The 72089-nt window shown below is 40.8% G+C and overlaps 4 pseudogenes across 2 annotated transcripts; 2 read left to right on the top strand and 2 right to left on the bottom strand.

Moving 5' to 3' along the window:
• Window positions 1–12567: 12567 nt before the first annotated feature.
• LOC147028160 (uncharacterized) lies at window positions 12568–13191 on the top strand (annotated as a pseudogene).
• Window positions 13192–15129: 1938 nt separating this feature from the next.
• Window positions 15130–27790, bottom strand: LOC147028159 (uncharacterized; annotated as a pseudogene).
• Window positions 27791–29886: 2096 nt separating this feature from the next.
• On the top strand, window positions 29887–33452 carry LOC147028158 (thread biopolymer filament subunit gamma-like; annotated as a pseudogene). The gene is made up of 8 exons (XR_015057441.1): window positions 29887–30767; window positions 30883–30942; window positions 31048–31143; window positions 31230–31406; window positions 31508–31633; window positions 31772–31992; window positions 32137–32512; window positions 33204–33452. The product of XR_015057441.1 is annotated as a thread biopolymer filament subunit gamma-like (transcript).
• A 26520-nt stretch (window positions 33453–59972) lies between these two features.
• On the bottom strand, window positions 59973–63523 carry LOC147028157 (thread biopolymer filament subunit gamma-like; annotated as a pseudogene). The gene is made up of 8 exons (XR_015057443.1): window positions 62643–63523; window positions 62465–62525; window positions 62268–62363; window positions 61977–62153; window positions 61750–61875; window positions 61391–61611; window positions 60409–60769; window positions 59973–60199 (listed from the first exon to the last, which is right to left on the bottom strand). The product of XR_015057443.1 is annotated as a thread biopolymer filament subunit gamma-like (transcript).
• Window positions 63524–72089: the final 8566 nt, after the last annotated feature.

Here is a 72089-nt window from a genome sequence, read left to right as displayed (position 1 = left end):
AGTTTTACCTTTCTTAATTTCTTTTATTGCTTGTAATTTATGAGATTCCTTCTGAGCATCTTTTATACTCTTTACAGCACCTGCTACATTTCCCACAGCAGAAGCAGTTGAACCAATTAGGTCTTTATGTTTAAGAATAGTTGAACCAATACCCATGAGAGTATCAATTATCCCATCTCCTCTAAATTGATGTCCGACACCCCTTTGTCTCTTAGGTTTATAGTATCCTCTACCAAGATACATACCTTCACCCTTGTAGTACGGGGAAAGGAACATCCCATCCCCTGTAATTATTTTATATTTTCCCAACTCGTGTTTCCTCACAATAACCATCGTATTTATTTATTGAAAAACTTCACGTAGGTGAATTCTGATGGATATTACTTCTCCATGAAAAGAAATCATACGATTATCTTGGTCGGTTATCCTAAAATTTACTCTGTGTATGGTTTTTCCTGACACAGGTAGATAAACCAAATTTTTAGGTTCCATATTGAATTTATAACCAATTGGGGTTGAGTATGCGCTGAATGAAAATATTGTATTTGTTTTTTTTCCATCATTATAAGCACCATCAATCAAATCACAGTGAATTAACACCGAATTTATTCCTGAGGATATTTGAATGACATTATCACTGTAAAACGTCCCATTAGTTTCAATCTTTTTTGAGGAGAAACCCAATAACTCTCTAAATGAATTATCAATTGTGAAATCAACCTTGTAGTTATTTTTAACTTTAATCGTTGATTTTGAAGTATGTTTTTGAATGTTTATAACAATATTTTTTGGTTCATCACCCTGTTCTTTCATAAGACGAGCAATTTCGGAAGATATTTGAGAAATCTCGTATGCTCCGGGTGAGACTGTTATCGTTTTGTATCCACTTCCCGGATTATAACTAAACTTGTCATTTTTCTCGGTTATATTAAATAAGGTATTATAAGTTTCCATGGACAATAAAGATGCCTCATATTCTTTTGTTGTGTCAAGTTGTAGTGGGTATGGGAATGAAGATGTGTGGTCGCTTGTTGTGAAATTAAAACTCAGGATTGTGCTTCTCATCTTATTTAATACGAGATAAAATGTCTTTATATTGAGATTTATTAATTATTTTCATGTTCATCAACTGGTCTAAAATGGCTGATGCTTCATTAAAACAATTGTTATTTCCAGCCTTCTTACTGCCTAACAACAATAACAGTCTATTAACTAATTGCGATGGGTCATTTGGAAGAAAACTAATACCTGAACCAAGGATACTTAAAGCCTGAATAATGTGTTTCTCCTTCTCATTCTTCCTACTTTTACCAGAAAGAATAACCTTATAATTTAGAGTGTTCAGCAAATCAATATATACTCTATCATCATTATTTTCCATATCCAATGGTTTATCAATATACTTTGATTCATCCCTCACAGTTGAACCTTGTCTTCCATCTTTTGTGAGAAGAAACATTAATCTCGGAGTTAGTTTAACAGGGGGTTGAGCAGAACTTAAGAACCTTAATTCATCATTAAATATCAATACCTTTTCTTGAACAAGATGAAATATTGCTGGTTGTTCTGTTGGAATGAGTCCTGCTTTGGTTTTTGAATCCGCTGAATATTCATTGTTTTGAACAGCATTCACAATATAATCAGGGGGTTGATTAATCTCTTCCAGTTGTTGAAATAAACCTTCATCATATTCTAATTCTCCAATATGCTCTAATTCTTCCTCCGTCATTTGACTGAAATCTTTTAACATTTGGAGCTTTCTGGGAGTATATTCTACTGTGGGAACTGTGGAAACATCTTTCATTTTTTCTTGGGAAGTTTTTAAAAGTGGTTTAAAAAATTTCTCTTGTTTTCTTTCAAATACTTCTTCGCCCGTTAGTTTCTGTCTGCGTTTCTTCTTTATGTCTTCCTGCTGTTTTACAACTTTTGAAACCAACTCTTGATGCTCCTTAAATCTTCTTGCTCTTTCTTTTGTATCCATTTATTTATTGTAAAATATCATTTAATGAATTGTAAAGATTAACAGGGAAATTTTCCTTTTCTTCATCATTCAAGTAGATGTGTTCAAATAAATCCTTTTCTTTAAATATTTCATCAAATTCTTTATTAACATTAATGCGAGTTGTAATTTCTTCTTCACTAATCCTTGCATCTCTGCTTTTCATACGTTTGCGTTGAGTTTCTTCATCAACATCAAAACCGAATGATAAAATCTTCACCCCGCTCAGATATTTAATAATTTGTCTCGTTCCTTCTGGATTAGTTTCTAATATCCCAACACCACCAGATTTTAGTTTCCTTAACTCACTCTTACAATGTGAATATTTTGTTGTACCAAGAGAAACCTCCTCAAATATTTGTCCTTCATTCCTCAATCGCATATGTTCCTCCACTGAAATATAGTGATAATCTTCACCTTTTATTTCTCCAGGTCTTATTGCTCTCGTTGTTGTTGATACAATGCGTATCACGGGGTGTTTTTTAAGTAAATTTACAATATTCTCATTTGTACTACACAAGAACCTTGATTTATGAAAGTTTTTTCCAGAAGCAGATTTACCCACAAGATTTATAATAATAGTTGTCATTTATATATGTAATTGTTTATAAAACAAAAAATATATCCCTTAATATCTCATCTTGTTTCACAACAATATATTTATATTTTTCAGTCGTGTGCTTCATGTAATCCTCAAATTTCTTTTTACTACATAATGTAGAACAATTATCTCTCCAAAAATTATTGATATCTATTGAATTTAACTTGAATAAAATAAAAGTATTAGCATTGTTTCTGATGGAACGACGAGGAAGTTGAAAGTACGATTGACTAAGATAAATACAATTACAAGAAGAATGTCTCCCTCTTGTGTAGTAGCTGTCCATTACCGTTTGGTTTCTCTCATTAACACAATCATCAAAGATAGCGAGGTTCTTTTTTGATTTATCCAAATCTTGGGGAGACGGTATATCATCCGTATTATCACTAAGAATACAAGTTATAGGATTTGATTTCTTTTTACATCTCTGTGTATCACAAAATAGTTGAATTATATCTTCAATGTTATAATCATTTAGGTTTTTTTGACGTTTAAATAAACCGATTATATCTTATTTTTGAAGACCAGCATTAAAACCTTGTGAGAGTAGTTGATACTCTGGTTGAAAACTCGACTTTGTGAAAATGATTAAATTATCATAATCTAAAAAGTTGGGAGTGAGGAGCATTTTCAAAAGTAAGCAGGTTTTTCCACATCCACTTGAACCAACTATGAGACATCTTAATGAATTTGGGAGATTTTTATGGTTGTTAAATTTTATCTTATTTTCCCAAATAGGTAAAAAATCATTCATTTATATATTTGAAAAACAGGTTATTTAATTTATTATTGGCTTTTTTAGAAACTCTATATTTTATCCTAAGTTCAGGTTTAATTTCAAGATAATCCATTATTTTATTTATACAATATCTTGTGTTGATATTTCCCTGAAAATTACATCCATGAATAATATACAACAATCCTTTGAACATTTCTCTTATACGTTCAGTTTCTTCCCTTGTAAGGAAAGGTGTGTTATCACCCTCATACTTTACATTCATTTCTCTAATCAATCTTGTAAAGTAATTCATTTTTGGTGTAAATCTAAAAGAATTATTTTCCTTTTTATATTTTTTATTATCATTAATTGGAAGATAATCACAGAATATACATTGTTTATAGGCTTTTGACTCTGTGTTTAATCCCCGTCTTTCACACGCAGGACAATTCTCAAATTTGTCATATGGAGAATCAGGAAAGTCTAGCATATTTATAAAGTAAAACTTTACTTAAACTGAAATTCATCTATACTTTCAGTTGTATATTACCATCGATATCGATATACTTTTTTCATTATCAGATTCAACGACAACATTTTTTATATTAAAGGTAATTTTAAAATTATCGTTAACTACTATTGAACGAAATGTCATTTCACCTGATATATTAACATCCTTTATTTCATCAGGATTTACATCTTTAGGGTTGTTGAAAAAAATACAAATTTCTCCTTGCATATTACAGATGGTCTTATCTTTTCTTTCTAAAGCTTCATCCATAAGGTTTTTGTTCTTTGATACTTTTTCTTGTTTCATTGCTTTTTCTAGTTTTGAATATATTACTAGAAGGAGAGGAGAAACTTTTGTTAGAGATACTTTAATTGATGTTCTTCCAGGTATACTGAAAGCCCTTCCACTGAAGGAAATTGAAGAACTCATATTATTTACCATAATAGTTTTTATCCAATAGTTGTTATATTTATCTTTGTTCAATTTTACATCCTTGACATATTTCTCAGTATCTTTAACAGATGAAGAGATTGATTGAAACTTGTCTTTTGTGTCTTGAAACATTGTATTTATTAAGTGAAAAAGTTGGAGGATAAAATGTTTTTAAGCACAGATTCACCTATAAATTAAACGAAATTTTCATCAAGAAAATTTTAGTTTAAGCAAAGTTTTATTCTATAAATATGGTGAATACAACGTACTGCGATGTTTGTAATCACGAATATAAACATTATAGAAAACACCTCCGAACCAACAAACACACATTTAATCTATTTCATCAAATATCTCCTCTTGAGTTGGAAAGAAAACATTGTGATATCTGTTCAAAGGATGTTTTGAAGAGTAGTTATAATAAACATCTTCAATCACAAAAACACAAGAAAAATGAGTTTAAAGTAAAGGGAGACTATTATATTAAAAACACTGATGGGGCATTTAAAGGGCATATAAAAATAAGGATCTTTCAATTTGGAGAACCCGGTCCATCATCAATAGCTGAATCAATTGAAATAGTGAAACCCGATGTTGAAAAATTTATTAAAAAGACATTAAAAGAAATGAAAACTTTAAAGTTTTATATGGGAGTGAAAATGAATATGAAAAGACAAGATGAAGAACATACTCCTTATATGAGAACAGGTCTTCATTTTATAACATCATTTCAAGATTTTTTGAATAGTGGGGTTTATGAAGAACTATCAAGACAAGAGGAGGATGTTGATAATACAGTGGTAGGAAGTGGATTCAATATTTAAAAAATCATCTTTTTAGATATACACATTCTAAAATCAACCCCTCTTAAAGCTTCTTCTTATATTGAATTACCAAAAGAAATAAAACGAAAGAAGGCAGTTGTTAATATTAAGAACAATGATAATAAATGTTTTCTCTGGTCTGTTCTTGCTCACTTTCATCCACCAAAATGTAATTCAGAAAGAGTAAAACAATATATGAAATATGAGAATACCTTGGACATTAAAGATTTTAAATTCCCAATGCCACTAACAGATATTCCTAAATTTGAGAAAAAGAATAATCTTTCTATTAATGTATATGGATTAACGGATACAAACAAAGTTCAAATATTAAAAATTTCAAACAACTATAAAAATGAAGAAACACACATTGACCTTTTATATTTTAGTGTTGGAAAGAATTCACATTACACATACATCAATAATTTATCAAGATTAATCTCTTCTCAGGTATTCAGAACAGCAAACAAAATATATCCTTGTAAGCGATGTCTTAATTCATTTCATACAAAAGAACGATTAGAACAACATTCAAAATATTGTAGTAATCATAAATCAGCTGTAATTACAATGCCTAAACCTGGTGAAAAGATTTATTTTGAAGATTATAATAAATCTATCATGCACCCATTTGTGATATACACTGATTTTGAATGTATCCTTAAAAAGATAAATACTGCTTCTCCTAATCCAAAAGAACCATATACAAATAAATATCAAAAACATATTCCTTGTGGTTTCTGTTATTATATCAAATCATCTGTTGGAGAAAAGTATAACAAACTTGAACATTATCGTGGAAAAAATGCTTCACAAGAGTTTGTAAAACGATTAGAAAAGGATTGTATAAGACTCACTAAATTAATGAAAGAAACAAATGAACCGATGAAATTAACCAAAGAAGAAAAATTAGAATTTAGAATGAACAATATCTGTCATATTTGTGAGGGGGAAATTAAGGAGTCTAAAGTTAGAGACCATTGTCATCTTACTGGTAAATATAGAGGTCCCGCTCATTCCTGTTGTAATCTTAATTATAAATTACCTTCTTTTATTCCAGTCTTTCTTCACAACAGCGCCAACTATGATACACATCTATTTATAAATGAACTTTCAAAAACACCAGGGAATATTTCTGCCATAACAAACACAAGTCAAAAGTATATTTCATTTTCAAAAATGATATTCACAAAACCTTTAACTCGTATTAGGTTTCTAGATTCTTACAAGTTTATGGGAACACCACTAGCCTACCTCGCATCAAATCTAAGCTCCACGGACTCTTTTCCAAATCTTAATTCATTCTTTCCAAAAGAGGAAATTCTCACTAAAGAGGAAATTCAGATTAAAGAGAGAATTCAAAGTAAAGAGGAAACTCTAATTAATGAAGAAATTCTAACTGAAGATGAAATTCTAATTATAAAGAAAATTCAAACTAAAGAGGAAATTCAGATTAAAGATGAAATTCTGATCAAAGAAGGAATTCTTACGAGAGAGGAAATTCAAACAAGGAATGAAATTCAAAGTAAAGAGAAAATTCTTACAAGTAAGGGAATTTATCCTTATGATTATATGGATTCATTTATGAGATTTAAAGAAACACAACTTCCTTCAAAAGAAAGTTTCTATAATAACCTTTATGAAGAAGAGATAAGTGATAAGGAATATAAACACGCACAATAAATATGGAAAATATTTAAGATAAAGAACCTTGGAGAATATCATGATTTATATCTAAAAACAGATGTTTTATTGTTAGCTGATGTGTTTGAGGCTTTTAGAACACTCTGTCATAATAAAAATTGTTATGGATTAGACCCTGCCCACTATTTCACAGCTCCTGGTTTAGCTTGGAGTGCAATGTTGAAAATGACAAAACAAGATATAGATTTAATCAGTGATGTTGATATGCTTTTGATGATTGAGAAGTCCAAGAGAGGTGGAATATCACAAGTATGTTCAAAAAGATATGCGAAAGCAAATAATAAATATCTCCCAAATTATGATAGTGAAAAAGATAGTAATTATTTGATGTATTTTGATGCTAATAATTTGTATGGATGGGCAATGTCTCAATCTCTACCTTATGGTAAATTAGAGTGGGTGGAAGAAAAGGATTATGAAAAGGCTTTGATGAATATTGTTATTTCTTCTCAAGAGGAATTGAATGACGAAGAAGAAGGTTATTATTTTGAAGTTGATTTGAGGTACCCGAGTGTTCTTCATAATAAGCATAAAGACCTTCCTTTTGCATGTGAGAAAGAAACCCCAAAGAAAGAATGGTTCAGTGATTATCATAAAAGTTTTAATATTAAAGGCAAATCAACAGAAAAGTTATTAACAACATTCTATGATAAAGAGGGATATGTTTTACATCAGAGAAGCTTAAAACAGTTTTTGAGAGAAGGATTGAGAGTAGCTAAAATTCAGAGTTTTAAAATTTAAACAAAGTCCTTGGGTGAAAAAGTATATTCAATTCAATACAGATATGAGAGCAAATACAAAAGTAAAATTTGAAGGGGACTTTTATAAATTAATGAATAATGCTGTATTTGGAAAGACTATGGAAAAAGTTAGAAACAGGCAAAACATTAGATTCGCAACATCTTGGAAAGAAGCTTCGAGATTGATAAATAAACCAAGTTTTGAGAGAGAAGAGGTTTTTTCAGAGAACTTTTCTGCAATTCATATGAAAAAGGAAAGTATTGTAATGGATAAACCAATTTATATTGGAACAGCAGTTCTTGATTTATCAAAGATATTGATGTATGATTATTTGTATAATGACTTAAAGAAAGAGTATGGTGAAAATGTTTCATTGTTGTATATGGACACTGATAGTTTTATCCTAGATATAAAAACTGATGATGTTTATGAAGATATGAAGAAAAATATTGGAGTATATGATACAAGTAATTTCAGCAAGAAGAGTGAGTTATTTTCCAAAAAGAATGAAAAGGTTATTGGTAAGTTTAAGGATGAGTTGGGTGGAAAAGTAATGAGTGAGTTTATTGGATTGAGAGCAAAGGCATATGCTTATAAGTATGGTGAACAGATTGATAAGAGGTTAAAGGGAATAAAGAAATATGTAATAAAGAAATCAATAACTTTTAGAAATTATTATAATTGTTTGATGAATAAGAAAGAAGAATATAGGAAAATGAATACCATAAGAAGTTATAAACATAACATATATAGTGAAGAAGTAAATAAAAAGGCATTAGGAGCTTTTGATGATAAGAGATTTATTTTAGATAATGGAATAGATTGTGTTCCATATGGATATTGTATGATAGAGTGTATAAAATAGATTATGTTTTAACGATGGGAAGATGGGTTAGGGTTTTTAAGGGCTACCGCCACGTTTTTTCACAATATATAAATGGTTAAACCAAGTATTAATCAAACTAAAGAGTGGAGAAAATCTCAGTCTTGGTATATAAATGGAAAACATAATGAATGTGAAAAATATCAAATAAGTCTTATTGAAAAAATAACTAAAACAAAGGTAAATAAAACAAATAAGCGAATTAATTTAAAAACTAGTAAGTTAGAGGATGTAAAGAAAAAAATGAATATCCTTGAATGGACTGAAAACTTTGATGGTTATCAATTGAACAATGAAAAAACAATTTACTATAATCTCAAAATGATATGTGGCTCAGGAGGTGGCCAGATGAGAGCATTAAGAGAAGTTTATCATTTCGTAATGGTACAAAAGGGGTATCTTCAAAAATATAAAGATTCAAATGTTTTGTTTGTCAATATTTTAGATGGGGATTATTGTGCAAAGAAAATTAAACTATTGAAGGAATTTGAGAATGAACAAATCTTTATAGGTTCAATGAGTGAGCTGTTCAACCCCCAGGTGTTCAATTCAATGAGGTTCAACCTCCAAGTTAAAAGGGGAGACAAATAAATATACCTTGGGATAAAAAGGGGGTTTATTTTTTGGGAAAAAAAAAGGGAATCGCTGAAAATCCCCCATTCATTTACATGGGGAAAAGTGAGCCAGAATCAGTATTCTTACCCTACTCCTGACCATACCTGACCTGATAAAGTTCTGTATGGACATAAAATTAGATTTCAACTACAAAGGGATGATAATGATGATTGGCATTGCTAATGATTTTGGTGCTCAGAATAAATTTTTTATTGATGAAAGGAGTTGGTATATTAGTTGTTGTAGAATTTTGTTGTTAACCATTTTAACCGACTCGATGTAAATCCTGTTACTCAAATGAAAGCCACAATTAATTCACTGTCCACAATGGAAAGTACATTACATCAGATAATTTTATTAACATAGTACTATGGAGTACAACCCACTGAGATGGATTACATCCACAATGATTTGCACTAAACTAAGATTACATTTCCTGGCATTTATATGCTTTCTTGGGGAGTGGAGGGGGCTGATAAGCATGAGGCAAAAGAACTCCAACTGCAATATGTGTCTACTAGGTGAAAGAATCATGGCAAAAGTTGCATTGTTATCAACCAGGTCACTTTGTTCCATAGCAAGACATTCCTTTTATCAATATTTAGGTCAAAAGACTTGGCTAAAATGAAGCATAACTGACATTACAGCATAAAAATTAAATTTATAAAACACCAGCAACAATTATAATTGAGAGTACATTAATATAATTATTTTCTCCCACATCATGAATATACTCCTAATCTTAAAACTGAAGAGATGTTGAATAGAAGACTTAACTCAAAGAAACCACTCAATGTATCATACCATAAAAGATGTCAACACATTAGACTAAACCAAACCACTAACATGTGGAATTTATGTATTCCAGAAGGAAAGCCATAATACCTCTGGCTCATTCTTAAGAAACCAGATGGAGATGCTGCTCCTGATAATCATAATGCATTGAGTGATAATGCGAAGGTAAAAACTTCAGATTTCTCAAGATGGAACATTTTATCCACGAGAGAGATTGGAAATTGATTGGGGAATAAATGATGGTGCTGAAGCATACCCATCTGCACAGATAGGTCTGGCAACCAGGTGCTGTGCAATAGCAGATGAAGCAGATACATGAGCCGGTGGTTGCAGGATATTTCTACATGCTCGCACTGGTTGTGTTCTAACCTTCACAATCTTTCTTCAAATCGCCAAGGGGACATGTTATTTGATCTGATCAGCCAATATTAGTGTTGTGCGGCCCACGTACCGAGCTTCACATCGGCACATAAACTCATAAATAACATTGCTGGTTTGTGAGGTGAGTAGCACATCCTTGTTGACTGATGTCAGCAAATGGCGAGAGGTAAAGATTACTTGGGGTTGCACAGCCAGAAACGTGTTGGATACACTCTGTTTTGTACTTCAAACCTTTGTGATGATTGCCCTTTCCAGGGCATCCTGATATGGACTGGACACTTGTCCGGACCAATCCTCTGATCTTTTGACGTGTTTGAAACTTGTGCACGTATCTCTTAACTATATGCTCAGGATAACCATTCTCACCGAGTATATTCATGATTTTGTCAATTTCTGCAGGGAGATTACAAGGTGAACAAATCCTCTGTGCTCTGTTAACCAGGATATTGATCAAGGCAATTTTATATCTTGGCTAGATACAAATCAAGGCAAGAGAGCAATGGTAATAAAGGACACATTTATGATATGGTCATGTTTAAAAAACTTTATACAATCTATGCAATTGACCTGAGTGCTCAAAAGGAAACTATAAAGTCTAAAGAGTGGATACTTCCCTATACATTGAAAGAGGAGAGAGTGAAGAAGTTGATACATATTGTTTGTTTTTAGAAAAAACAGAAATTCAGATTAATACAGACAATGGTGTTATGATTAGTCTCACGCAATTATTTGAGAAATAAATGAGAAGTAAAGTGCCAATGGCGACATGTGTAAATCAAATCAATCTTAAAAACTATCATATTGTATTCAAAATCAAAAGCCTTGAATGATTAATGTGAATTCAATTCAGAGAAAAGGAGCTGTAAGAATTGATGTTTTTCTCACAAGAGAACAGGTAAAAATGTTGAAGAATACTGGCTCACTTAAAATTAAAATTTCAAAACCAATATTGAAGAAATATTCAATGGGACGAGTGGAGGATTTCTCTCATTTCTAATTCCTTTAGTTGCTGGTGTAAGTGTGGCAGGAGCATTGATAGGTGGTATTTCAGTAGCGGAAAAAACTTCGAATGAAAGGAAGGCTGAAATACAGGCTCCAAAAGAGTTGGAAATACACAGCAAAGAGTTGGAGAAACAAATTAGTGGAAGTGGTGTAATTTTAGATTTTGCTGAAAAACTTGAAAGCCTACCTGATAAAGCGAGATTGTTAGTTGGAGATATGCTTTCTTCTATCACATAAGCGGGTGTAAAGTTAACTAAAAGGGGTAATGGATTATATCTTTCTCATAAATAAATGAACATTGATGAGTGGTTTAAAGAATTTGAAAAAAATACATCAAATATAGAACTTGCCAAATACAGTAAAAAAAAAAAAATTGATAATGTGGTTACTTGTATGAGAGATGAATTAGTAAACTTGTCTAAATATACAATGAATATTATGATGAATTTAGAAGCAAATAACGGAAATGATTCTCATTGGGTTTGTATTTATAATCAGGGGAAATATTATTTTGATAGTTATGTTCTTCCACCACCTGTTGAAGTCATGAAATTCTTTCAGAATGGTGTTTATCAAACATTTTAAATCCAATAATTAAATCCCATGTGTTGTGGGCAATTATGGCTAAATGTGTTATTTCAACTCAACATTTATAAAAATTTTATGTTATGTTTAATCTAATGCAAATGACATTTTGTAAAAGATGGTTCGACCTTTTGTGTATCCCAAGAACTCGATATTGATTTATCAAATTCTTACACAAAATCACAGGCTAAACGACAGAAATACAGTACAAAAAAAAAATGTTTTTTTTGAAAAATGCTTAAAAGTTAATAAATTATCCAAGACATACTGATGCGAATGACTTGGTGAGATTAAGTGATTTATCACGAAATATTTCCTAAAATAAAATGGCTGTGTATTCCAAAAATACAGAAATGTTGATTTTATCTCTAGGTCATTCAGAAATCACAGTTCCAATTGAAATTAATTTTTATGAAGAAGGGCTTATAGTTTGTATGAGAATAGAACCTTGGGGATATGATATGAATGATTTAGGGTATAATTGGTCTTTTAAAATAAACCTACTAGACCTGAAAGAATTAAATCAGTCTCGTAAGGAAGAATATTATCCACTTGGTGGAGATAATGAGGTTGGTGGAAGCAGTATTAGCAAACAACAAATAAAGGAATTTAATAAGGCTAACATCAATAACAGCTTCACCATAGTTTATGCAATGAAGGCACAAAGAAAAGGAATTTACATAGTAAATAAGGGAATACAAACTGATTTCACAATAGGAATATGTGAAGGTATTACCTGTCATCATATAAATCTCTCATATATTTCTGAAACATAATTGGCAGCAAGAAGGCTTCAAGAAAATTATCATTTCTGTGTTCAAGCATACTTACAAGAAAAGGGTATTCGGTATTATAATAAATATGTTCTACAACATAAGAATTGGGGGGGGGGGTGGGGGTTCAATACAAGATTGGCTTTTCCCAATGTTGATAAACCTACAAGTGTAGATTTATTTAAAATGTTTAATAATGAAAAGGTTTTAAAGTTGATAAAATATAAAGCTCTTTTAGAAATCCAGAAGAAATTTTATTGGTTTCCTATTGTAAAAAAAATATATATTTTGGATACAGGAATATCGAGAAATCCAAATGAATATATGCATGATATTGTATGAGGTGAAAGTGGTTCAAGGGAAAGGGATGAGGAAGGAGTTAAAGAAAATGAGGCAAGGGAGAAAGAGCATGAGAAAAGAGAGGAGGAGGAGAGGGAGAGGGAGGAAAGAGAGAATAAATAAATATAAAAAATATGGAAACCAGTGAGATTAAAAAAAAGATTGGAGGTATTACAGAAAATAAATCAATCTCAATGCATGGAGGAGGAAAACAAAGAATTAACAAGTCTATCAAAAATATATGTGACAATAATATTGACATCAATTTCAGGGAGGAGATTGAAATGAGAAAGTGGAGATAAAGAAGAGGAAGAAAGAAAAGATTTTATCATTGATGATGTTGGTGTTGTTGACTTTGATTAAAGTTTTGCATTTTTTCCCCTATAAATAAATGGAGGAGGGAGTGAAGACATTCTAAGGACTCTTTATGTTCTAAAAATTAACATTGAAATGTATATGTTGGAAACTAAACAGGTTTTCGCACTCTGTTGGAATTTTTCTCATAAATAAATGGGTTATTGTACAAATGTAAAAATAACACTGATACGAAATATTTCTCATATGTTAAAAGTAAAAATATTAGGGTTATACAAAAAGGGATATGTTAGGTGTGTGGCTCAAAAAGAGTAAATTTATCTCCAAACAAAAACGGGGAGGGGTAGGGGGGGAGATATGCCACAATTTTTATCAGGAAGCAAATTTACAACAACTGGAATTCTTGGGGAATTACATTTGCCAGGGTATTCTTTCTGTGGTCCTGGAACAAACCTGAATGAAAGATTAGATGAGGCGAACAATCCTAAACCATGTAGCAAACATATGAATCGGATTCATGAAGTGTGTATGAAGCATGATATTGATTATGGAAACATCACGACGTTGGAAGAATAACACAAAGCCGATAGAGAAATGTATAATATAATTTGTCCTTAATACGAAATCCAACGTTAAGAGAAAAAGTTGATAGGTTCATTGTGAAGAAGATGATAAGTACTAAATTAAGACATGGGCAAGGAAATTAAAAAAAAATTTTACTGCCTCTAATGATGTCATTAAGATTGAAGAATATTTACCGAATAAACTTTTGGCTGATGAATTACATAAACCATGAATCACAAAGTTTAAAAGAAGGAAGGTTTATTCCAAAGGAGTTGATTACATCTGGTCTGCTGAATTAATTGAACTCAATAATGATAAGGGATACAAGTATGCTTTAACCATTATTGGTTTGAAAAGTAGATATGTGTGGGTTGTTCCTTTGAAAAACAAAAGAGGTAATACTCTTATGTTAGCCTTCGGCAGGATATTTATTAAAAGCAAAAGAAAACCAAATAAATTATGGACTTATGAGGGAGCATATTTCTACAATAAAGCATTTATGAATTTCCTAACGATTATGGTATTTCATGATACAGCACCTTTAATGCAGGGAAGGCAGTTGTTATTGAGTGCTTTAATCACACTTTGAAAGAGAGACTATATAAAAAATTCACTCAACTCAGTTCTCAATAATGGGTATCATTAATTCAGGACATTGTAGATAAGTACAACAATGCAGTTCATTCCTCAACAAAAACAAAACCATCAGAAACATTTACAAAATAAAAATATGAAAAAGAGATTAATCTGAGAAAGCCTAGTTCAAAGTTGGGGATATAATAAGAATATATTGGTGGCAATCACACTTTGAAAAAGGCTATACAAAGCGATGGACTAATGAACTTTTTGAAATCATTGATGTAATGGATACAGTTCCTTGGCCTTATAAATTGTATGATTTAAAGCAAGAAGAAATCTTGGGTTCATTTCATTCACAAGAATTACATAAGGAAAAACTAAGCAAATAATACCCTTGAAAGCAATAGGTTTTCACAATCCTCTACCTATACACCTCGGTGGAGTATGGTATGGGGCATCTGCTGAGGTATTAAATTAAAAATAATAAATGAACAATACTATATATCATGTGTGTGTAATGGGGGATGTTCTTTGATCTGTGAACCCGAAACACAGAATCCTCAACTGAGTAATCAGTCAAGGCTTAACTTTTGTTTGTTGGTGTGTGTGAGTGAGTGATAATATAACAGGGAGCATAATCAACTTTAACCCTTTCATAAATCCAAAACCCTAACCCCCTCCATAACCCATCCCAAACCCAACCCTAACCCATCCCTAACCCTCATATTCAAAATCCCAACCAATCCCTAACCCAACACTAACCCATCCCTAACCCATCATAGTTTTTTTTCTCTTCTTCCAATTCTGTCTTTCAACGCTTTCAAGTTTGAAAAAGTATAAATGGGGAGGAAGAATTTTCCAGCACTTTCTTCCCAGAACTTTCTTGATATTGCTGAAAAATAAATAAAATAATTATATTACTTATCTGATATTGAATTAAATAATATATAATTTAATTTATTTCTCATCAACTGAACTTACCTCTCATTAAGCACCATCCAACAATTAAACACATCGATAGGTTTAGAAGCATGAGAGTCGCCATGGTAAAAACCACATTTCAAGTCTTCAAAATAAACCCAACTTTCAAAGTTTCCAAGGTATAATCACATTTCTGTTGAGTCTCCAAGATCGGTATCACATTGTGAGTTATCAAGCCAAAACCCACATTCCAAGTCTCCAAAAATATAACCATCTATCCAAGTCTCCAAGGTACAACCACAATTTCCAGAATTATTGTGGATTTCCGTGGTAAGTTTCACATAGTACAACTGTGGACCATCAGGGAAAACACAATTTTCCAATGTTTATGGGTTTCGGTGATAGATCTCACATAGTATAATGGTGGATCATCAGGGAAAACTCCATTTTTCAAAATTTCAGAAATTTGTGAGTCTCCTTGGTAAAACTTGTATTCTGGCTCATCAACGTATAACTTGTTAAGTGGGTATTGTCATGATAACTCACAATGAGTACCATCAATGTCGAACTATTTTCAGGATTTTGTGGTTCTCCAAAGAATAACTCTTTGGCTGGGTCATCAAAGTATAACTTGTTCTGAGGGTCTTGGTTGCTCACAAGGTCTTCAACCAAATCAACAATTTTACCCCAAGCAGTATTTTCATTTTGCATCGCAGATACAATTCCCTGTGAGAGAAAATATTAACGAATTAATTTTGTGATTTAATTATTAAATTATTATATGTTTACGTCAAACTCTGTAAATAGGAAAAGAAAATCTTACCTCAATAGAAAGGAGGTTTGAATTCAGTTCATCAATTTGAAGATTTAGTTCCATACAAGTAGTTGGACTCCAAGGAACTCCAAAGTCATCCCATTCAAGACAGCACAGTACTCCATTCTCAATGAAAGTAAAAATATGTTTAAATTTAGCCTGTGCTGCAACCCTTGATATAACAAGCTCAAATGAGCTAAGATCCTAATCCTCTTAATGATGACGTCAGAAAAACGAATATGACGTCATTGTGATGTATCAGGTTTGCGATAAATTATCTGTGCTAGTGCCGGGCTTCATTCCAGCATTCAAAACAAAATTCAAACAGCTTGCCTAGTTTCGGAGATAATGGTATGATAATGTTACGTCTGTCTCGATGACAAAAAGGCGATTTCCATTAGCGGCGATATTATGACGTCAACTTTTTTTCTAGGAAGAATTTCCAAAATCGGAGATGGTTACTGCCTGCGCGTGGGCTTTCTGCATATACATGGCAAGTTTCACGAAGATCCGATGAAAACTCTGGGTTGTGAAACAAAAAATGTCAAAAAATAGGAATGACGTCATAAAATTGATATGACGTCATAGTGTATCGTATATGTATCGTATAGGCGGTAATTCATCTCTGCTAATGCCCTGTTAGATTCCCGCAAACATAATTCAAAAAGCTTGCCTAGTTTCGGAGATAATTTTTTTAGGAGATTTCCATTAGCGGAGATATTTTGACATCATAACTTTTTTTGGAGGAGGAATTTTCAAAATCGGAGATGGTTACTGTCTGCGCAGAGTAGTTTTACATATATATACCAAGTTTCAGGAAGTTTCGATGAAAACTGTAGGCTGTGAAACAAAAAAGTCCACAAGAACAAGATGAAGAACAACAATGTGAGTAAGACTTAGAGATCCTCCACGATGATCTAAAAATGGTCGGTGTGGTTTCCTTGGGAATGTCCCGAGGCAAGCCTCAGCAAGCCTCGTGGGCAGGACCTAACTGGAAATGATGTAAGAGTAGGTGGTCCTTACAAAAGTGGGCAGGGCTTACAGAAAATGGATGGGGATTATTAAAGGTGGGCATGGCATATGAAAAAATGAAGCGTGGCTCAGGAGGTGCTCAGCCAAGAGCATTAAGAGAGGCTTGTCATTTCATCTCTGCTCAACAAAGATACTTTAACCAACAACAAAGTTCAAGTATATTAAGTACTGTTTAAAACTTTCCATGATGGAACAACATAAGTTAAAAGGTTTAGGGTTTTCACCATGTATGAGCTCTTAAATGAGTTATTTTCATTCTTTATACTTTACAAAAGAAAATAACTTCACCATAAAAAGAAGAAATTAGGCCTGGATGCTCCACCCATCAACAGGAGGAAGTAACTGGAATGAAGGAATTCAGCTTTAACAACAACTCCTCACCCACTATGAGCTGATTATCGTGGGGGTGCTGATTGGCTAATTATTGTGAGGTGCTGATTGGCTAATTATTGTGAGGTGCTGATTGGCTGTTGAATGCATGTTACCGATTGGTCAGTACATTTTGCTCATCATCGTCCAATGCCCTCAGTGTATTGCAAGCTGTAGTTATAGGTGTCGATTTATTAATGAGGGAGAGCCAGATGTCACCAATGGGTATCCCGTTTTCTTGAGGGAATGTGGGAAATGGATGTGATAAATTTGCTATCTGACTATAATATGCGATGATTACACTGAACAACAAATTTCAAAATTTTTTTTTTACTGGAGATGTGTAAAGTGATTAAGACTAATTTGGGTACGCTGATTTCAAAAATCATAACCGTTTTGCTGTATCACGTCAGGATTTTCAGGAACAGAAATATTCCCATTGCCTAGAAGTCAGGATTTCAATGAAATTTACATATGTCTTTAACATGTCTATTTCGTACAATTGTTGTTAACTTGTGTTATATTTCTTTCTTTCAGATAAAGATGAGTAGGCGTTCCTGTACCAATCATCCTGACAACTTCTGTTATGTCTGTGGTCGGTATACCAAAAAAGATCAACAGCGAAGTATATCTACAGCAGTGAAAATGAAGGCCGCCTACTTTCACTACTTCGGGTGTAAGGTGGGGGACCAAGAACAGAGCTGGGCACCACACATCTGCTGCACAAGCTGTCACACAACCTTGACTCAGTGGTTAGTGGGCAAGCGCGCGAGCATGCCATTTGCGGTGCCCATGATATGGCGTGAGCCGCAGAATCATCATGATGATTGTTATTTCTGCTGCACAAGCATCGCCGGCTTCAACAAGAAGAATAAAGGTCACATCAAGTACGCTGACTGCATCTCTGCTCGTAAACCTGTGCCTCATGATGACGAGAACCCCGTTCCAACACCTCCAGCTGATCAGAACATAGCTGTAAGCAGTGGTGAAGAGGATGGTGATGATGAACCTTTTGAACCCGACACTCAAGAATCACACCTTCTGAACCAGGGAGACTTAAATGATCTTGTAAGAGATCTCTCACTGTCAAAGGCGAAGGCAGAGCTGCTTGGATCAAGGCTGCAGCAGTGGAATCTACTTGAACCTAACACCAAGATATCCTTGTTCAGAGCACGTCACAGAGACATGGCTGAGTTCTTTGAGATGGAAGACACGATGACATTCTGCAGTGACATCAACGGTCTGTTGAAAGAACTTGGGTGTGATCACGATCCTGCAGACTGGCGCCTCTTCATCGACTCGGGGAAGAACAGCTTGAAGGCTGTTTTGCTCCATAATGGCAACGAGAAACCATCAGTCCCACTGGCTCACGCGTTCGGCATGACAGAGACCTATGAGACTATGCGGCAGCTGCTTGATTCCATCAAGTACAATGACTTCAACTGGCACATCTGCGGAGACTTGAAAGTGGTGGCGCTGTTGTTAGGGCTGCAGTCAGGCTACACGAAATACATGTGCTTCCTTTGTCTCTGGGATAGCAGAGACGACAAGAATCACTGGACGAAGAAAGATTGGGAAGAGCGAAAAGAGCATGTACCTGGTCGACACAATGTGAAGCATGTCGCCCTTGTCGACCCAGCCAAGGTTTTCCTTCCACCACTCCACATAAAGCTCGGCTTGATGAAAAGTTTTGTACGGGCAATGGATCTGAATGGGCGTGGGTTTTTATACCTCAAGGAAAAGTTTGGCAACACCTTGTCGGAGGCCAAGATCAAGGCTGGCGTCTTTGTTGGACCGCAAATCCGACAGATTATGAAGGACGAAACTTTTCCGACAACTCTAAACCCCAAAGAGCTGGCAGCGTGGAGGAGCTTCAAAGCTGTGACGGACAACTTCTTGGGGAACGAGCGCGCGGACAACTATGAAGAAATAGTGCAGCAGCTGCTGGAGTCCTTCAGGAAACTTGGCTCCAGGATGTCCCTGAAAATCCATTTCCTACACCAGCACCTGAACTTCTTCCCTGACAACTTGGGAGCAGTCTCGGACGAGCACGGCGAGCGATTCCACCAAGAGATTTCACTCATGGAGACGCGTCACCAATGGCGGCACAACCCGAACATGATGGGCGATTTCTGCTGGTTCCTGCATCGTGAAACTGACACAGAGCAGCACAAACACAAAGTCAAATGCCTAAAGCATTTTTAATTAAATTCTAGTGGAGTTTTTCTGTAATTTCTATAATTTTGAAGCATTCATGATGAAATAAATGAATAAATGAATTTTTGTAAATTTCATTGAAATCCTGACTTCTAGGCAATGGGAATATTTCTGTTACTGAAAATCCTGACGTGATACAGCAAAACGGTTATGATTTTTGAAATCAGCGTACCCAAATTAGTTTAAATCACTTTACACATCTCCAGTAAAAAAATTTTGTTGTTCAGTGTTATAATTGGTCAGTGCATGATTGACAATGACTGATTTTCCCACATTCCCTCTTCTATTCTTTGCCTGATGTTCTTTCAATCTCGTGGTTTTATTTAATGTATAAAGAATGTAAATAACTCATTTAAGAGCTCATACATGGTGAAAACCCTAAACCTTTTAACTTATTATTCAGGAATATTGTTTAATATACTTGATGGTGATGAGTGTTGGAAGAAAATTAAGATATTCCCTAAAATAGAAGATGAACAAATATTTGTTGGTTTGCTCTTTGAGTATAGTGAGAAATATTATGTTTTTGGTGAAAAATGGGGGGGGGGGGTGTAAAGTAGGGTTTTGATGAAAATATGGTGAAAAAGAGAGGAAGATTTTGGGAAAGTCTCAAAAGTGGGGCCTAAAGCAATTTACAAGGGAAATTGGGAGGATTTTGGTGTCAGTCAATAAGTTTCCATAATTTTTCCCATTCACTTGCATGTAAATTTTTGGGGTGCCCCAGAAACCACAAAGTCCTACTACTATCATGGGATGTGGCACTGTTGGTACCTATAGTGGGGCAACTTAGCTAAATATAGCATAACAATTGTGCATTTTGTGAGGAAAGCACCAAATTTGGTACACTAGTAGCCTATCATATTATGAATAGATTTGGATATTGGGCCATCTCAAATTCAGCCGCTGATGGCTGTGGCAGCCATTTTCCACTGCCATCAAAAATTTTGAGATGGCCCAATATCCAAATCTATTCATAATATGATAGGCTACTAGTGTGCCAAATTTGGTGCTTTCCTCACAAAATGCACAATTGTTATGCTAAGTTGCCCCACTACTATGCAGGAGGATAAAAGTTTGAATGTTTAAGTCATTGGTGCTTCCATTCTTGCTCTACGGATGTGAGATTTGGACTCAACTTGACGGGGCCAATAACTTCTTCAACCCCCTTCTCCTCCCCGTCACCATCCAGATGTAAAGAATATAACTCACAGGATTGTGGATTTACTTTTGTTTCATAAAGAAAAGGATGATTATTTTAGAAATATATTTATTTCTCAAAGTGATAATGGAATTTCAAACGACTGAGTAAAATTACTCACCCGTATATATTTTTATTACAAAGACAACCGGAATGGTCAAGCAATAAACCCAAATTATTCCCACCAATGGTGCACTGAATACTGTGGTGAGACAGGTTGCTTTGAAAAAAAAAACTTGCTTCTCTTCCTGGAAGGCAAATCCGACAGAAGGAAATCTTAATGCTTTCCAAAAAGTCTGCAACAAGTGTGTGTCCACTCTCGGGGGAGCCAGAAGACAATATCTAATCAACCTCAAGAATGAACTTTGAGACTTGTCTCCCCCCCTGAATAACTTGGTGCTGTCTTGTTAAATCTGTCTCTGGTGTATGCTCCCCTTCCATCCCTTCCCTCTTTCCAAATGGCACCGTAGCTGACTCTGCTCACAAGAAGAATGAATGCCTCAATTCTGTGTTTGCTTCCAAATCTTCTGTCCCCAACCCCTCAATCTCGGTATTCATTCTTACCTCTCATACTGCTCCTGGACTCTTTCTTTTGCACATGAGAAGGTGGAGAATTTTTTTCAAACCTTGACACTGATTGCGACTGGACTGGATGGCATCGGTGTGTGTCCTCAACTCCTGCTCTGCTGGTCTTGCACTTCCTCCCTCTGCCATTTTCACCCTGTCATTTGCATGAGGTCATCTTCCTTCTGCATGTAAATCCACCAGAATCACTGTACTACCTAAAAATGTACAAAAAAATGATCCCTGCAACTACAGATCTATCGGTTTACTTCCAATCATCAGAAAGGTCATAGAATCCATCATCATAGGTAATATGATGGTGATCATAGGTGATCATCATCATCATCATAGGTCATCAACAGATTAGGTCATGGAAGTGTAAAAAAAAAAAATCGAGGAAGAAGACGAGGAGGAAGTTAAGAGGAAGAAGAAGAAGCAAAATCGGGAGAAGGTGAGCGTGTTGTTGGCTTTTTTTTTTTTTTTTGAGATAAAGAGATTAGTTGGGAGAATGGGGGATGTTTGGAAAGTGGGGAGGATCAAAATTGAAGGTAATGGGGAGGATAGAAATTGAAGGTAATGGGGAGAAAAAACAAACAAACAAAAAAAAACGATCGAACACCGAGTGAAACCGGTAGGCCTCAAGTCTAGGCCTAGGCCTCAAGCACAGGTAAGAACGTCGACAAAAATACTCACAAAATAGCACGATTTTTGAAACAAAACCGAACTAGCAACACACAGTAACATGTAGGTGAGAAATTTAAACAGTTAAAACGGGACAAATAACAACCGCAAACTTAGCTTTGAGAACGTCAGCAGGGAGCCCCGAAGGAGACCTCTTGCTGCTCCAAAACCGGAACCGGAAGTGATATGAAAACCATCCCTTTCTCCAGCAACCTCATCTCGGATCACCAATGTGGTTGCAGACAAGGTCACTCCACCTTGAACCTGCTGTTTAGACTCACCCAAAAATGTATGGAGGCCCTCAATATCAGACATGAGTCAGGGCCATATCTCTCGACATATCTCATACTTTTGATACAGTCTGGCATCCTGCCTTGCTCTCCAAACTGTCTGCCTATGTCATCGAAGGCCAACTCTACATATGGCTTACTGAATTCCTCTAATTTGGCATTACAAATCCTCTACAGCCAATGTGTGGCACTCGATGTAATCCTTTCATCTCATCTCTCTGTCAAGGGTGGAGTGCCCCAATGCAGTGTTCTGGGCCCAGTCCTATTCCTGATCTTCATCAATGATCCAGCAGACTCTGGAAAATCCTCATTATACGTTTGTTGATGACTCCACTCTCTGCCGTGAGATCCCTCATCCTTCTGACAGGCAGGCTGCAGCCTCTTCCCTCTCTTAGATTTTGAAAAAAGTGACCACAAGCTGGTCAAACAATTGGATTATGTCTTTCAATCCTTACAAATATCACACTCTCACTATCTGTCTCTGACAGGACCTTCTGGCAACCCCCCCCCCCATCTACTTTCTCAACAATCCTCTTGATGAAGTTCAGCCATTCATCTTGAGGAAGGTCTCTCCAGCCACAATCTTTCTTGGGCAAACCACATTTCAATGTTGGACTCGAAAGCCAGCCACCAACTGAGCTTTGTACATGGTCAGAGGCTCAGGTGTGCCAAGGATGGACTTTGCACAATGAAGGATGACTAGTCAGTGACTGGCTTTGGAGGCCAGCTTGGAAATTTGGCTTTCCCAGGAAAGATCATGGCAGATAGACCCAGAAACTTGAATGAAAGGACTTCTTCAAGAAGATTGTTGAGAAAGTAGACAAGGGGGGGGGGGATTCCAGATGGTCCTTTTGGACAGACGTAGTAACAGTGTGAGATTTGTCAGGATTGAAAGACACGTTCAAAGTGTTGTACCAGCTTGTGATTTTAGCCAGATCTGCGGAGTGAAGAGGCTGCTCCTTGCTGATCTGAGGGATGGCAAATGGTATGGCACAGGGTGGAGTCATCAACAAATAAATAAAGAGGATTTTCCAGAGAGTCAGATAGATCATTGATGAAAACCAGCAAAAGAACAGGGTCCAGAACACTACCTTGAGGAAATCCAGCCTGGACAGGAAGAGGGGATGAGAGAACTCCATTTAGGGCCACACGTTGGCTGCGACATGAGAGGAAGTCTGCAAGCCATGAGTGGAGATGTTCCTGGATACAATAGGAAGAGTGTTTGGTGAGCAGGGCAGGTTCCAGACCGTATCAAAGGCATGCAATATGTCTAGAGAGATGGCTCTGATTTCATATCTGGCATTGAGGACCTCCATCCATTGTTGGGAGAGCAGAAGCAGCATATCCAGGGTAGAATGACCTGGTCTGAAACCAAATTGATGATCGGAAATCAGGCCATTGGAAAAGAGGAAGGATTTAATGTCTGAAGCAATGATGGATTCCATAACCTTGCTGATGATTGGGAGAAGGCTGATTGGTCTGTAGTTGCAGGAACTGTTTTTGCACATTTTTTATGCAGGGCAGTAATGTTTGCTGATTTTCAAGCAGATGGCAGATGACCTTGAGCAAATGAGAGGATGAATATAACAGAGAGAGGGTGAGCAAGAGTAGCAGAGCAATTTTTTTTTGATTATACGTGAGCAGATGCCATCTGGACCGGTTGCATAATCTGGGTCAAGGTTTGACAGCAAGCTCTCCACCTTGTCAGGAGAAAAGGACACAGAGTCTAAGAACAGCTGGGTGTTACTGGGTAAGGTGGGAACAGAAAGCGATGGGTTTGAGACACAAAATTAGAAGCAATCATGCACTCAGCCTTTTCATGTGCAGTGCCAGCTGTGTGGCCATTTGAGGTAAGGGGGGGGGTGGAGGGGGAACATACACCAGAAACAGACTTATCTTGATTCTGCCTGGATTTGGAGAAGGGAGACAGGTTTGAGAGTTCAGACTTGAGATGAGAAAGATGTTGTTTTCTGGGTCTTCTGAGGGTAGACACACACTTGTTCCAAGCTTTGTGGAAGGAACTGAGATTGCCTTCAGTTGGGTTTGCCTTCCATGAGGTGAAGGTAAGTTGCTTCAGGAAAACTGCCTCGCCACAAGCTTCAGTGTATCATGGGCGGGGAAAGGGTAGGACAACTGAAGACGGGATGGGATAAATCTGTGCATGAATGAGAGCCTCAATTATTTTAGTACCAGGTCTATTTGGAGAATCCTTTGTATTCATTTGTCGGACTTTGTGTCCAAGCGGTTACTGAGAGAGACTCAATGAATAACATTTGTTACTTGGATAGTCTGTGAGCATCAACTGCGGCTGCATGGACATGTGGCTCATTTTTCTGAGGATGATCCTCCTCAGCAGATTCTCTCAGCGATGCAGCCTCATGAGTGGAGGAGGACAAAGGGCTGACTACATCCCTCATGGTTGCAACGGGTTGATCAGCATCTCAAGGAGATGAGGATAGGCCAGACATCTGCCTGGGGGATGGCCAGACGGAGGCCCCTGGAATACCGGTGGAAAGTGGACACTGCATCGTGCTGCTCTGGTGCATGTTCCCATACCTGACCTAACCCTCTGGTCTTTCCATACTTTGTGTCCCCCAGGCTTCTTTTGGGATCACACAATCCACCACCAACCCTATTCTGGTAAAACAACCTAAATCCTCACCTCACCTTCACTCATCAGTTCTTCATTTTTCTCACCTGTAGAATCAACTTCCACATCCTCTTCAATCTCATTCTTCCCTTCGTGTCTTCAAGACAGCTGTTCATCACTGTCTCAGATCATCCCCAATCCAAAACCATGATCTTTTCTCCCCTCGTTAACCCCACGCAAATCCGCCTAATTTGTCAGTTTTTATTCCTTAGAGTTTCCTTTGGCATGTATGAATGTTTTGCTTCCTGTTTTGTTTGTTACATCCTCATCTGTTCAATGTGTTAACTCTTCCATGAGCCTTGACCATGAGAAAATTGTTACTTTTTTGCTGGACATGATGTTACTTTTGTGAATGGAGGTCATTTCCTGCATGACTAAGAAATAAATGCACAGGGTTTTTCGTCTTGATGTGGATCAGTGGTTCCCAGAGAGTATTTAGCTGGTATTGCGAACTGTGGTGTCTGTCCGTGCATTTGTCTTTCTCCAGTTTATGATGGTTGCTTCCCGCGCCGCATTGGAAAAGCTGTGCGTGCAGTCAAAGCTCAACATTCACTTTTTCAATGACGGTAGAACAGGCATGAATAATGTTGATACCAAATTTTATTTTTCAAAGACAAATCCAACCTCTGCCACCTGATTTTGCACCACCATTTTCCAGTGGGTGGTATCAATAACTCAGAGCTGGCTCTGAGTTCAGAACTCAGACCTCAAATCTATTAACATTTTTTTTAAGCCCATGAAATCATTTAAATTAATAAATTAACTTAAATGTTTCCCATCACTCTGGACAGGTACTTTTACTTGGATACCATACTATAGTCTTTGAGCTCCTTCGTCGAGGTTTCACCGCTGATTGGAGAGGGTCTGATGACAAACTGTTGGTTTGTTGCTCTTCAGGACTTATGTTGCTTGGTTAATGTTGTTTATTCATAGGAAAATTTCAATGCAGGGGTTAAGATTAATTACTTAAACAATGTTTAAATTGTTTATATTTAAATAACTTCGTGTCTTGAAATGAATGTTTGGGCCAAAACTGTGTTTCTTTTTACATTTTTGTATATTTGTAATTCATTTTGGAAACAATTCTGCGTTATCCTTTCTCTGGGCATATAAAACAAATTTTGCAGGATTATGCAAAAGTATTTATCAGAGTTCAAATGCATAGCACTCTCTCCAAACGTCAACTTTCAAAGCATCGATGTTCTCTTGCAACACGTCCTTAAGCTCATCTTTCGTTTCACTCAAATCTCTTCCCAAGGTACCAATTTCATTCTCAATTTAACGTCGAGTGTGCAAGTTCCATTCACATTTCAAGGGATTTCTTTTGCGATCCAACTCAGCATATAATGTTTTAATGAAATCAATTTCCAAGATGTAATCTTATTACTATTCTTTTGAGCCTTCAATGCGTGCATGTCTTCGTTCATAATGATATTCTGGAGCATTTCATGAACCTTTGAGCTGCTTGGTCATTAACAAAACAATGTCTAAGCAATATCTGGGGTGGAGGAAGAACTTGCAATCTGCTGACATCTCCTGAAACTTTCCCAAAGCAGCACTCCACTCCTTCTGCCTCCATGGCATTCTTTATATCTAACGTGTGTGTGTGTGTGTGTGTGTGTGTGTGTGTGTGTGTGTGTGTGTGTGTGTGTGTGTGTGTGTGTGTGTGTGTGTGTGTGTGTGTGTGTGTGTGTGTGTGTGTAAATCTCATACAGATAGATAGTCTCTAACCAGGCCTAGAATTAGCATTTTGCATCTTCATAGATGAGAAATCAGAAACACATCAATTATGCCCAGGCAACAATGCTACAATGAGAATTATAGTATACTCGTACGTGCCCATAAAAAAATATAAAAAATTAAAAAATAAAAAAGAAGAAATAACTATTCCAACCGCGAGCAAGAAACAACAACCACATAGGCCGTTTCTTCACTCTCGCGTGCCCATACGTACGTGGCGCGGAAGTTCGCATATCACAGTTACGATGATTCGCAATTTAGGTTTTAATGGCCAATTATTCAATCAGCGCAAACGTATTTTACCTTTTCGCAATGTCGTCGTAAGGAAAAATAAAAAGAGAAGAGAAGAGAAAAAAATTTACTTCCTGGTTCGGAGCATACCAGCACTCTGATGTTACCGAAATTTGTACACCGTCTAATATGAAAACAATCATAGCTTGGGGCATTGTGTTTATCTATAAATGCGCATAAGAAATCAAGAAATTATTAGAATACACAAAGTCATCACTATCCGGAAGCCCGTACGTTGTAACCCGTAATGGGGAACGCGGCTGAGCTTCCCTTCCCCATCGGCCACGCCCACGCAACAACGTGTCTTGTCATTGTTTTGGTAAATAAATGGCCATAACTTGGGAAGCACTTGCCCGATTAATATCAAACCTTGAAAAGGCACATCCTTAGGTCCCCAGCAATATATCTGGCAAGTTTCAATTAGTTCGGACCAGTGGTTGTCGAGAAACAGCGGTCACAGATACACAGACACACAGACACACACACAGATTGCTGGAATTATAAATAGATGAGAGTAGTACTTCCCGATATTAGAGCTGGTAGCAGGCCCTACTGCAGTAGTCTGCAGAGAATGATGACAGGAAAGGAATGCTGTTTTTGCCTGGGGCCAAAACTACTGGGCCGATTGCCCCCAAACTTGGCACATAGACCCAGTTCGACATCGTGGTGAACATCAACTACTTGGTTTCCTCTGTAGTCGTGGGGGTTCGGGAGGGATGTCACCAAAAATTCTCGTGTGGCATCACATGGTGGTGGTGGTAGAGGATCAGCTGTGGAGTCAGTTAGGGTAAGGGTTAGGGTTAACCAAACCTAACCGAACCCTAATAAGGCAGCTTTAGCGAGAACATTCATTTTTGCACTGTAAACATCCCCAGAGAGTGTTGATCCCCAAAGCCAACCTCCACTAAACAGAGGAGGCAGAGGAAGGGGGAGTGGGAGTCTGGAGAGGGGTAAAGGTTGAGGTGGGGCAAGAGTCCAGAGAGAGGGGGTGGGAGGAGGCAGGGATGGGAGTAAGGAGAGTAAGGGGTGAATGGGAGTCTGGAGGGAGGAGTTAGGGTGGGAGGTGGCAGGGGAAGGGGAAGGGGTTGGGTGGGAGTCCAAAGGGAGGGGGAAGGAGGAGGGACACGGATTTACCCAGCAGTTCTGGGCACCCCTGCAAGATCTAAATGAAAAAACAATCTTCAAAATTAACAAATCAATGAAATTTCTTCACTAGAGGGCAATATCGTAATCCTGACAGCAGATTGTTATTTCAAAAAAGGATGGACCTCTATGATCAAAGTAGGAAGCCTTTGTACTTACAAACATATATCAGATGCAATGATGACTTTGTCGATGAAATGTATCTGATGAAAGTAAATCATTTAATATACTCAACTTAATTTTTCCATGAAAAAGGCAATGGCTGTTAAGATTTGTAATCAGAGTGCATTTGAACTTTCAATTTAAAATCGGTCAATGTTGACCTTTTGGCCGACGTTGACAGCAAGAATAAATAATTGGTGGTTGAAATCATTGACCTGATATACAAATGTTCTTCCAATTTCAAGTCAATTGGATGAAATTTGAGGATTTTAGAAAATTAGGTTCAAATTGGCCTATTAGCCGAGGTAGACCTTTTTTGTCGACCAAATTAAAAAAAAAACTTAAATGTGGGACCGTCACAGGGTCGGTGTCATTAATCGCTGAAAATTTCAGAACAATCGGTTGAGCGGTTTGTGGTGGAGGCGAGCGGACTGGCAAACAAACACACAAACGGAGGCGATCAACATACTTGTCAAAAAAAATTAAAAATTTTGCCAAGTAACAAACACACAAACACACAAACACACAGACACACAAACAGACAGGCGATCAACATACTTGTCAAAAAAAATATCTTTTTTTGCTAAGTCACAAACAGACAGACAGAAAGGGGTGAAAACATAACCTCCTTCACCTTTGGTGGTGGAAGTAACGAGAAAGCATCTAAAAATGCAAAGCGAATCTGCATCCCCTTTGTGTTCAGACTTCTTCTCCGATATATGCTCACCATGATGAAAACAGCAAAAACAAAAATACCAAAACAGTGACCATTTTAGGAGACCTTGACCTGTTGACCTGAAAAAAAAAAACAAGATGCTTCAGAGACCCATTATGCAAACCCTGCTCAAATGTCAGAGCAATCAGATGAAAATTGACGATTTTATGTAACCGTGACATTTGATTTTTTAATCCAAAAAAAGAAAAATACAATCGGTTTCAAGCTTTGGATTGGTGATCCAATTCAATGATACAATATGAAAATTCTTAAAATTTCACATCAAAAAGAAAATTCACGATTTTATGTGATGCTGACCTTTGACCATTTGAGCAAATAATTCATTTGTCTTCTCCATTTTCTCATAATAAAGCTTTATTGAAAATTTGATGTCAAAAGCTCAAATTGTGAAGAAGTTATGAGACAGACAGACAGACAATGATGACTTCGTCTATGAAAAGTATTTGATGAAAGTAAATAATTTAATACACTCTACTTAATTTTACCATGAAAAAGGCAATGGCTGTTAAGATTTGTAATCAGAGTGCATTTTAACTTTCAATTTCCATTCTCTTACTCTTGCTTCTTTTGCAAATCCTGTAAATCTCCTCTCCAAAGTCATGGCAGTGTAACTAAGAGGCAAATTGTATTGGGGGGTAAGGTGTGAATGTTTCTCAGCCAAGGAATGACAGCATTGTGCTCATCCAAGGCGTCTTACTCCAACAAACATGATCGCATGGAGGTGAGGCTAGCATGCGTAATTTATTGTAACACATGCATTTGAGTAAGGCTGAAGCTCCTATAAAAGCACCAGGCATTCCATGGGTTCTGCAGTCGAGCAATACCTGGGATTAGCTGGTGGAATAAAAAACAACAATGGCCTCTCACTCAGCCGTCAGCTACCGCTCCGTCCGCACCGGTGGATCCAGCGTGATGATCGGCTTCAGTGGCTATGGAGGCTCCAGCAGCAGTCGTGCAATGGGGCTTGGAATGGGCGCAATGGGACTGTCAATGGGGGGAGGAAGCTACAGCGTGGGCTCTGCAGGGATGGGAGGTATGGGCATTTCCAGCGGGATTGGAGGTATGGGCATTTCCAGCCGTGCCGTGGGTATGTCTGCCTATGGGGGAGCTATGGCAGGAGGTGCCGGAGGTATTGTTAGTGGTGGGGTGCCAATGCTCGGTTATGGAGGTGGTGCTGGTGGGTTTATGGGGGGTGTAAGCCCCGGGATCATGGCAAGCCCAGCATTTACTGCCGGCCGTGCCATCACCTCAGCAGGTATGTCTGGAGTGGTTGGAACGCTGGGTCCTGCAGGTGGAATGGTTCCTTCACTGGTGAGCAGAGATGAGGTGAAGAACATCTTGGGCACATTGAACCAGCGCTTGGCCAGCTATGTAGATAAAGTAAGGCAGCTTACAATCGAGAATGAGACACTGGAGGAAGAACTGAAGAACCTGACTGGAGGAGTACCCTTCTCTCCTGACGCATCCGTCAATCTGGAGAATGTGGAGACACAAGTCACCGAAATGCTGACAGAGGTTTCCAACCTGACGCTGGAACGTGTACGTCTGGAGATCGACGTGGACCATCTGAGAGCCACAGCCGATGAGATCAAGTCCAAGTAAGACTTTTTGAATGCAGACATATGGGTTGTTGTTTTTAAGCTTGTACAAAACTGGGAATGGTTACTTTAACTTTCATGATTATTGTGATCATTTCAATGTTGCTTTTTGTAGGTACGAGTTTGAACTTGGTGTGAGAATGCAACTTGAAACTGACATTGGAACATGAAGAGGGTTTGTATGAGCACAAGATCAGCTGTTCAACAATTAATAAATTTGTTTTCAAAAGTTGTAAATTTTGAACGTAATCCAGTGAATGTTTCTTGTCTTCGTTTGTAGGACCTTGAAGCTGCAAACGACATGCGTGTTGACCTGGAATCAAAGTTTAAGTTTTTGACTGAGGAGCTGACATTCCAGAAGAAAACACAAATGGAGGTAAATTGATTGAGATTCAATAACTTCACAAAGTAGCAAATGGTTGGTGACAAAATAAATAATTTCCATTCTCTTTTCTTGTGCAGGAACTGAACACCCTGAAGCAGCAGTTTGGCAGACTTGGACCAGCACAGACATCAGTGATTGAAGTAGATAACGTGAAGTCTGTCAACCTTACTGAGGCCCTCAATGTGATGCGTGAGGAATACCAGCAGGTGGTCACCAAGAACGTCCAAGAGGCTGAGACATATTGCAAGATGCAAGTAGGTTCCTCTAATTGAGGCCATTACGAATCCCAGTTCCTCTCAATATCCTGGCATTATCCCCCGATGGACTAATTGCCTGACCTGTATCTCATGTGCAGATTGATCAGATCCAAGGAATCTCCACCCAGACAACTGAGCAGATTGCTGTTCTGGACAATGAAATTAATACTCTGGAAAAAGAGCTGCAGCCTCTGAATGTGGAGTACCAGAGGCTTCTGACCACGGTCAGGATTCTTTAATCAGGAATCGTATTGTACAATTGTAAACAACACATCTCGGATTGGAGTAGAGAATCTTTCTGAAATAATTGAGTGTGACATCTGTTTTACTTCTTTCCTGATATTCTTCCATCTCCACACCAGTACCAAACCCTGGGAGACAGACTGACAGATTTACAGAACAGGGAAAGCATTGATCTCGTCCAGTTCCAGAACACCTACACCAGATATGAACAGGAGATAGAGGGAAACCAGGTGGACCTGCAGAGGCAACTGGTGACTTATCAACAACTACTGGATGTGAAGATGGCTCTGGATGCTGAAATTGCAACATACAAGAAACTCCTTGAGGGACAGGAGACAATGTATGTTCTTCTTGTATTTGAATCACAGGAATCCTAATGTATCTAACAAGGACAGTGTATTTTTATGTGTGCCTTTTGAAATTCTCACTTTTATATGCTCTTGATGGATTTGCAGATGAGTGTGGGTTATGTTGTGAATTTCAGGGTAAGAACAGCCATGGCTGATGACTTTGCTCAGGCTACTGTTGTCAGACGTGGAACTGTTGGTGGTGCTTCCTCAATTGGTGCCGGCTATGGTGCCATTTCTGGAAGCTACAGCACAGGTGTAGGAGCAGGTTACAATGCAGGAGTAGCAAGTGGTTACAGTGGTGCAGCAAGTGTAGGTGGTGGCTACAGTGGTGGAACGAGTGCAGTGATGGAAGGTGGTTCCTCTGGTGGAAGTGCCTTGATCGGGGGACAGACCACATACAGCCGCAGCTCCATGAAGAGAAGCAGCTCCACGATGAGTGCCAGTGGATCTTCCAGTGGTGGTTACGGAGCAAGTGGACACGACACCGCCATTATCCTTCAACAATAAACGGTACTGGGGTTTCTTCCGAAATATTATGAGTGTAAGCATCCCTCCCACGATTATTCTATTGTCCCCTTGTCCTGATAAGGTGACACCGGATTACCAATTCATCCTGTCAATCAAAATGGATATTTAAGAAGGATTAATGAAAATAATAGATCCTGCAAGTGTTTGTGCAAGTGCATGTGTCAATGACAGTTTGACAAATATTGCTTAATATTTACTCTTAGGGTATTCGTCAAGTCATATTAATAACTTACAGCTCCACAAATAATTTCTGTTGGTGTTACATTTTTTTCCCCCTTCCACCTCAAAGTGTCTGTAATGTCATTAATGAAGCGAAACAAAACTATGAACTGAAAAATCTCAGGATTTTGTTTGGAATGTATTATTACTGTAAAAACAAATGGGATTTTGACAGGTCACTGGGTCTGTGTACCATGATATTTGTCCAAATAAGGTGTCATCTCGAACCTTTGTGGCATTTCATATCCATTTTGTATCAGATGTCTTGTGGATATGTTTAACAGAATCCATCATTGCAGACAGTAGAATCGATAATTAGACAATTTGAAAAGAACGTTTGTTGAAGTATTTGTTGTCAATGAGATACATCAGAAATTACATTTACAAAAACTTACATTTGGTCCATCATGTGATGTACAGGGAGTCGAATGTTATTTTCTCTTTTCCTTTCTAGCACTGCTCTGAGATAAAGTTGAAAATCTTGGAAGAAACTCTTCATGTCAAAACATCCACAGGAACATAAAACCCACAAGAGATTTACATTCCAGTTGCTTTTTCAATGTTCATAACCACAAGAGTAAAACACAAATATAATTTAAAATGCACAACTTCCAAAGAGTTGTATGAGCTCAAATGTTTTGCTTGTGATGTTCTCGAGGCAAAATGAAAAAAAATAAAAAAAATCACATCAATGCTGAACATATATATATATATATATATATATATATATATATATATATATATATATATATATATATATATATATATATATATATATATATATATATGTCTTGTTTTATTTCCCCCAAGATTCAAGTTCATGGTTGAGGGAAATGACAGAGGGGAGGAAGCACTGGAAACCTCGATGTAGGAAGGTTGGAGGGGATCACCCCTTGCGTGAGGGGATCAACAGAGATAAAATAATGGATAGTGAGTGAAGACAGGAGATGATAGTTTTGCTCCCAGTATGTTTCGAAATGCTTTCTCATGCAGAAAAAGAACTGAATTTCAAATAGCATTTCCATTGCATCAAACTGCTCTTTTCATATATATTGTGAACCAGGGTGTCTGTCCGTGCGTTTGCCTGTCTCCCGTTATGGCGGCAGCTTCCCGTGCTACGTTTGAAAAGCTGTGTAGGCAGGCAAAGCTCAACATTCACTTTTGAAATGACGAAACAAATGGCATAAATAATGTTGATGTCAAATTTAATTTCGCAAAGGCAAATCCAACCTCCACCGCCCGATGTTACACCACAATAATGTGGTGGGCGATATAAGATGTTGAGAGCTTTTTGCCCTGAGTGAAACCGAGAGTGCAACACAATTGACCTTTTTTAATTTCATGAAATAATTTCAATTGCAAGATCAACTTCAACTTTTCTCATCACTGGGGGCAGGAACTCCTGCTTGTCTTATTATTATATTTGTTTTACAGATCTGAAAAATATCGATGTCATGGTCAAAGTATATCAACGTATATACATATGCAAATATATTTTCATGTATATACATATATATATATATATATATATATATATATATATATATATATATAAATATATATACACACATATCTATATCTATATGCAACTAATAAAAGGCACAAATTGTGTGTTTGTGTGTGTGTCAGCCTGTCAAACCTATCAGCCTGAAACTTTGCATGCAAACTTAGAAAACTCCAAGGAAGTGCAAGAGTTAAAATTGGATGTTGGGGTTAATTAAAACATCCCTTTTGAAGATAATTAACGGCTTTATTTAATTGTATCCTTCATCAGACGATCCTCGGCCACCTGCTGTCTGGAGTCTTATAGTCCATTTGCCGTTATTATGTGTTCCATTGTCAATCTTGTTGATGTGGAAAGTGTATGGTTTTATGATTGTTTTGGACTAACATGGGTCCATTAATAAAATTCAGGTTGGTTGCCGGGGTGGCTACCTTGGGGAACTCCTGTAATTTGCATAAATTCAAGATGGCCGCTACAGGTCAGATGATGGGGCTAAGTTTTTAATCGGTCAACATATAATCCTGTGTAATACCTCTTTTCCATATGATTTTGACATGAGGAATTCAATTTTGGGGATATTTTTTTTACGTTCAGGAATAAATACAGGTTCACATGAAATGTCCATGATTATTTTCTGCTGAAAATTATGTGAAGTCATGAATGGTTCACAACAGTATGTTGATAATCAGAAAGTATACACATTGTCATGTCATCATATTGGACATCTTAGGAACAGAGGTCATAGAGCCTAGTAGACAACTTACGTATTGTTCATTCCCATTCATTGTACTCGTCTCCTTCCGTATCCTCGTCTCTTTCCAGGTCTGCTTCGACACTCCCTTCTTCCACTTCACTTTCACTGTCCTCCACAGTCTTGTGTGGGTTGAAGCACTTGTAACTGAAACCACAAGTGCAGTATAGCGTGCAGGAGATCTTTGCATGGTGACAACTGCAACTTGCAGTACTGCAGGCCTTCCCCTCTGCTTTGCATCCACACCGCACAACATCCATGAGGTCCAAAGGAGCTGGTGGAGTAGCAGAAGTTGCTGGCACTGGGATTCCATCTCTGATGTCCCATCCATATTTTGTAATGTCAAGTTCAGGCGGGGCCTGCTGATCAGCTGATTTTGCAAGTACGGTCTGTAGATGTGCATGCAAAATATGTAGGAAGAGATTGATCTCAGTTGGAGGTAATGCCATGAGCTTGAGGGGCTTGCCAGACTTCCTTGTGTACATATACTACCTCATCTCACTCATCGTGGTACCTTCTGGCTGACCATACAGGGCACAGAAGAATGTCCGCCCTGCTTCCATGAGCTGTTCATGGCTTGCGTTCAGCTCGCCAAGTGCGGAGTACAAACCAGGGAAGTTGCCAGCTCTCAGTGTCTTCAGAGCTGACACTTTGCCCTTGCCGTATGGGTATGACGTGGTATCTGAGTCAGTGATATAGTGCATTCCCAAAATCTGCAGACACTTGGGCCCAAACTGGTAACAGGTGGTGTTAATATCCCAAATTGCTCCATCCCACCTTTCCATCTGCACTGTGACCTGGATGTTGCGCTGATAAACCCAGTAAACCATCAATACAAAAACATCAGTGTCATCAGAGAGGATACGTATCACTCTTGCATTACATTCAGCAGCCATGAGCAGGTGTGAGATCATTGTAATGTCTGCTTCATCATGGTTGAACGCACCATGGCTACGGCTCTCCACAGTAACTCCTTCACCAAAGTTAAAGGAACTCAAAACCTTGGACAGCTGCAACTTGTTCTGCTTGTTGTTCAGGATGGCATCTCGACAAGCCAGGGGTGTGTTTATTGTGAGGTCATAGTTGATGGAACCAATGCCAGCACGCCTCACTCGTTCATGGTCCTTTGCAGAAACATCATAATATTTGTCAAAGCCCAAGATCTTCTGACCAGCAATGGTAGATAGCCTTGTCTTGATGGACTCAACTAAGACTGACACAGTTCCTCTGAAAGGCCAGACAATATGATAGAGAAGTTGGCTCGCGTCAACAATGGTAACATCTGGTTGCAGAGGCTGTTGTGCCTGAACAGAGTTTGTGTGCCAGTGGTGCTTTGTTGCCTTTCCTTAAGCACCCATATTCATCAATCAGTGAGGGGGGTACTGTGCAGAGCTCAAACTGGAAGATAGGTCCTCGCTCCATTTGTCTTTGCTGTCCAATAGTCAGAAGACTGAGGAAGATGGTTTCCAGATCAAAGATCGTCTTGTCCCCAATTTTCACTCCTTTCTGTAAGTGCTCCATTGTCTTGATGGGGAATGAGATGGTTGCATGGAATCCACCTGGAAGGGATGCATGGAACTCTGCAACCATTTTCTGACCTATAACCACGGAATCCTCAACATTCACTTCAGCTTCTCGGGGAGCAATTCGACCATTGGCAATGTTGTACAGATGTGGTGAGTGATTCTCAAGAGGATGAGACACATTCGACAATTCAAGTAAAATCCGGCCCCTATCATCTGCATCAAGTTCTCTCCTCTTCTTCCCCTCCTCCTTGTGACGTGGTCCGATTCTTGTGTCCTTTTCTCTCACTTGGTCTTCATTGTCCTTGTTTGAGGAGTCAGGGTAGATGTGCTCCATTGTATCTGAGATGTAGGCAGTGACAGGAAAGGAATCGATCCACTCTGCTTCCATCTCTGGAGAAAGAGTCATACCATTGAGGCCACCCTTGCCAATTCTAAGAGCAGTTTGTTCACTGAACTGATCAGAGCTCACACCATTCCAAATACCTTCCTGGTGACGACACACAAAAGCACCTGATATGAGCTCTGACTTGGCATCTGGTGACAGCAGATAGCGCATCTCCAGAAGGTGATGGGTGATGTAACGGGCATAGTGATGGTGACCAGCAACAAAGAAGTAGGGAAGCATGCGTTCAAGTGTTAGCTGTTGCAGCAGGAAGTCTGCCTCCCTCTCACTATGCAGAAGTTGATGAACAAGCAGAGTAGGCTTGATGAAGTTATCAACCCAGTGCTTCCCAGTTGGGTGCTGTCTGCATGTCTCAAGGTAGCTGCACAACTCCTGGAATGTCTTGGGGCCGGTGGTGAGGAAGGAAATGAGAAGGGCAGTCAAAACCATCCGGAAGGCTCTCATTGATCGAACCCAGGACTTGCCACTGATGATTCCTGCCAGGCCCCCAAATGCTGAACTGATGAGAGTCTCAACACCAGACCCACAGATGAGTTTGCCAATGCATCCACAGAAGGACTGCACAGTGTGCATTATCCCAGGCCTCAGAATCACATTTTTAAAGCGATCAACGTCATGCCACTTGATTTGGCAAGCCACCATGTAGAGCTGGAGATCCACAGAGATGTGGACACAAGTCATTCCCATATCAGTCAATGACTTCTGAAGATATTCCAGTGAAGTCACTACAGTGTCTGGATGAGAAGCCTTGGCATCAATAAGGGGTCCGAACATGTCGGTACTTGCTGGGTTTTTTTCTGCGTGACTGGTGAATGATTCTTAGTTGTTGAACCCACCCCATTACATGGCGTTCACCTGTGTGCTGACTGTGTTTAACCACTTCATGTCGTTTTCCTGTGCAGCAGCTAAACTAGCTTGCCGGGCACAAACTTCTTGGTAGGAGAATCCAGAGGTTGCATCCACAGCCGGGGGGTTCACTTTGGATGGCCCAGTGTAGTGCTGCAGAGGAAGGCTCCCTGATGAGCTGCTGCTTGTCCTCGACTGGACAGCTTTCTGAGACAGTCGTGGGATAATAAGGTCGCTCTTCCCTGGGTGAGCATGCCCATACTCAAGAATGCCTGCAGGATGGGATTGCTGAAATTCATGTGAGGACATGAGTAGTGTGCCGACCATTAGGCGTGAACACTTGCAGATCAAGATTATCAAATCAGGCAAAAATCACGCCAACAGTTCTACTCAAACCCATGAATTGGTGGAGAAGCTGAGCATTGTCACCGAGAAAATGAGCAGCGGATTTCCTGAATCTCAGGACCTCATCATATGACGTTGTGAACCCATGTTCATGAAGGAGTTTTAGAAGATCAGAACTGCCATGGCGGTGCAGTAGTTTGAGAGCCAGTCCTAATGTTGTCTGATTTCTGGTACCTGTAACATGACTTTGAATTGACTGTCTCAGGCTTAGAGATTTCTTGGTCATTTCACCACCAGACACTAAGTCTGAAATCAACCTCAGTAAAGTTGGGCTTGTTGCCTTGTGTAAATTCTGAGAGGTGATAATTGGCACTGTTGTACTTGACTGAGCGTGTCTCCTTGATCTGCCTTACCACAGAATCAATACTCCTCTCATCTGCATCATCCACTTTAACCATTTTCAGATGGTTAGCGGTTAGCAATGGACTCACGGAAACCAACAATGGTAGCACATCCATCTACCCGAACTAACATAACGTCCTTACTCATGCAGTCTGTTAGCTTGCTAAACATATCACGTCGAGTGAGTTTGCCACCAAGATCACAGTCCAGTGAATGCAGTTCAACGCTATTCCACATCTTTGACCTGTCACAATCCATGCGCTCTATGACGTTCTTTAGGGCACTTTCTTCTGCAACACCAGCTGGCAAATCAGCATATTTAGGGACTGTCATGAAACTGTTATAACAGCGTACATGGTATTTGCACTCAGCCGCAGGGAGATCAACCAAATATCCAATATGTAACTTGACCGTTCTGGCCACTTCATCATTAAGTTGCTCAGCAGCATTAATGATGGCATCTTTCATAGTTGGGATGGGATTACCTTCCTTGTCAAAATGTTCTTAAGTCATGCACTGACGAACACGATCCCATCTTTCTGGATGTTTGTCATCAACAGGTAAACATTCTTTGCCACAAAAAATGCAGTCACGTTTGTAAACAAATGCACCACTCCCTGTTTGCCTGTGTGCGAGATCTTGTTGTCACTGTAACACAATCATCTTCAGCTTTTCTTTTTCTGTGATTTACGAAGTCTCTCAATTTTTTGTTTTGATGTGTAAGTACAGGAGAGCATCCTTTGTGACATTCTATGCGAATAACATCACCACCACCATCAACAATGTCCTGTAGTTTTTCACGTCGCTCTTCATCTCCACGGGCCTTGGCACAGGAGATCAATGTCTTGATCCCTTGATCAGCGAATTTCTTCAATTCCCCTCCACTATGACACACGGGAAGAATGCACCTTGAATCAGCCATATCTGTAAAAACAAAACAATGAATTAGTAACTCGCATTAATGTCGTATGTGAGCGTCCAGTTGTCAGAATGGTGACCTTGTCATTCAAAATGTATCTCACACAGCAAACAATTGTCAGGAACTTGAACATTGACCTCAAATTTACTTCTAATCACAAAAATAAGGTTAAATATCGATTCCTCGTGCCAAAATTATGCAGAAAAGATCTCATGTGTAATTTTAAGTTCATTCCCTAAAAATTTATATTTTCAGCCCGGTCGATGACGGCCATCTTGTATTCGTGAAAAAATAACAGATTTCCCCATGGTTGCCATCCGGGCAACCAAGCTTAATTTTGTCTATGCATGTCTGTGAACAAGAAACCACCATAAAACCATACACTTTTGAGGACACCAAGGTTACTTCTCTGGCAAATGGACTATTAAGGCATTTCCTGGGTAACCTCGATGCATAGTTATATCGACGGTAATCGGTAATCGCTTGCCACGCCACGCATTACGTTGTAGTGCTTGAGTGCTTCAGCCACTTTCCGAGTTGTACAGTACAGTTTGTGTCCTGATCGGGATGTGTAGTCGACAGTTACTACAAGGTAGAGGTACGTATACAGCACACATGGATGGGTGCCGTGGTGGCAAAGTTTCGTCCTTTATCTTATGGAGGTTCTCCCAGGTTTTCCTTTGTCCTCACACATGTTTGTAAAGTATTTGGTTATCAGATTTGCTTTACAAAGGTTATATGGTTTCCCTTTGTGAGTTTTAAAGTAAAATATATTTGATAACACCCGATTTATGAGTCGTTTGCCGTACTAACGTGTTTTCTAAATTACCGAGCCAATGATTTTTTTCCACCCATCGCATGTGGCTGTTTATAAAGATTAATGTTTGTGATCATTTCCCTGAAAGATCAATATTAAGGGACGTTGTTTTTCGGTGAAAGCTACTCAAGCTTTCTGGGTTGTATACAGTACCTACTGCAGTCTGTAATCAAACTGACTCCAACCTGCCGATTCCGAAAAATTGCCGATATCGGCCAAGCGTGTGTGTGTGTGTGTGTGTGTGTGTGTGTGTGTGTGTGTGTGTGTGTGTGTGTGTGTGTGTGTGTGTGTGTGTGTGTGTGACGTTGATTGTGATCTGCATATGTGAGTTTCAGAATGTGAATGTAGTCTTCCCAGAGCAGGCTCAAATCATCCACCTTCATCTCAGTAAGGGGTCACGATTCATGGACCAAGCTGTGAAGTTTTCTGTTCTCAAAGTTTTGTGCTGAGGGCTCTCTTAAAGCCGCTGTCACACCTTGACGTTTTAGCCAGCGTATGGCAACGTATCAAAATGTATGTAAAACGCTGGCATACGCTGAAGTGTTGATGTATTTTTTTCCAGTTTTGGGCGTATTCATAACGAGTTGGACGTATGCATAACGTATTAGTAACGTACACAGAACGTTTCGATAACATATAGATAATTTATACCAACGAATGCTTAGCATGTTGTCGGCCTTCACAACCTATGCCCAACGATAGTCTAACTTATGCATTGCGTACGGCAGTGTATCGCCGACGATCACGTGGCGTAGCCTATTAAATGGCTGCGCCTTGACGATTCAAATCATAACCGCAATAGACATCGAAGTCTCAAGCCACAGTCACACCTTGACGTTTTTCCAAGTGTATGCCGACGTATGAAAAATTTGCCGAATACGCTGGAACATGTCGAATACGTTATGGGTAAGTTTTGTATACGTTAAGAGCATGCTAAAGCACGCTGGCATACGTCGTAGTATGCTGAGTACGTGGACAAATTTTAAGCATGCTCGAAAATATTTCGACATATGCCAGCGTATGACTCACACATTCCGCATACGCTGGCCATAAGTTGTAGGCACGTTATGCGATCGTTGACACACGTCGACACACGTTACTTGTAAGTTACTCATAAGTCGAAACACGTAGAGGTAATGTTTAGCATACCCGAAACTTATTTCTAACCTATGAGTAACGTGCTTTGAACCTATGTGTAACGTATCTCCAACGTATATTGACGTATGTAGATGTATTTGACGTCTTCCGGACGACCACAGAAATTACTGAACGTGTTTCTAACTTACAGCTACCGTATAATGGCGTATTGGCAGCGTTTAGGGGAATTGGTATATAAAAATGGGATTCACAGGAGTAACCCGTCAGTGTTCCAGACTCCATGGTTTTTTTTTTTTGGTTTCTTTTTTCCGGCATGACAGTGATGTTGACACTTCGATTTCTAGTGCGGTTATGATTTAAATCGCTGAGCGGCAGCCTATTAATTATATTATATTATAACCGCACGAGAAATCAAAGTGTCAACATCACCGTCATGCCGAAGAAAAATAAAAATAAAAAAACCATGGAGTCTGGAATACTGACGCTAAACATTACCTCGACGTGTTTCGACTTATGAGTAACTTACAAGTAACGTGTGTCGACGTGTCAATGATCGCGTAACTTGCCTACAACTTATGGCCAGCGTATGCGGAACATGTGAGTCATACGCTGGCATACGTCGAAAATTTTTGAGCAGGCTTAAAATTTGTCGACGAGCTCGGCGTACCACCACGTATGCCAGCATACTACGACGTATGCCAGCGTACTACGACATATGCCAGCGTGCTCTTAACGTATAAACTTACCCATAAAGTATTCAACGTGTGCCAGCGTTTTTGACAAATTTTTCATACGTCAGCATACGCTGGCTAAATCCTCAAGGTGTGACAGCGGCTTAAGGATCGTCACTGAGCCCCGGACAGCATCCTAATGTAGTTCTTTTGTTATGATATTCCCAGGAATGGTTTTTAGCTCACTTGTAAAGTCGTTCCGAGGAACTTATGGGATGGCACGTTGTCCGTCCATCCGTCCATCCATCCTCAAATACTTGCAAATTCATCTCAGAAACTACACATACAATTTCAATGAAATTTGACCACAAACTTCATCACCCATGATGGCATAAAAATATGGGGTCTGAAGGGGTCTACGGAGAGAGTTTATTGGGGGGGGGGAGTGGAGCCCTCCTTCACTATCTTCAGATTACTATCTTCACCACACATGATGTACTAAAGTTTGTTCACGACATTAAAAAAGAAGTTGGGGTCTCAGGGGCTCTACCCGGGGGGGGGGGTGAGAGGGGGGATTGCTCCCCAAATATGTATTTGCTCTTTTTTCTGAAACCACACACACAATTTCTTTGAAACTTCATCACAATCTTTATCAACTGTGATGTACCAAGGCTTGTTCATGTCATTAAAAACAAATCCATCGGTATTTACTTTCTTCTCCGATATAAATTTTGTGCGTCATCCATGCCGACCAGTGGTTGCCTGATGATGTTATCCAGCCACTACCAGGTGAGCGCCCAGGGGTACTGCCCCTATGTTTAAAGTCTCTGTGAGGTTCTTTGTCATCATTCCTGTAGGTCCAGCTATCACTGTGTTGTGGAATTTGTCTTTAACCGACTCGGTGTAAATCCTATTACTCAATTATCTTTACCCAAATAATCCACTGTCCACAAGGAAAAGTACATTTCATCAAAGAACATTTATTGCGCAGTACCATGGAGTCCAAAACACTGGGATGTAAACATCCACAATGATTTGCACTAAACTAAGCTTACATTTCCTGATATATATATATATATATATATATATATATATATATATATATATATATATATATATTGTTGCGGATTCCGCGCCCGCCGGCGTGCGAACGGCCACGTAACTCGAATCGCGGCACGTCGCCCACCGGACGGACAATCCAGTCGTGACCCTCTCGGACTAACGCCGGGAACCAGTCACGGGTGGACCTTTTGGTCTCACCGCGATCGAGCCAATCAGCCCCCGCGTGGGATAGGGTTGCTCGCCAAATTCGACCTACCTAAGTACCCACGCGGAGGGTAGACCGGGCGATCGCACCTCGCCGCAGGTCGACTTCGGACACGGGCCACTTAAGCGACCCGTTCCGTACTATCAGAATAACCGAGCGGTGTTATCGTCGACCTCGACGGTTCGATTAATTATCGGGCGTACTCAGCCCACTACCAACCCTTTACGTGAAGCAAGATGAGGGTTCAATGGGGGAAAAGACAAAGCGAAGCGGGAGAACAGTTCAACAATAAAGCACATTTATTCGCGGCACACGGGAAGCACACAAATACAATTCCACCAAAAGCACACAAAAAAAAGAAAACACAATTCCATTTACACAAAAAGCAAATGTAAAAGCGAAAACAATGCAGAGCTAATACCGACTACCGAGCACACGGCAACACTTATACAATTCTACTTCACAGACGGCGCCGACAACACATACCCAAAACCAAGGAAAAGAAATACCCCCAAGAATGAGGCGGGCCTGAGGCCGAGACCGGGTCGCGCCTACCCGTCTGGTGATGAGACGCGGAGCGGCGATGGCGCCTCACTCCGCAGGCCTCGCGGACAGTGCCTGGCAGGGGGTGGGAAAAGGGGGCCCCCTTGGTTGCACTATCTCAGCGCGGGGGGAAACAGGAGGGGGTTGTTGATGCTCGGGGTATAGAGGATCTTTATTACCCCTGGTGTGCGTCTCCACCTCGGCCAGGACGCGCTGCCGGCCTCCCTCGGGCGTGCAGCTCCTGGCACCGACGCGAGCACCCCCTCGTCTGCCTTCGCCGCTGCCGCCTCTCCGCCTCTGGACTCTCCACCCTGGACTCTTCTTTGGGCTCTCCTCGTTCGACTCTCTTCAGCTTCTCCAGCTACTGCAGGCTTCGGGCTCCACACTTCCACACTTCCACACTTCCACACTTCCACACTTCCACACTTCCACACTTCCACACTTCCACACTTCCACACCCTTCTCTGACTGACGAACCCGGTCCTTTTATCCCCCCGTAGCTTCGCCTTTGACCCCCTCCCTTTGACCTTTCACCTCGCTCCCCATTGGCCCGAGAAAAAGTGGGCGTGAAGGCTTTTTGATCCACAAATTTGCATATATCGATCGTTCTGGAGGCGGGGCCAAATCGCCCCTCGCTCACCGATTGGACGGCAAAAAGTGGGCGTGTGTCGTTTTTGATCCGTTTTTGAAGCACAAAATCCGTGATTTTGTACACGCTGTTCAACGTGCGCCCTGCACGAGTCCAACACCGGTACCCACAGCGGGGCAAGAACGGTGGCGATGCTACGGTTGCGAGGTGTGACGTGAAGGTCGTGGCGGTTGTGGTGAAGCGGCGTTGTGGTTGGTTGTTGATGTTGTGGTTGTGGTGGTAATCATGGCGGTTGGTCCAAAATAAAGATAGTAAAAGAAAAACGGCTATCCTGAAGAGTCGCAGCTCGCATAAATGACATGTATTCCCACTAGACAACGGGTTTGGGCCTAACTACACATGCACTTGCCGAGATACCTCACCTAAGGGACCTGAATGGTGGTTTGCGAATTTGGTAACCACAACAATATATATATATATATATATATATATATATATATATATATATATATATATATATATATATATATATATATATATATATATATATATATATACTTTGGTAGGAGTGGAGGGGTCTGATAAGCAATAGGCAAAATAATTCAAAACGCAATACGTGTCCACTGGGTGGAAAGAGAATGACATAATCATGGCAAAAGTTGCAGTGTTATCAACCAGGTCACCCTGTTTCACAGTAAGACATTCCTTTTATCAATATTTAGGTCAAAAGACTCTTGGGTAAAGGGAAACATAACTGACAGCCAATTCGACTATAGCATACAAAAATTAAATTTAAAAAGCACCAGCAACAATTATAATTGAGAGTACATAAGTATAATTATTTTTCTTGCACAACTGGTACAACTTTGGCATTCTTCAGCTTCCAGGATCTTCTCACTTCATTCTTGAGGTCTTGTTGTTTGGTCATTTTCTTGATTTCCGCATTGTTTAGTCCAAAATCATTACTATTAACACCTCAATAAGCAATCCCTTCTTCTCTTTATTGAACCTAAGTATGATATCTCGTCGCAACACTTTGTTTTCTATGTTCACGCACGATGGGATCATTCGTTCATACGTGAACGGTAAGTACTTTCATGTTTTCAGTGATTACTTTTGGTTCATGTTCCCACAAATTTTCTGGAACTGGGACATCAAAGTTTTCAAAGATGTGCTTGCAGATTACATTATGAACTCTGTTGTTTTGTGTCGTTCTGTGTACAGCTGTTCTGTGATGAGTTTGTTTTTGTGTGTGTGTTTGGTCTTTAAGCATAACATAGCATTCTCTTTACTCACTCCACCTCCACACCTCACCTTTCTCTCTCATTTTTTTTTTCATATATATATATATATATATATATATATATATATATATATATATATATATATATATATATATATATATATATATATATATCTCTCTCTCTCTCTCTCTCTCTCTCTCTCTCTCTCTCTCTCTCTCTCTCTCTCTCTCTCTCTCTCTCTCTCTCTCTGTCTCTGTCTCTGTCTCTGTCTCTGTCTCTGTCTCTGTCTCTGTCTCTGTCTCTGTCTCTGTCTCTGTCTCTGTCTCTCTCACCCCGTCCTCACATCCCAAACTCCCAAGGAATAACAACGTTTGGTGAGGCGTAGCTCCCCACCTCCATCCTCCCTTCTTCCCCCTCTCTCTCCCCTCCCCCTCCCTCTCTCCTCTCTTCCTCTCTCGCCCTTCCGTCCCTCCCCTCTCAACCCCCCTCAGTGAAGGGATGGGTTGTATTTGCTAATATGTGTAAAAAATAAAATATATTATATATGTGTGGAGCATGACAAGCACTCCCCCAATCTACAATGGACACAAAGTCCTAGACCAAAGCATCACCTAAAATTCAGAGGCCTCAGCCCGGTGACTCTGTCAAGCTGAAAAACATGAAAAGATTACATGGTCAAGATCAGTTAAATATCAAACAGAGCCGTGTATCTGGATTTCGGATATATTTACCTCTTATGGAGGCGCCTTTTTTGTACAATAAAAAGTTTTTTAAAAATCAAAGTATTTAAACAGCTTAGGACATACACCTTGATCCCAAGTCCAAAGAAAACAGTCCAACAAGACTGTCACATTGGCATACATATACCCCTCAGCCCAAAGGCTGAAGCACATGGTCAAACAATCACAGACATACATCCTAACCCAGAAGGACCAGAATGCATGGTCTTAAAATTGGACCCCTCTTTAGGAGTCAGTCCCCATGTCTTCAACAGCATGCCGCCCTGAATTCGGGCTTTTTACCCTCATCAGGATGACGTACCGATAATTATCCAACCAAACATGATCACATTTGTCAATTAAACATGAATTTTACCTCTAAGCTGTAAGGGTGAGCATTGGCCGTGGATTATGTCTCACACGGTTAAACTGCATAATCCACAAAGAACAACCATTGATCTGCCACCCAGACGATTGTTCCCACTAATGCAAGCCAATCAACCATAAGGCATGTGGTGCAGTTGGCAGGTAAATCAAAATGTGTGGAGCATGATGAGCGCTTCCCCGATCTCCAATGGATAAAAAGTCCTACACCAAAGCATCACCTCCAATCCAAAGGCCTCAGCCTGGTGAACGTAAAACATCAACCGCACCACACCCCTTGATGAGACCACCACCAACAGCACTCCATACACATACACACAATCACCCATCAATGCTCAAGCTACCAAAAAGTCCTGTCACATCCCTATATCCATATCCATATCCATATATATATATATATATATATATATATATATATATCTATATCTATATCTATATCTATATCTATATCTATATCTATATCTATATCTATATCTATATCTATATCTATATCTATATCTATATCTATATCTATATCTTTCTCTTTCTCTCTCTCTCTCTCTCTCTCTCTCTCTCTCTCTCTCTCTCTCTCTCTCTCTCTCTCTCTCTCTCTCTCTCTCTCTCTCTCTCTCTCTCTCTCTCTCTCTCTCTCACTTCCAGGGACCTATCTTATTCTAATTTGAACTTATCTACTTTTTCTGCTGCCACTCTTCCCAGGGAGACATTTCTATGCATTAACTACTCTCTGAGTAAAAGACCCCTACCTTTTTTCTTTTTTTTGTGTACCTTGTCGAGGCTCTTATGAGAGCTAACACACAACACACATCAAGGGGGCATGAGACAGGAGGGGAGGGAGTGGGAAGGACAAAACGGTGGGGAACAGAGAAATTAGGAGATCTGTGGAAGGGAGAGGGATGGTATGGGGAACATGGGGAATAGAAGATGGACATTACAGGGACTTTCAGGAAGGAAAGCAGGGAATTTGAAGGAGGTGGGCTTGGGTGGATTATCAGGGGTAGAAAAGATCAAGGATTTGGATGGGGTATGATAAGAGGTGGTGGTGAACAGCTGTTTTGAAAGCCTGGAGGGAAGAATGGGAATGAATAGAGTGAGGGAGTTTATTCCAAAGGCGGGAAAAAAGAGGAATTAAGGAGTGAAGGTGAGCAGTGATTCGTGATTTTGGTAGTTTTACCAGAAGGGGGTTGTTGGTGGATCTTGAGTGCCCTGCGGAAATGTGGTGGGGACAAATCGCGAGAGAGCAGGGGAGGCGAGGCTGGAGAGGAGATGGTAGAAGACAGAAAGACCACCGACCAACCTGCGGTGATTGAGTGAGAGGCCCAAAGACTCAGCCTCATTGCGGGAGATGCCAATTATCCGAAATGCCTTGGTTTCTACAGCGTGAAGCCGAGAAAGGTGGGAGGCAGGAGCACCAGCCCAGAAGGGAGAGCAGTACTTCATCAGGCTGCGGACAAAAGCTTTGTAAGTGGTCAGGAGCAAAGGTGGGCCGAGGAAGGACCTTGCACGATGGAGGATTCCCAGTCGGCAACTGGCTTTGGAGGCCAGGTTTGAAATGTGGCTTTCCCAGGAAAGGTCATGGCAGATAATGAGACCCAGAAGCTTGAAAGAAAGGACTTCTTCCAGAGGATGTTGATAAAGTGGATGGGGGGGGGGGTTCTCAACGGTCCTTTCAAAGAGACATAGTGAGAGTGTGAGATTTGTCTGGATTGAAAGACATGTTCCACGTGTTGGACCAGTTTGTGATTTTTATCCAGATCTGCAGTGAGCGAAGAAGCTACTGCTTGCCGGTCTGAGGGATGACAGATGGTACGACAGAGGGTGGAGTCATCAAAGAGATAAAGAGGATTTTCCAGAGAGTCGGAGAGATCATTGATGAAAACCAGAAAAAGGACAGGGCCCAGAACGTAACCTTGAGGAACTCCAGCCTGGATAGGAAGGGGGGATGAAAGAACTCCATTTAGGGCCACACGTTGACTGCGACAGGAGAGGAAGTCTGCGAGCCATGAGTGGAGATGGCCTTGGATACCATGGGAAGAGAGTTTGGTGAGTAGGGCAGGGTGCCAGACTGTGATATATCCAGGGATATTGCTCGGATTTCCTATCTGGCATGAGGACCTCCATCCATTGTTGGGAGAGCAGAAGCAGCATATCCAGGGTAGAGTGACCTGGTCTGAAACCAAATTGATGATCAGAAATCAAGCCATTGGAGAAGAGGAAGGATTTGATGTCTGAAGCGATGATGGATTCCATTACCTTGCTGATGATTGGGAGAAGGCTGATTGGTCTGTAGTTGCAGGGATCTGTTTTTGCACCTTTTTATGCAGGGCAGTGATGTTTGCCGATTTCCAAGCAGATGGCAGATGGCCTTGAGCAAATGAGAGGGTGAATATAACAGAGAGAGGATGAGCAAGAGCAGAAGAGCAGGCTTTGAGGGCACGTGGGCTGATGCCGTCTGGACCGGTTGCAGAATCTGAGTCGAGGTTTGACAGCAAGCTCTCCACCTTGTCAGACGAAAAGGACACAGAGTCCTGGGACAGTTGCGTGCGACTGGGTAAGGTGGGTTGAGAAAGTGATGGGTTTTGGACAAAAGATTTAGCTGCAAACACCGAGTTTAGGCATTCAGCTTTTTCATGTGCGGTGTCAGCAGTGCGGCCATTTGAGGTAAGGGAGGGGATGGAGGGGGAACATACACCAGAAACAGATTTGATTAGATGCCACCAGGATTTTGAAGAGGGAGAGAGGTTTGAGAGTTCAGACTTGAGATGAGAAAGATGTTGTTTTCTGGCTCTACTGAGGGTTGATACACACTTGGTCCGAGCTTTATGGAAGGAACTGAGATTACCCTCAGTTGGGTTTGCTTTCCATGAGGCAAAGGCAAGTTGTTTCAAGACAACTGCCTTGCCACAAGCTTCAGTGAACCAAGGGCGGGAGGAAGGATAGGACAACTGAACACGAGAGGGGATAAATCTGTGCATGAGGGAGAGCAAGTTTCTTTGAAAGAATTCCCAGGATGAGTTGATGCTGGAGAAAGTAGAGATAGGAGACCAGCCTGTAAGTTTGAGGGCTGCTTGGAGACCCTGCCAGTCGGCTTGAGTGAAATGCCAGACTCGACGGCGGTGATGTGGTTCTCTGATAACAGCCAGAGAGATGTCCACTTTGACAAGGAAGTGGTCTGAAGAACCAATTGGAGCAAAGGAAGAGCAGCAGATATTTTCAGGGAAATTTGTCAAAATCAGATCCAGAAGAGATGGAGTACCATTGCTTGAGATCCGGGTCGGGAATTTGACCAATTGAGTCAGTCCCAATGAGTCGCAGAAAGCTTTTGCTGAGGTGCCATGACAGGTGAGAGAGGTACCCACACCGAGCCAACTGGCATGATGACAATTGAAGTCACCACATATGAGGAAGAGAGAGTTTGGATGAGAAGATAGAAGTTGGTGCATGTTTTCCGATAGTGAGGTGTAGATGGAGTCATCACTGTTCAGTCAACGGTACAGTACATATATAAACATGAGGTGGTAGTTGAGGGGAAGCCATAGTCAGAGGTATTGCTGGGGGTGTGGGGGAGTGAGAGCAGTGCATGGAGAGTGAGGAATAGAGTCTTTGATGAAGAGAGCAACTCCTCCACCAGGGCGAGGCTCAGGTCTGTCAAACCGGAGGAGGGAGTAACCAGGGAGAGATACTTGGGAGTCAGACACATCTTGGGGGAGGAAAGTTTCTGTTAGGCAGATTATGTCTGGTTTGTCAGTGGCAACCTGTATGGAAAGATCTGAAAGGTTTGAGCGAAGGCCCCGGATATTTGAGGTCCATACTTTTAATGAAGTGGTAAGGGAGGAGGCTTTGGGTGCAGGAGGTGGGGTGGGGGAGGGGGTAGGACAAGGGACGAGGGGGGAGGTAAGGATTGTTGTTGAAAGATTGTGGGGGATTGCAGAATAGCTAGGGGAGGGGGCAAATGAGGAGGAGAAAAGGCGCTGTGGTGCTGGGGGAGAGGGGGGACAAGAGAGGGGGAAGAAGGCGGTTGAGGATTTGAGGAGGTGGAGTGAAGAGATGGAGGTGAGAGGGCAGTGGAAGGAGGCAGCTTTGTGCCTGGGGGGGGGTAACTTTGGGAAGGATGAGTGAAGGGGATGAATGGTGGGAGAAAGGTTAGGGGGGAGTTTTTGAGAGAGGTGAGAGGGAGTTTGGAGGGAGAAGAGTGGGATGGTGGCTTTGAGAGTGAGGGGTGAGAGGAGTGAGTTGGCACTGAAGTTGGAAAAAAAAGAATGGTTGATGGAAAGCGAACATTCATAGCAAACCGGGTTTTTTTTTTTTAAGTTTTAGATCAGTTATGCGATTAAACACATTTCTTGAGGGATGCAATAAAGGCGAACTCAGAGAATAGAGAGAAGAAACGCTGTCACAGTTGGATTTTTTTGGCAAGGTATGAAGGAGAGGTCGAATTGAGAGCAGTCTGTTTAAATAGCAGAAGAGTCGTGCATTCTGAAACAGTAAAGAGTACCACACATGTAAAAGAGGAAGATGAAGCATTATAAGAGGTCGTTTTTGTTATTATTATTCATGTTTGAGAGAGTTTTCAAAAGATTTGGTGACGAAGTGTTGTAGAAAAAATGGAGGAAGAAGAAGAAGAAGAATGGAAAGAAGAAGAGAAAGGTAGCGGTTTTTTTAAGATAAGAAATAGAGTGATTAGTTGGGATGGGGGACATTAAGAAAGTGGGAAAGATGGAAATTGAAGATAATGGGGAGAAAAAACAAATAAACACGATCGTACACCGAGGGGAACAAAGGGTAGGCCTCAAGCCTCAAGGATAGGCCTCAAGCACCCAGTAAGACAAGTTCGACGAAATCTCACAAAATAGCACGATTTTTGAAACAAAACCGAACTAGGAACACACAGTAACATGTAGGTGAGAAAATAAACACTTAAAACGGGACAGATAACGACCGGAAACTTATCTATGAGATCGTCAGTCGGGAGCCCCCAAGGAGACCTGCCAACGCTCCAAACCCAGAACCCAGAACCTTGCTACCATCTTAACTCTCCTCTTCTTTACTCTCAGGCTATGGCTCCTGGTCCTATCACTGTCTACACTGTTGAATAATTTATCTGCACTTATTTTATCCATACCTTTCGTTAACTTAAACATCTCCATCATATATCTTCATAACCACCGCCTTTCTAGGATATAAAGCCCTGTCTCCTTCAGCCGCTCCTCATCGCTAAGTCTAGTTATGCCCGGAATCAATCAAGTAGTCCTGTGCTGAACTCTCTCTATGGCAGCTATGTCCTTCCTGAGTTGTGGTGACCAAAACTGCACAGAATAGTCTAGATGTGGCCCTCACTAAATTCCTGTACAATGTTAACACCAACTTTTTTGATTTATAAATTATCCCCCTCCAAATACAATCTAAAACCCTATTTACTTTACATATAGCTACCTGGCACTGTGCTACCTGCTTACCTCCCATATCTATTACCACCCGCAGATCCTTCTCCAGTGTGACACGCTCCAAAATTACCCCTTGCATCCTGTAATCTCTATTTTCATGATTATTTTCCTTCCCCAACACCTTACACTTGCTCAGGTTAAATTCCATCTGCCAATATTTTGCCAAATCTTTGCAAGTACAATACTTTCCTGAATCTGATCAGAACCCCTCTCTGCTATCCACCTTACCTCCATGATTTGCGTCATCTGCAAATTTGGAAAACCTCCTCTTCACTCCACTATCCAAATCGTTGATGTAAACAATGAATATTCATGGTCCGAGTAGACTACTGATCCCTGAGGTCTATGTTTTCGACTTACATCCAGATTATGTCTGCTTTGTCATTGGCAATTATGGGGTCCAGAAACCCCACTACTTACATCGTTCCAGCAAAGCATTCTCCCACTCATAGCCACTCTTTGCTTCCAACCACTAAGCCAGTTTGCAATCCAATTATCCACCTGACCAACCAATCAACAAGCTCTCACTTTGTTAACCAATCAACAAGCTCTCACTTTGTTAACCAATCAACAAGTTAACAATCTCCTTTGTGGTACCTTATCAAATGCCCTATTAAAGTCTCAATATACTATGTCTACTGCCATTCCCTCATCGATCCAATCAGACATTGCTTCATAGAACTCTAAAAGATTTGTTAGACAGGAACTACCTTTGGTAAAGTCATGCTGACTACCTTAATTAGTTTGTATTTATTTAAATGGTTCCTCATCTGGTCCTAAATTAATGTCTCCAACACCTTCCTCACAACAGAAGTCAAACTAACAGGTCTAGCGTTTCCCAATTCTTCTCTGGATCCTTTCTTAAACAATGGTGTTTCATTTTCTACTCTACAATCCTTCGGTACCAGACCTGACTCCAGTGAGCTATTGAAAATATCCGTTAATATGTCGCTTACCTGTTCAGCCACTTCCCTCAGACAATACTCTCGGGTGCATATTATCTGCTCCCAGAGCCTTATCTACTCTGAGATTACCTTGCTGTTCCTTTACTTCCTCCACTCCAACCTGATCTTCTGTAAAAGCCCTTTTTCACCTCTTTGATAAATACTCTTAGCAATTCTCCTTATCATTCTTGTGTAAAAGTTGAAGCATAATACCTGTTTAATAAGTCTGTCATCTCACTTTCATCAACCACTCTCCTGGTGCCATTCTTCAATGAGCCCACACTGGACCTAATCTGTTATTTTCCCCTGATATACTTAAAGAATGCCTTGCTATTATGTTGAATATTCTTAGCCATGTCTTGATCATACTCTCTTTTGGCTTGCCGAGTTTTCTTCACTTGCCTCTGTTTACATCGATGGTGATATAAATCTAACTCCAGTCCTGTTATTTTAAACCTAATAAATGCCTTTTGCTTCTCCTTAAGAGCATTCCTTATCTCACTCCTCAACCACCCCGGTCTCTTTCTGCTTCTAGTTTCACACCTCATTGGAATGTACTAACTCTGCACTCTACACATTTGTTCCTTGAAGGTTTCCCATTTCTCTGATGCTGATTATCCTGTCATTAGCTTATCCCAATCTACATCACCCAACTCTTTTCACATACCCTCAAGGTTTGCTTTCCTGAAATATAATAGCCTTCCTCTACGATCCTGAACTCTACCCCTTAACAAAGTCTTGCACACACACTGTTATGGTCACTTACACCTAAATGCTCCACTACCTCCACCTTCTCCACCATATTGGGACCATGACTTAAAAGGAGGTTGAACACTGCACTCCCCCTCGTGGGCCGATCTACAAACTGGGTTAAAAAGCAATCCTTGACTAAAACTACGAAATCCTCATCTGCTCTGCCCTTTCACTGTTCCTGGACCCAATCTATCTCTGGCAAGTTAAAATCCCCCATCATAAATACTCTTCCCTTACCACATGCCCATTTTAATTCTTCACATACTCCTCCTTCCTCCTCCTCCTCCCCTCCTCCCCCTCCTCTCCTTCCTATCACACCGGTACACCTTGTAGCCTTCTAATCCTGTCCTAAAGTTACTCTCCTCCTTAAACCATGTCTCAGTCACTGCAACTCTATTGTACTCCTCACTATACACTTTGGCTTCAAGCTCTTCCATCTTATTATTTAAACTTCTGGCACTTGTACAGAATATGTTTAACTTTTCCCTTCCTGAAATTATTTTTCTTGCCTGACCTTACTCATCACAATTACATAATTCGTTCCTTCCTACCTTCCCCACCCTCCACTGACCTAAACAAAGCTTGAATTCCTTCCTCAATTCCCTCTGCAAACCTTGCTGCCCCCTTTCTATTTAACGTACGGCCATCATTCCGAAAACACTCCCTTTGACCCTCAATGATTCCCACTGCTTCTTAAATGTAAAAACTTCCTCCCGACACCATTCTTACAGACATTGGTTCACGTTTATCGCTCTGCTCATAATTTGTATATTGTTTTCTAATCTTGGTTGTATCCCAGAAAACATGACCTCACAACCATTTGCTTTCAGCTGCTTACCCAATATCCTGTATCTATTTTTCCAAAACCTCAGGGTAAACTTTCCCAACATCATTCGCACCTAGGTGTACCAGAACCAACTTCTTCTTACCATGACCCGATACAATATCGTTTACCCTTCTTTCGATGTCCCGAACTCCGGCTCCTTCAAAACTACACAGAAACCGATGTCTACGATCCTTCCTGCAGAATGAAGAATCAACATATTTAATTCTCATCACCCACAAAAACTGTATCCCATAGCTCATGTCTACCAATTCCTATTGCTGCACTTACACCACTCCCTTTACCCACTGTACCATCACTGCCTGCAACCGATGCACCTCCACCACTGCCTGCACCCATTGCACCATCACCACCACCTGCCCCCGCTGTACTGTCAACACCGCCTGCCCCCATTACACCATCACCACCACTGTAGAGTCACCACCGCCAGCCCCTGCTGCAAGTCACCACCGCCTGCCCTGCTGCACATTCACCACCGCCTGCCCCCGCTGCACAATCACCACCACCTGCTCCCGCTGCACAGTCAGCACCACCTGCCCCCACTGCACAGTCACCACCACCTGCCCCCGCTGTACTGTCAACACCGCCTGCCCCCATTACACCATCACCACCACCTGCCACCACTGCAGAGTCACCACCGCCTGCCCCCGCTGCAAGTCACCACTGCTTGCCCCGCTGCACATTCACCACCGCCTGCCCCCGCTGCACATTCACCACCGCCTTCCCCCGCTGCACAATCACTTGCTCCCGCTGCACAGTCACCAGCACCTGCCCCCGCTGCAGAGTCAACACCGCCTGCCCCCGCTGCACAGTCAACACCGCCTGCCCCCGCTGCACAGTCAACAATGCCTGCCCCCGCTGTACAGTCACCACCGCCTTCCCCCGCTGCACAGTCACCACCACCTGCCTATGCTGCAGTGTCACCACCGCCTGCCCATTCTGCCCCCTCACTGCTGCCTATCCCCGCTGCACCTTCACCACTGCCTGCCCCTGCTGCACATCACTAATGCCTGCCACCACTGCACCGTCACCAACACCTTCCCCCTCTGCACCATTACCAACGCCTGCCCCCGCTGCACATCACCACCGCCTGCCCCTGCTGCACAAACACCACCACCTCTCCCACTTCACCGTCACCACCACCTGCCCCTTCTGCAAAAGCACCACTGCCTGCCCCTGCTGCACCATCACCAATGCCTGCCACTGCTGCACCGACACCACTGCCTGCAAATGCTGCACCGACACCACTGCCTGCCTCATCTGCACAGTCAGCACTGCCTACCCCACTGCACATTCACCTCCGCCTGCCACTGCTGCACCATTACCACTGCCTGCCCCCGCTGCACCATCACCACCACCTGACTGCTCTGCATAATCACCAATGCTGTCCCTGCTGCACCTTCACCAGTGAATGCTCCAGCTGTACTGTCACCACCACCTGCCGCTGCTGAACCGTCACCACGCCTATCCCTGCTGCACCATCACCACCGCCTGCCCCTGCTGCACATCATCACTGCCTGCCCCCACTGCAATGTCACCAATGCCTGCCCCAGCTGCACAACCACTGCCTGCCCCTGCTGCACCGTCACCAATGCCTGCCTCATCTGCACAGTCAGCACTGCCTACCCCACTGCACATTCACCTCCGCCTGCCACTGCTGCACCATTACCACTGCCTGCCCCCGCTGCACCATCACCACCACCTGACTGCTCTGCATAATCACCAATGCTGTCCCTGCTGCACCTTCACCAGTGAATGCTCCAGCTGTACTGTCACCACCACCTGCCGCTGCTGAACCGTCACCACGCCTATCCCTGCTGCACCATCACCACCGCCTGCCCCTGCTGCACATCACCAATGCCTGCCCCAGCTGCACAACCACTGCCTGCCCCTGCTGCACCGTCACCAATGCCTGCCACTGCTGCACAGGCACCACTGCCTGCCTCCTCTGCACCATTGCCACTGCCTTCCCCCCGCTGCAACATCACCACCACCTGCCTGCTCTGCACAATCACCAATGCCTGCCCCCACTGCACCGTCACCACTGCCTGTCCCCACTGCCTGCTCCCGCTGCAATGTCACCATTGCCGGCCGCTGCTGAACTGTCACCACTGCTACTGCACCTGCCCCTACTGCACCATCACCACTTCCAATATGCTCTGCAACCTCACTCCACAACCGTAACCAACTATCATCTACAAATTTTTCACATTCTGCTCCTTTCTGCAAATTATCTATCTGTTCCTTCAACCTCGTAATAGTTATCCTCAAGTGGGCTATTTCCTCACATTTCTTGCAACAGTAAGAACTCTCTACTTCCTCCATTGTTGACGTGGTCCACATTGAGCAACAATCACATTTTATGAACTCCTCTTCCTTTCTCCTTCGGTCTATATTTGTATCCTTCTTTTTCCCCAAACTCCCAAGGCCCCAACTGACTTTACGCAAAACCTAAGACGAGACCTCTCTCTGCTTCTTTCAATAACTTAACACAAATACCCGCTAAAACTGTTATGAACACAAATACAGCTTTATAAATACAGTTCCAAAGCCCCCGACACAAATCAGGATAACAAAATACACAAAACAACACACAAAAAAACACTTGTTTTGTTCTGGTCGAGCTTACCCTCTTGCAAACTACAGGAAGTGACGTCTTCACAGAAAAATTATATTTCAGAAACCGCTGAAGCGATTGATGTGAAACTTTGCAGTTATGATCCACTCCCCTTGCTCCATGTAATGTGATGTGATTCATATCGATGCATTTCAGCCATTGTGGAGAAAACTCGTTTGAAAGTTTTGGTTTTCAAACAAACATGGCTGCCACACCACGTGACCGATGGCATTGAAAATTTGTACTCTGCTAATGATTTGGTAGGGGGTGAAGTTTTTATAGTTTCGTCTTGATCGGAGAATGTTCATTTTTCAATCCAATATGGCTGCCACACCACATAACCTAGAATGCTATAATTTTCACATTGCTTGCAGCAAAGACAGGGAATGAAATTTACCAAATTTAATTTTGATTAGATAAGCGGTTCCAGAGAAAACATTATTTAATATTTTTCTTCAATCCAATATGGCCACTGAATCCCATGACCGATCAATTATTCTTTTTCACCCTTGTAACCTGAAGTCATGAGGAACAGGTCTGTGCAGTTTCCCCTCAATCTGTTCAGCCGTTCTGGAGAAGAATATTTTTGAAGGTATTTGGGTAAATCCAATATGGCTGCCAGACCACGTGATCTATGACGTCATAGTTATGAAAAATTATTCAGCATGGCTAGTCGATCATTTGTGTACTGCTTCACTTCGATCTCTGAAGCAGTTCTTGAGAAAAATATATATATATATTTTTTTCAAACAATAAGGCTGCCAAACCACATGATGGATGACGTCATCATATTTTTTTTGTGTTCACATCTTTCTCAAGATGAACCTCAGAAATTTTCAAACTCATAGGATGCAGCGTTCTACATGTAAAATTTGCACCGGGATCCAACTTCACCAATGACGTCATAGTTAACAACCCTTATAGCCCTTGTGCAGATCTTGACAATGAGCGATGTTTCATTTTTTTTTCCAGCAAGCGGTTCCAGAGAAGATGTCCAAAGTTTTCAGATTTTCCAACATGGCTGCCACTCCACGAGACCTATGACGTCATAATTATGATTACCATTTTCTGCATTCGTTGTGTGTTAGTTCTCATACGATCCTCGACAAGGTATACAAAAAAAACAACCTCTTCTTAGACCAGCCAACATTCAAAGGAGAAAGAAGCGGGCTGACAAGATAGCCAACAGATCCTTGGAGTTTTGGCAAACTGTCATTTTTTCAGATGAGTCCCAAGTTGCTCAATTTTCTGACAGTGGATGTGTATGGGTCTGGAGCTTTCCCAATCAAGAGGTTTTTTTTAAACCAATTGCAGCCAACTGTCAAACATGATGTTTTTTCAGTCATGGTTTGGGGAGCAATCTGGAGCGCTGGTCAGACATAGCTTGTGGAATGTGTTAGCAACATCAACTCTATGATATACATGTCTATCCTTGAGGATGGACTTTCCCCATCTCCTCCACTGGTCAGATGGTCAAAAAAAAACACTGTTCATGGAGGATGGAGCTGCATGCCACACTCCAAAAAAGACCAAAGAATGGCAGGACAGAAATGGGATCAAGTGACTTCCATGGCCAAATCAGTCTCCTGACATGAATCCCATTGAACACCTCTGGGCCATATTGGATCGAGCTGTGCGGAAAAAGTCCAGGAAACCAACATCACGGGTAGAATTGTTAAACCTTTTGCATGAAGCCTCGGCAAAAATCCCACAAGAGAAAATTTCAGAACTCATTGGTTCTTTGTCTGAAAGAGTAAAAGCATTGAAATCTGCAAATGGCAAGTCTACCAAATACTAGTGTATGTATTAAAATGGATCAAATGTACTTCAAATGTTCAAGAAATAAATTCTTTTAAAATCATGGTGTCTATTTACTTCTGTCATGTCTCTGTATGTGGAATTTTGTTGGGCAGTCCCAAAGACGGAAAAGTAGCCACATGCCATGCACCTGTTCAAAGCCAGATCGCTACTAAATATACCTGCTGAAGGCCAACTGTACCTATAGGCTTCATAAAACCTACATATACCTGCTAAAGGCTACACGTACTGATAGGCTGATGCTGCTTGTTTGAATTTAGACGCTTGTATCTCAGATAGCCAATATATCTGAATGTCATTTACCTATATCCACCACCTAGGGATGTGTTTGGAAGCAACAGAAACCGAATAAGACCAGTCCTCTCCATGAGATTTCTGAGAGCAGTGCTTTGAGGTTGCCATAGAAAATTCCACACCCTTGTTGCGGTGTTAATAAAGCAACATCAGCCAAACTTGAGGATGTGCAATAACAAAGTCCTAAAAATTTCCTGTCCCAGACAAACAGATAATTGGACTTTGATTCAAGACTATTAATGATGTATAATTTGAGTGTTCAACCCAGAGGCAACATGAGGGGGAGGGGAGGGACACAGAGGGAGAGGGAGAGAGAGAGAGAGAGAGAGAGAGAGAGAGAGAGAGAGAGAGAGAGAGAGAGAGAGAGAGAGAGAGACAGACAGACAGACAGACAGACAGACAGACAGACAGACAGACAGACAGACAGACAGAGACAGAGACAGAGAGACACAGAGACATAAAATAAATCACACCAAGAAGTAAATATTTGCAGCAAAGCCAGCAATATTTATTTATTGAGCAAGAAGTTCAATTTCATTGAAACATTCACACGCAATAAAATTAACAATAGGTTTGAGTGTATAATTTTGGTTATTTCATGTAGGTTTCACTTGTTTGTCACAGCAACCAGTACAGCATTTGACCGAGCCTCAAATCTGCAGTTTCATTGTGATGAGGTGGTTCAATGGTCTTGTCATTTGGCTTGTACATCTGTGAAAAGTAATTAAAGAAACATATTTGCAACACTCAAGGTAAATATTGCCAGTGCAGAATGGAAATTCCTGGATACATTTATTTTTTAAGTGTTTTTGTGCAAACAGGCAATACAGTTTATCTTGATGTAATAAAAACCATATGTCTATTTGTGTGATATTGAGCATGAACGCTGCAGCAATACATATTTAAGTTTGTGTTCATACCGTTTATTGTTGAAGGACAATGGTGGTGTCATGTCCACTTGTTCCATAGCCACCACTGGAAGATCCACTCGCACTCATCGTGGAGCTGCTTCTCTTCATTGAGCTGCTGCTATATGTGGTCTGTCCCCCGATCATGGCACTTCCACCTGAGGAACCACCTTCCATCGCTGCACTCGTTCCACCACCATAACCACCTCCTACACTCTAGCTTGCTCCTCCACCTGAGCTGTAGCCTCCAGAAATGGCACCATGTGCTGCTAAACTGGTACCAAAGCCCCCACCAAATGAGGAAGCACCACCAACAGTTCCACTTCTGACAACAGCAGCATTAGCAAAGTCATCAGCCATGGCTGTCCTCACCCTGAAAGGGACATGAGAACCCACATCAGCTGCAAATCCATCATGAGAAACACGAGATAAGCAATGTGTGTGCATCTATCTGGAAACAGAGAAATAGCCCCCACAAATTACACAACTGTCAAACAACCATGTGTTTGGTAATGAAGGTTAAATTAGAATGGCACTCAGAGGAGGACATACAGTAACTCTGCCAGGCTGAACATTTTACATATTATATCCCAATGATAGGCCAGATCTGCATCTGGACCTTAACCAAAATCTAATCGGCTTGTTCTTGTCACCTACACAACTCATCCACCTAGTTTGGATATAATCTGTCAATAACTTTTTGAGATATAGTGTTATATATCATTTTGGCCCCTCTCTCAATGGTAAAAAAAAAAATCACTTCAAGTTCTCGTAACCGGATCAGGATATTCAGCAAAACCTAAACAATTCGTCTTTGTCACACACAAAACCAGTCCACAATGTTTCGTCCAAATCCGTCAGTAACATTTTGAGATATCATGCTCAAAGACAAACAAACAAACAGACAAACGGGTGAAAACATAACCTCCGTCCACCTTCAGTGATGAAGATAATTAATACTCAAACAACCTATGTTTCAATAACATATACATACATTATCTCTTGTCCCCCGAGGTGCTTCTTGTACGTCGCTATTTCAGCATCCAGAGCCGTCTTCACATCCAGTAGTTGTTGATAAGTCACCAGTTGCCTCTGCAGGTCCACCTGGTTTCCCTCGATCTCCTGTTCATATCTGGTGTAGGTGTTCTGGAACTGGACGAGATCAATGCTCTCCCTGTTCTGTAAATCTGTAAGTCTGTCTCCCAGGGTTTGGTACTGGTGTGGGGATGGAAATATATCAGGAAAAAAGTAAAATAGATGTCACACTCAATTATTTCAGAAAGGTTTTCTGCTCCAAGCCGAGATGTAAAGTTTACAATTGTACAATACGATTCATGATTAAAGAGTCTTCACCGTGGTAAGAAGCCTCTGGTACTCCACATTCAGTGGCTGCAGCTCTTTTTCCAGAGTATTAATCTCATTGTCCAGAACAGCAATCTGCTCAGTTGTCTAGGTGGAGATTCCTTGGATCTGATCAATCTGCACATGAGATACAGGTCAGGCAATTAGTCCATCGGGGGATAATGCCAGGATATTGAGAGGAACTGGGATTCGTAATTGCCTCAATTAGAGGAGCCTACTTGCATCTTGCAATACGTCTCAGCCTCTTGGACGTTCTTGGTGACCACCTGCTGGTACTCCTCACGCATCACGTTGAGGGCGTCGGTAAGGTTGACAGACTTCACGTTATCCAATTCAATCACTGATGTCTGTGCTGGTCCAAGTCTGCCAAACTGCTGCTTCAGGGTGTTCAGTTCCTGCACAAGAAAAGAGAATATAAATTATTTATTTATTATCTTCACAATCTTCCACATCTTGTGAAGTTTATCCACCTGACATTTTGTGAAGTTAATGATTCAGAACCAATTTACCTCCATTTGTGTTTTCTTCTGGAATGTCAGCTCCTCAGTCAAAAACTTAAACTTTGATTCCAGATCAACACGCATGTCATTTGCGGCTTCAAGGTCCTACAAATGAAGACAAGAAACATTGGATTATGTTCAAAATTTACATCTTTAGAAAACGAATTTATTAATTGCTGAACAATTGATCTTGTGCTCATACAAACCCTCTTCATGTTTCCAATGTCAGTTTCAAGTTGCATTCTCACACTAAGCTCAAACTCGTACCGACAAAAAACAACGTTAAAATGATCACAATAATCATGGAAGTTAAAATAGCGAATAACAGCGTCACATTTTGTAGAAATTGAAAAAGCACGAACATCTACATTCCAAAGGTCTTACTTGGACTTTATCTCATCAGCTGTGGCTCTCAGATGGTCCACGTCGATCTCCAGACGTACACGTTCCAGTGTCAGGTTGGAAGCCTCTGTCAGCATTTCGGTGACTTGTGTCTCCACATTCTCCAAATTCACGGTCGAGTCAGGAGAGATTGGTACACCTCCAGTCAGATTCTTCAGTTCTTCCTCCAGTGTCTCATTCTCAATTGTAAGCTGCCTTACTTTATCCACATAGCTAGCCAAGCGCTGGTTCAATGTGCCCAAGATGTTTTTCACCTCATCTCTGCTCACCTGTGAAGGAACCATTCCACCTGCAGGGCCCAGCGTTCCAACCACTCCTGACATTCCTGCTGAGGTGATGGCACGGCCTGCAGTAAATGCTGGGCTTGCCATGATCCCGGGGCTTACACCCCCAAAATACCCGCCACCAGCACCACCTCCATAACCGATCATTGGCACCCCACCACTGACAAGCCCTCCAGCACCTCCTGACGCAACTCACCCATAGGCAGACATCCCCACGGCACGGCTGGAAATGCCCATACCTCCAATCCCACTGGAAATGCCCATACCTCCTATTCCTGAAGAGCCCACTCTGAAGCTTCCTCCCCCCATTGACAAGCCTGCGGCGCAAATTCCAAGCCCCATTGCACGGCTGCTGCTGGAGCCTCCATAGCCAGTGGAGCCGATCATAGCGCTGGATCCACCGGTGCGGACGGAGCGGTAGCTGACGGATGAGTGAGAGGCCATTGCTGCTTTTTAGTCCAACTTCTCCCAGTTATTGCTCGACTGCAGAACCCATGGAATGCCTGGTGCTTTTATAGGAGCCTCAGCCTTACTCAAATGCATTTGTGACAATAGATTAGGCATGCTGGCCTCATATCACCTCCATGCGATCATGTTTGTTGGAGTGTTGATCCAAGACACCTTGGATGAGCACAGTGCTGTCATTGCCTGGCTGAGAAATACTCACACACGTCTGATTAACACATATTTTACATAGGTATTGGTCATCACCAGTGAAGTGAATATTAATCAATGCTAAATTATGAATTTACATTCATTGCATGAAGTTTGATAGTTTTTCACTCCATCCTGTCGAGCCACTTACACACAATTCATATTTGCAGTTTGTTGTACATTACTTTACATTTATTTCTTTATTGATCAGCTTCCTGTAGTGGCAAGGCATCACCGCATATGCTCATCTTGTCATGATTCCAACACTCACGTCCAAAACAAGCCAACCAGAATGCCCACCCCCAAACACCACATCACAAGACACAGGAGACCATTGAGCTTGTGTATTTACACCCCATTATCTTTACCTACCTTCATCGACTTGGATTTATAAATCAGGTTGGTCATGTGCCGTTACATTGTCCATGATGTATTTATGTCCTTTTTCGTGATAAATGTACAATTTATTGAAATGAGATATCTTCATTCTCAATTAAGATCGCTGTCCGTCTTTTCCAAGGAGGCAATTCAGGATCGGGTGAGTCAGTAGCTACGATATTGTCTGGAAATCTGGGTTTGAATCTGGACGGAATAAGGTAGACCTGAGCTGAAGTATCCTGATGCTTTCCACTTTCCAGGCAGGTGGAAGATCATACAGCATTCCCGTTTTTAACCTGCAATGTCAAACCGGCTGTCCTTTTTGCTTGCATTCACTTGTGGACGTTTGAAAATGCCGCATTACCTTATACAAAGACGAGACCACTATGTTGTTACTCTGACCAAATTTTAAACCAACAAAATACTTGATTGATTGTTTTTGAGCAAAATCTGTTGTCGCTGACTTGGTGACATAAGAGAGACTAATGGACTTGAATTTGCACCATCTTGCAACCTCTGAATAGCACAAGGGAAACATTGAGGGTATTTATTTATTGTCTGACTTGCGAGGTACCCATGCTATGCACGAGTGGGAGTCCAGCGTCTCAAAAAAAAAAAAGTTTTGAGAAATTATATGAAAACTCCCACCCACTTTCGGACATGTGCAAGGATCCCAAAAGGTGCACAGAAAATTTGGTGGGGCTGACCCCATAACTGTGGGAGAACTACTGTTATGTGCAAAATCAATGTACCTTTAATGATGATGATGAAGTTGATAATAATGATGATGGTGTTGGCTGGGGAGGGGGGGATTGGCTCCTATATGCCATGAGGAAGGAAATGGGTTATTTCAGAGAAATAACAAAAACTCTGAGCCCATTAGAAGGAGGGTCGTGTTCGTATACGCGGTCAATGGCAAAACTGCAAATGCCGAATCCACAAATGTGTTTGCACATGAAAAATTGCAGCATCTCACAGGTGGAAACCGAGAATCTCAATTGTCTTGAGAAATTGCCGAAGAAGCGAATGTGTTTACACACGGAGAAAGACCGGTGTCATACAGATTGAAACGCAAAAATTTCAATTGTGTTGAGATCTTACCGAATCAGCGAATGTTTCAACATTCAGTAAAGTGCGAACTGCTCATGCCGAACCTGTGAATGAGTATACATGCAGAGAAAGAGCAACTTTATATGGGTGTAAACTCAAAATCACAATTGTATTGAGGTATTTATCAAACCTCCCATACACCTGAGGACACCTGCTGGAACCCCAAAAGGTTGCACAGAAAGTTTGGTGGGGCCATCCCCAAAACTGAGGGAGTAGTTCATGGATGGACAGACAGACAGACAGACAGTCCTGCTTTATTATATAGATAGATGGATGATGCATAATTACTTAAACAAAGGAAACACAAGCACACAGTTAGAGTATGCACAACAAGATGTTCTTTTTCTTCTATAACCATAATAATATCATTTAAGTCAAAGTTTTAATAACCCTTGGATTTCGAAGGATTCATTGAATACTCCTCCATTGTTGTGCAGGCTTGCCCAATGGTGAGTGATGTCATTGTCTTAATAAGCGAAAGATTATTGTGATAAGGGATGAGCTCATGAAAATGAGGAATAAAAATATGGTTTAATTGAACTCCTCTCCAGATGTATAAATATGTGAATCCTTGGGACTATTTTACAGACGGAAAGAAAATATACAAGATACGAGACCTTCAAAATTATGTAATCATCCCCAGAATGCTCAATGTGCATGTGCAGAAACTCAATGAAACTGCCGTGTTCAGGGTGACATAAAGTATGTAATGTTTGCGAGATAAGGATTGTTACTTAAAATGGCACAAAGCTTCGAAAAGAAGATGAAAATACTTGGAATTGTACCTGAGAGAAAAGGATGTGCCTCTGCACAACAATAGACTTTGAGAAATTTCTCAGTTCGCACAAAAAGCAGAGATCTTGCAGCCTTCTGCACTGGAAACTGCCGTGGACGGGAACCGGTAAAAGGCTTGTGGACGGCATGTTCAACCCGACCTCCCTGATCGTTTCACCAACAGATGCAAAAATATAGTATAATTTATCTTGTTGCCCCAGAACTAAACAAAAAATATACAATGAAAACGGCACTCTCAGCCCAGACAACTCCCACCTACCCCCTCATCCCAAACAGAATTAATCGTAAATATCATCTTTCTTTTTTTCTTTTGAGATATCATCATTCCTCTGGAATGTCAGCTGATGTAATCTGCCTGAGAAAACATGCTTGAGTCAGCCATGAGCAATCTAGAAAACGGGTCCTCACGAAAACGCAGACGAGAGTTGCGACAGGGGCTGCTTGCAGTCTATGTTGATCTCTGCAAAGCATTTGATTCAGTGAATCGGGATGCCCCCTGGAGGATTCGTGGTCTTTGTGGGGTGCCACCAAAACTGATCAATCTGATGTCTGAACTATACTCTGGTACTGAGAGTGCTGTGAGATGTGGTCCGAGTCTTCAGGTCCTTGGTACTTCCAGTCTTGCTATATGGATGTGAAACTTGGACTCTGACCAGGGATCTGTGATGGAGACTTCATTCCGTTTGGCACCAGGTCTCTTCGGAGAATCCTTGGCAATCGCTAGTTGGACCTTGTGTCCAACGAGCAGTTGCTGAGAGACTCAAATGAGATTTGGTACCTGCATCGGCCGTGAGCATCAGCTGCAGCTTTCTGGAATTGTGGCTCATTTTCCTGATGCTGATCCTGCTCACCAGATTCTCTCAGCGAAGGAGCCTCATGAGTGGAGTAAGCCAAAGGGCCGGCCACATGCCTCGTGGTTGCAGCAGGTTGATCTGCATCTCAAGGACATGGGGATGGGCCAGGCATTTGCCTGGGGGATGGCCAGATGGAAGCCTCTGGAGTACCAACAGAAAGTGGAGGCAGTGACGTGCTGCTCCAGCACATGCTCCCATACCTGACCTGATCATTTTAAACTTACCCTGTGCATCGACAAGCCCCAGATATGACCTTCCCATGAGTGTTTAGAAGCATGAAGGTTTGGGTAGAATGCTCCATCTCCGAACCTTCGGCCTTTCATGGGTGCACATCATTCGGTATTTTTACAATAAATATGAACCTTTTTAACGGCAACATATAAACCTTTTGGAGGAGTTGATCAGAAAGTACTCCAACTGTTTCGTTTTGCAGAGGCACACCCCTTTCTTGCATGTACTTTTGCAAGTATTTTTTTTACTTCTTTTAGTTTTTTCATAAGTTCATTCTAAAATCCTTATCTGGCAGGCAGTAAATATGTCCAGGCCACCCTAAGTGACTGTGCTACTCAGGATTTCTGCACATATGCACTGAGCAATCTCGGGCAGATTATGTCATTTTGAAACTGCCATATTCCACAATCATAAGTGAACACTGCCCTGCCCACCTTCATGTGAAACCACGTCTTGCTGTACAAGTTTTGGTCCCTTTTATAAACTATTTTAATTTGAATTCTGCATGTTAATTACTCGAACAATTATCTCATTAATTTTACACCCAACAACCACATCTCAACCCACACCTCCATCCACATCCTCCTCTCTCCACACTTCACTGCCTCTTTTTCAATCCCAACTTAAAAACTTTTATTTTGTGACACAACCAATGATTATCCACATGACCTGCAACACTATACTCTCCCTCCCAACAATCCACACAAACTCAACTCTCCCTCCATGAATCACGATGTGCAGTGGCCTCGAAAAGTATTCACAAATGAACTTTTTTATTCATCAATGATGAGATCAAACTAAACACTGTTATAGTTGATGGAGATTATATGTCAGGAATACCTGAAAAAACAAAAAAAACAAATCCAAATCCACTAGTTGTAAAAATATTCAGCCCATTACGGCAGTATTTGGTGGAAGCATCTTTTGCAGCAATCACTATGATGAGTCTTTTGGGGAAGATCTCCACCAGCTTTGCACAGTAAGATGGTGAAACCTTTGCCCAATCTTCATGTGAAAATTGCTCTAGTTCTGCCAAGTTTGAAGGGGATTGTCAGGTCAGGTATGGGAATATGCGCCATCGCAGTGCATTGCTGAATCCACTTTCTGCCGGTACTCCAGGGGCATCCATCTGGCCATCCCCCAGGCAGATGCGTGGCCCAGCCCCATCTCCTTGAGATCGTCGATGGCTGCAATCTTAAACTCTCACCATAAACGTTCAATTGGGTTCAAGTCAGGACTTTAACTTGGCCACTCAAGAACAGCTATTTTCTTTTTATTCAGCCACTCCAGTGTGGCTTTAGCTTTGTGCTTTGGATCATTGTCCTGTTGAAATGTGAATCTCTTACTCAGTTTCAGATTCATGGCTGACTCAAGCAAGTTTTCATGAAGGATTCTCCTGTACTTTGCAACATCCATTGTCCCTTCTATCCTGACAAGATAGCCAGTCCCTGCAGATGAAAAGCAGCCCCATAACATGATGCTCCCACACCATGTTTGACATTAAGGATAGTGTTGACTGGGTGATGTGCAGTGTGAGACTTGTGCCAGACGTAATGCTTTGAATTTAGATCAAAAGAGTTAAATTTTTGTCTCATCTGATGACAAAACCTTTCTCCACATGCCTGAAGTTTCATTAAGATGCTTTTTCATAAACTCCATATGAGCTTTTAGATGCGTTGTTTTCAGTAATGGCATCTTTCTTGCCACCTATCCATAGAAGCTACCTTTGTGAGGGGAACAGGATATTGTTGATTGATGAACACTGACGCCCATCTTGGACATAGAGCCTTGCAGATCTTTTAAAGTAATTGTTGGATTTACAGTTTAATCCCTAACAGCCAGTTAGTTCCCTGCTTGCCCAGCTGCTGAGTTTGGGTGGGTGACCTGATCTGGGTATGACATATCTTCCAATTCTTATTGATGGATTTCACTGTACTCAACGGTATAATGAGCAACTTAGAAATCTTCTTATAACCCTCTCCTGATCAGTGTTTCTCAACCACTTTATGTCTGACTTCTTTGGAAAGCTCCTTGGTCTTTATCTTTGCCTTGTTCGTTGACCGAGTGAGTTGCACCTTAAAACTCTTTAGATAAATCGGGAGTTTAATTTTTAAGTTAAATCACCAATCACATAGAGGTTAAACAGGTAAAATCTGGACAAAGAAGGAAAAATGGATATTTCTATGGGCAATGGAATATGCCAGATGAAAAGGCATGAGGAAAGAAATTGCAAACACCTGAGAAGAAATAACCTGAAGATTATGTCCTGATAAAGGTGATTTTAATAGGGCAACACCAAACTCAAAGAAAAACAACATTCTCAAACAGAAAATATTCACAGAGGAGGAACGAAGAATAAGAGATGAACAAACTGAAGAGGCAATAAGAAACGACTCGTCACCTATAAATGGCAAACTACCACCAATGCCACAATGGAATGGCGAGATGTACATTTGGGATGAGACTCCCAGAGGACAAACTCTGAAAGAAAAGGAACAACCAACATAACTTACTGATGTTAAGGCCCAGTCACACCTTGACGTTTTAGCCAGCTTATGCCGATTTTTGGAAAATTTGTCTAAAACGCTGGTACACGTCGAATACGTTATGGGTAAGTTTTGATAACAATGAGAGCACGCTGAAAAACACTGCCATATGTCATTGTACACTGGCTTTAAACGTTGTACTTTTCGGTTGTCTTCAACTTTTCCATGCTTGAAATTTTAAGGCTTATGACAGCGTATGACTCAGACGTTCCGCATAACGCTGGCAATAAGTTGTAGGCACGTCATGCGATCGTTGACACACGTCGACACACGTTACTTGTGAGTTACTCATAAGTCGAAACATGTCGAGGTAATGTTTAGCGTACCTGAAATTTATCTCTAACGTATGAGTAACGCGTTGTACTCACGTTACGTGATCAGTGACACACATCGACACACGTTACTTGTAAGGTGCTCATAAGTCGAAACACATCAAGGTAATGGTTAGCGTCAGTGTTCCAGACTCCCTGGTTTTATTTTTTTATATATTTTTTTCTTCCTTCCATCGGTATGATGGTGATTTTGACACTTCGATTTCTAGTGTGGTTATAACATAATATAATTAATAGGCTGCCGCCCAACGATTTAAATCATAACCGCACTGTACACTGAACACCGTCATACCGAAGAAAAAAAAAACCTGGAGTCTGGAACACTGACACTAACCATTACCTTGACGTGTTTCAACTTATGAGCACCTTACAAGTAACGTGTGTCAATGTGTGTCAACGATCGCATATCATGCGTACAACTTATTCCCATCGGATGCGGAGCGTGTGTCATATGGCAAGTACGTCGTAAAATTTTCAACATGTTTAAAATTACAAGATGTACTCCACTTGCTACGACGTATGATAGCGTACTTTAGAGTTTTATTCACACATACCAAACTTACCCATACCGTATTCGACGTGCGCCAGCGTTTTAGACACATTTTTCAGAGGTCGGCATACGCTGGCAAGATCGCCAAGGTGTGACTGCGATGTTGACACTTCCATTTCTCCAGCGGTTATGATTTGAATCGTTGTGCGGCAGCCTTTTCATAACCTACGCCACGTCATCGTCGGCGATGGGTGCAGCGCGCTATGCTGAAGTTAGACTATCGTTGGGCATAGGTTGTGAAGGCCGACAACAGGTTCAGCATTCGTTGGTATAAGTTATCTATAACACAACAAAACATTCAAAGTCCGTTACTAATACGTTGTGCATCAGACCAAGTCGTTATGAGTACGTCCGAATATTTAAAAAAACATCAAAAGTTCAACGTAAGCCAGCGTTTTACATACATTTTAATACGTTGCCATTGCTGGCTAAAACGTCAAGGTGTGACTGGGCCTTTGCACAGAAATATAACAAGAGAGGAAAACAGAAAAAAAGATGAGATTTCAAAGTTGATCACAACAACAGAAACAGAAATTGGGAAACAGATTGGAGAATTGAATCAAGAAACAAAACTGAAAACTCCACAACAGCACCAGAGAATGACAAAAGGAAATTCTGCAGCAGTCCCCCGAGAGAAAGATCAACTCGAAGTTACTAACTCGGCTGAAATGGAACCTCTGCAAAGAAAATAAATAAGAGTAACAAGGACAGATCACAATGAGGAGGAGAATAATGAACAACAGAATGAAGAAGAGGAGAAGGAGGTTGACAATGAACAGCGTTGGCGAGAAGATAAACTGGCTAATAAATGCCAGGAAATTAAATTAATATCACCCAAGCAAAGACTGCATCTTCACTGAATAAACAACAATATACAGTAGAAGATAGAAGTAAGGAGAATAAATCAAGCAGTCATTAAAATGCTCCCAATATCTCCTAATTTAAGAGAAATTAACGATGTGAGTTTTGCAGCAGCACTCGATGTCCAAGAGAAAATGACAGGCAAAGAATGACATAAAAATTTAGATCTGATAACCTGAGCAGAAACAAAACACCACCATGGAAACAGAGACTTGAGAAGTACAGAAACTGACTGAGAGTGGAAACGGGACAAATGGAGCAATTGAAGATGGGAAACAGAATTCCAAAAGTCAAGAAAAGATTCAGAAAAATAAAAAAGAAATACAACATAGAAAACAATGGGCTGGAAACATTGGCTAGCCATAATAACCTCCAAATACAACAGACAGCAGGGAAAATACAAAAACTATGAATATGCCAATAACAGAAGAAATCAAAATAAACAGTTTGAAAACAACCTGAAAAAGTTATGCCTCGAGCTCGGGAAACAGAAAAAAAAAAATGTGACAACTCCCCCTAAAAAGAGAACCTAAAAAAATTATTGAAAGGTACATTTGAAGATGAAAAAGTTTTCAACAAGGAAGCAGATTGGAAACAACACTTGGAAAAGACAAAAGCAACATCTACAGGAAAGGAACCAAGTGATAATTGAAAACATAATTGGAAAACATCTCGTAAAAATGCCAAACTTAAAATGGCCAGGTCCGGATGGGGTTCCCAACTTCTGGAAAATGCAACGGCAAGCTCTCCACCCTCACTACGCTCAAGTATTTAACAAACTCATCAAACAGTCATTGGATGAATGGTTCACAGAAGGCAACGCTCTACTTATCC

This window comes from Eptatretus burgeri, chromosome 4 (assembly GCF_056783735.1).
Source record: "Eptatretus burgeri isolate ZD-2024b chromosome 4, Ebu_testis_v1, whole genome shotgun sequence".
Lineage (NCBI taxonomy): Eukaryota > Metazoa > Chordata > Myxini > Myxiniformes > Myxinidae > Eptatretus > Eptatretus burgeri.
Note: the sequence above shows the minus strand (reverse complement) of the source record. Positions and strands in the feature narration are given on the sequence as shown.